The sequence below is a fragment of the Pseudorasbora parva genome, chromosome 20 (assembly GCF_024679245.1).
Source record: "Pseudorasbora parva isolate DD20220531a chromosome 20, ASM2467924v1, whole genome shotgun sequence".
NCBI lineage: Eukaryota > Metazoa > Chordata > Actinopteri > Cypriniformes > Gobionidae > Pseudorasbora > Pseudorasbora parva.
In genome coordinates this window covers 3,307,278-3,379,173 of record NC_090191.1, presented here as the reverse complement: position 1 = coordinate 3,379,173, position 71,896 = coordinate 3,307,278, and the positions used below count along the sequence as shown (strand labels likewise).

Here is a 71,896-nt window from a genome sequence, read left to right as displayed (position 1 = left end):
AACAGTATAAATAACAATAAGTTCTTTCTTCGTCTTAAGTGCAAACAATAAGTGCAACCATAATCAAAGTACTCTCTCAGTATTCAAAGTGCAAAGCGAGAGCAGAGCTGAGAGGTGGTTACAGCGACACAGCCCAGCCTGAGATAGCATTAGCTTACTTTTTAGATAAAGGTAGAGCCTATTACCATGGTGACTGATTGTCTTTTAGATGTTGCAGCCACTTCTGGAGTTTTTTTGGGGGACATAGCTGGAGACACAGGTTGATATCTGGTGTTCAGGGCTGAAGAGGGAATGTGTCGTTTCAGGGACTGAATGTCACTGATATCAGTTATTTGAAATGTGTTTGTGTAAATAAAGAGAAGTGGATCGTTTGAGAGCAACATCTCTTCTATGTCTCGCTCATCAACCACAGACAAGTCCAGTTTGGATTTGATAAACTTTGTAGCTGTTGAATTTGACACTGAGAGTCACAGCTTCCTCATCCTTCAATACTTCAATGATTCCACCGCACTTGGTGATAATTTTTGGTTGTTCTGAGAATTTTGCACAATGAACAGCGGTGGTATGTAGCTTTTGAGTCAAACTCTTTGTCGATGACATTTAGGGCACAGCTTGTTGATTTGTTTTCTTGCACCTTGTGGTTTTGAGATGACCTGGACGGTGTCTGAAGATGTTGTTGGTGTAATTTGTGGTTCTTGGCCAGTTGGAAACTGGTGTCTGATCGATTAAGGTTATGGCAGTTGATTTAGTTGTTGCTAGTGTGTACTTTATAAGCCATGTCAAATTATGGTTTATAACCGCAGAATGAACGAATTTAGTAAAGAAATTACCCGTTGGTGTTTTTTCTGCAGTTTTGAGGTCAAGTCAGTAAGCAGAATCCAAGAACTTTAAATAAGGGCTGTATTATGAAATTTGTATGAATGTAACGGTTAGTGGAGGGGATTGTTTCTACTTTTGTTTATAGCATTGGCAGTTCAGATGAAAATGCAGTAAGTTAGTGTCACAATTACATTTATTAGTTTAGCAAATTGTTACATAAAATATGTAGATTAGTACACCAAGTAGAGCAAAAGAGTAAGGTGAAGTAACAAAACATTCGGGTAACTTGAACATTTTTAGGTACACTAACAATTCATATTTTAAAGTATGTGTCATACATATTCAATTAAACATATGGAGGAGAAGGGGAAAAAAATACACCTCACCAACAAGTGTTTCAAATATGCATAGGACATGTGACTTGGAGAATAGAAGTAAAATGCATGTTAAGGGTGATTTTACATGATAAATGTACTAAAAGTGTTTTTCTTGGTGCAGATTAGATAAGTAAATAAAAATGTTTGTGTTTTTTAATGTTTGTGCTTCTGTGGGAGGTAGGACCAATGTTGAGGTTGATGTAGTTGGAGTGACTGGTGTGATGTTTAAAAAAATCATCAGCCATAAGAAAAAAAAAAAAAGAGAAATTATATAATTCAGTATTGTACTTGTGATGACCTTCACAATTTTTCTCCTACCGAACAATCTAACTGTTTGTGAATCTAACTCTCTAAATCTAACTGAAACTAACAATCTAATTTCTATACTGTAAAAAAGTCTAAAACTAGGGCACAATGTACTGTATAAATATGAAGGAATTTTCCATATTTTTTTTACAGGTGTTTTACCTGTATTTTGAATTACACATTGCATTAGTGTGTTTTAAGGGTTAACGGAAATTTCCGTAAAATTACTGGATAATGTACTGGCAGAAAATTACCAGAACATTTTTCCATTTTAATTTTTTACAGTGTAACAGTTTCTCTCCTTGTTTGCAATATACACTGTATATGTTTGCTTTCTTACTATAGTCCCCTTTATCTCGCTCACTGAAGTTGTAGAGCAGTATTCTTAACGCGGTATATAAGCTGCTTGCATACATTTATTGTGAAAGTTGCATATCCAAGTAATTTTTCAATGAAAATGTTCTTCTTCAGTTTTATACATGCAACATTACGTATAGCCAATTTAAGTTTGGAAACTGATGTATTTATAACAGTTTAAATGTATTTTCATACATGAAAATATATAGATGGATTTAAAGAAAGGGGTCCCCATAAAGGTTCATCATATATGGGGGTCCTTGGCATCATAGTTTGAAAACCCCTGCTACAGCTAACACACTATAGCTAAATCAGTTGGCCGGGGCCGGATCTAGGCATGCAAACAATCTGAGGTACTGTGTGTGGGTGTTTTGCAGGAGAATAAATCTATTTGTGGGACTCCCGCAAAATACAAATATCTAAAATTATTCATCTATTGCACAAGCAACAATAACAACTGAAAGAAAATAAAAACGCTTTACAGCACAAGCATAGGCAGAGTTTCTGTTTATAACCTGTTTTGTTGCAAATCAGATGTTGGCCAATCAGATGCTTCTATGATAGAATCCACTCACCGCTCAAGGCATCTGAGTTTTTGCTCAGTGCTGAATTCTGCATGCGGGCAAATCCTCAGATTATAATAAAGTGTAGACATTATGAAAGACTCATTGTGCTTCATAACGGAGCTTTGAGAGATCGCGCTCAACTGAGATCAGGGGCCCGTTCTTCGTACGCCGCTAACTCAGTTAGCTGGATTTGACTGTTGACGATTTGGCTTTATCTTGGATTGTTTGGTTCTTGTTTGGTTCTCCTGGTCTTGCTGTCATAGCAACAGGTCCGTCAGCTTAAACCTGCTCGGGAGATTATTTCATGTAAACAGGATGAGATCGCATCTTGAGGTGATCCTTAACATCTGTCCCAGCCACTGCTACTTTATTACAAGAGTTCATTACTGAACCAGGGGCAATAATAATTTAAAATAATAATAAATATAAAAGTTTATTTGAAAATATTTTAATGTTGTGTGAAATTTGTGTTTAATACTATAGACAGTCACTTGATTGAGAAATGTATTTGTGAATTGGGATGAAATGATTACTTTATAGATGTATTGGAGGTTTATTCACATTGTGCAGTTAATCTTTGTTTTTTGTTTTTTTATTGCCAGAAAAAAAATGTAAAATACAGCAAAGAAAATATATTAATACACATATACAACAAAATATAATAAAAATAAATAAAAAAAGAACAATGAAACAAAAAAATGCCAGAGTATACAAACCTTGATAAATTAATCAAAAAAATTATATTCTTTAAGAATATTACAAGTCTTTCTTGCTTTTTTTTATTCATAATATTCTTTAAACTGGTGCAATAGTCCTTAGTCTCCTGAAGAAAATGAATAAAATGTGGCTTGGATCCTGACCATTTCTTGTGTATATGAAATTTTCTTTAAATAATAAGTTGTACAATAAAGGTGAAATTATCACTTTCATTGGAATAATGTATACATATATCAAAATTATTTAATTTAAATATAACATTTGTTTTCCTTCTAATGATATTTTCAATGTCCACCCAAATCGTTGTGTATACAATCACAAAAGAGATGAATAATAGAATCTTTTTCTATTGAACACAAATCACATGAATAATCAATATCTAAATTAAACCTCTCTAATACATGTTTAGCTGGATATGGTAAATGGACTGCATTTATATAGCACTTTTAACAGACCCTATGGCCATCCAAAGCGCTTTACATTTTTGCCTCACATTTACCCATTCATACACCGACGGCGGTGTCAGCCATGTAAGGCTCCATCCAGCTCGTCGGGAGCAGCTGGGGTTAGGTGTCTTGCTCATGGACACCTCGACACTTGGTCAGGTGGAACCGGGGATCGAACCACCAACCTTTCGGTTTGTAGACAACCTACATGAACCACTGAGCCACTGCCGCCCATATATACCATGTCAAATTTTGCAGTATGCTTCACAAATACACCAAGCTTTATTCCAGTTTATATTCCTAATACACCGTTCCACAATAAGCTTTTATGAGTAGCTGTTTCACCTGTTATAATATCCCTAATATGTTTATTAGCACAACTGTGCTTCAGAATGTCAATGTCTCCTAAAAACACGCTGTCTTCAACATATACTGCCTCAGAAGAATCACTTCCACACGCTCTTACAAACTGTATAACTTGTTGAGGTATGGCACCAAATCCAACAGCACACTCTTTTGGTGTAACTGGAAACCCAAATTTATCCAAAAAATATAAGATAATAAAATACAGTTTGAATTTAAAAGTTGTTTAACACAATGTTGTTTTCATACCAATTATTATAGAAAAGAGATATATATTTTATATTGAATGCATCTATTATTCCAAATGTGCAGTTAATCTTTGTCGTGCATTAATGTGAGTGATGACGGATATTATGCAGTGCAAGAGATGCAGATAATTTGATCTTGACTATTAAGAAACTTTAATATTCTCACATAACAAATGTTTCAAATTGAATTAAAAATGAAATTACAACATTAAAATAAAAATGTAAAGTGTGTACAAATATTATAAAATCGTGAATATAAATAATTAGAAATCACGTTCATCAAAACAGTGCACATTTCATTTATCTAGCTTTTATGTTGGTTTGGTCGTTTGTCTGTTTCCTTATAAAGGTTCTTCTTTTTTTCTTTGACAAGTTTTTTGCCAGGTGGCTTTTTTAATTATATGATGTCATTGCGTTGTCTTGACGCCAGCCAATCGCTGAGTTGCTGATCGTGGTTTCAAGTATCGATCATCTGCCCTCTTCAGGGAACACAGGCACGAGCAGTGATCTCAGATAACTTAATCCAGATATATTAATCCAATCCGCAAATTCGTTTGAAGAACCAAATTAGCCCTGAGATCTGGGATCTCCTCCACCCCATACCATTTTTAACCTGTACCATGAATCTAACAGAGAGAAAGATGAGGAAGAAAAGTCCCAGCAGATCCTTCAGAGAAGATTAACCAACAACTCATGGATAAAGTGCCCAAAGATTGATGAATGCAAGAGACTGAGTAGATGTTACCATGGGAGTTACAAGTTATCTTATGGAAAGATAAACAGTAGGTCCTCTGGTGGCAATAAGCTAAACCTTATTCGGGACTCAACAAATAATTTGAGAGATTATTAAATGACATCAGTTTTGTAAAATCTCATTGCAAATTAGAGTAGATAATTTATATTTCTTCACAGCACAATGAAACTTACCCATTCACAAGATTAACAGAATGCAAAGCTGATAAAAAACTGGATGACTAGAAATGTCAAGTCCTCGTCGTCAGTGAGAAACCAGGGTGTACTCTTTGATACACATCTTTTAATTTTAGACATGTTTCTAGCATCTGTAAATTCTGTATTCTGCCATTTTAAAAATATATCTAAACTATGACAATTTCAAGGCCAAATGCTGAACAGTTAGTACATGTGTTCATGAGCTCAAGGCTAGATTATTGTGATGCACTACTGGGTGGTTGCCCTGCTCGCTTAATAAACAAACTCCAACTGCTGGAGCAAGACCATCTCTGGCGTGATGACTCCGATCCGAGGTTTCCGATCAAATCTGACTTCTGACCTGTAATGTTGCCTGAAAAATAATCACACACTGTTTGTTCGTAGACCAGGGCAGAACTCAGCAACTGAGCCTGGCTTCTCCCAAGGTTTTTCTCTATTCGGTGCTTGGGTTCCTTGCCAATGATAACAGAAAACTGTAAAGCTGCTTTGAAACAACCTATTTTGTAAAAAGCACTATATAAATAAAGGTGTCTTGACTTTACTAGATAACAATATACAACAACATCCGCTTGCGGAGCAGTGGGATGAAAGGACTTGAACATTGAACTCCTGAAGCACAGAGAAGGTCCTTATTCTGGAACACACAGATGAAGGAGCCCTGAAGTCAGTATATATCCAGGCAGTCTGGAACAGGCAGTGCAGAAGATCTAGGAAATGGGGGCACGCTGAGCTTATGGTCATTGATCCTGTTGCCATTTCCAAACTTCCCAAATTCTCTTCTTGCAGAACTTCTTTCTCCCAGGCCACCTTCCCTGCGTGCTGTCCAAGTGGACCCAGGGGGGCTGTATACTTACTGCCTTCCCCAAGCAGCCCTTCGTTAACACCCCAAGGTTTCCAAGCTGCCCGGAAAAAGGCCCGCGAGAAACGTCTACCATCTGGGGCCCTTTGTCAGAGAACAACCTTCTACCGACTTAAACCAAGGAAACCTCCCCCGGGACCAAGGCCAGGCCCCAACAATCCTTCTCGGAATAAGAGGAGGAATTCTATCTAGATATATAGTATACTTATATGTAGTATATAATAAGGAAAAATATGTTGGTCGTAGCACTATTTTACACGTTTCTTGGGTCAAAATATGTGACATTCATTAAAATTCACTTGTGAATGCTTATATAAGTATCATTATTCATTAAAAATATTAGGGTGCAAGTTATTAAAGTTTTAAAATTTCACATTTAAAGAAATCTAGAGTTTTATCATCATATCGAAATATTTATTAGAATGCAAAGACTGCAATACTTTTTTGAGCTAGACTAGATACATGTATATTTATTAAAGAGCCATAAGGCACCTACTGGTTAATGGCATTACAAGTAAACATTTTATTTTTTATTTTTAGCCACAAAATGACTGTAATTTTCCTCTTTGAATTGGAATTCTCTATTTTAACCTTAATTACTACACTAATTGTAATATAATTAATACAAATATTAGAAGAAAAATATTTTAAGTGGTCATTTATTGACAATAACTATTGCACAAATAGTATTTAGTACCAAAAGATCTCCTCAAAATATTCAATAAATATTACTGAACTAAAATATAGAACATTTATTTAATTGAAAAATAGTTATGGTGTATGGTCACATTTGACCATCAATGAGTAGGCTGAGCGTGACTAATTAGTAAGGAATACCTGAGGGCTAAATACATGGTTACAATGTTGCATCTCTATCACTCTCCATAATAAAACGATCCTGTAAATATGTCTGACTTAATAATCAATGCACACTAACTATGCTGTACTGTTTACCAAAACTTGCTGCAAACATCTGTATAGGCCTAGTGAAACCTTGTGTATTCACTTAAGCCATTCAAATGCATTGACATAGCGCTAGAAGTATTGAACGCTCTATGAGCCACGTGACCAGCGTGCGCCGCCGGAAGATGAGATCATGCCGCATCTTCTCTTTTCAACGACTCTGGCTTTAACATTGTGCCACATTAGCGCCAAAACGCTATTTATTGTTTGAATTTCACATTAAAACAGATAAAAAAATGTTATGCTTAGCTTTGTTTAATATCAAAAGCAGGTTTGGCAATTTGCCGTGAGATTGAGTTGGGTGGAGTGAGAGTGTGACACGGAGCCTGAAAGCGTGTGTGTCACGCCGAATGCGTGAGAGTTAGCAACCCTGCCTTAACCGAAACGTTTATCGACTTTTTAACCGAAGTCCTATCGGTATTTATGGAGCTCCAAACCCCTTGTTTTACTAGGCCGTACCTGACAGGTTTGTCGATATTTGACTATTCCAGGACACTTCCTTTTACAAGGCTCTCAAGTGAACCCTTATCGAAACTCAGGCAATCAAAGGTTTTTCACCCTTTGGCATGCCAAAAAACCCTGCAGTTATAGATATTTCCAAGTTCTGATCCCTGGGACATCGACCCGACCTTACTCTAGGGCCCGTCATCTCATCTGCAGTAGCCCCTATTTTTTCGGAACCTGCTCCTGGCACCTACCCTCTTTTTTAATTCGTTATTCCTCACTCGTCTCCCTTAAGTTTTTTAGAAATTCAACGATCCTAGCCTGAATAGGACACACCAAACTTTCATTAATTCTTTGGAATTGAAGGATCACCTATCTAGGTCAACACCCAATTTTTCATTCACATTTTGTGCCTTAGACGCCAGGAACTCAGAACTCCGGATACTTCACAGGACAACCGTCCCATATTTGTCCCATCATCATAGTCCCCTATTTTTTTATCTTAATTTTGCATCCAATTGCTTATTTTCTAGCTTTCCTTTTCGTTGTTTCTTTATTCTTTTTTCGGTTTTTATTTTCTGTTTGTTATTTCTGTTATTTTGTTATGCACTTGTCATTTTTCATTATCCCACCCATCCAACCTACACCCCTCCTACCTCCCTCCTCTCATTTAGGCCATTAGGTACTCTAGTCCCTAACCTCTCCATCCATACATATTCCTTGTGCAACCTCTGCCTCAATGTCCACCTCGGATTATGCTCTAAGCCCCATAACCGTAGGCTCTGCAGTCCGTGTCTCACAAAATGACTAACCAACCATGTCCTCTTGCCGGTGGCCACTCCTTTTCTAATAGTGTACCGATGCTGGTACCACCTCATCCTAATCGAGTTCTTTGTTTGTCCCACATACTGCTTCCCACACTCGGCGCATTTAATCACATAGATAAAATTCTTGGTATCCCATGAAATTTTGGGGAGAAAAAAAACCTTCCGCTTACCCCAAACCTTAATCATAAGTGGCCTCCTAATTGGCCTCACTTCTGTTCCACCCCTGGGGAGTAGACTATGGACCAACAGGTCTCTCAAGTTCCTGTTTCTCCTATAGGCTGAACGCAGGTTTATACCTGCTCCCCCTGAAACACCCCCTAGGGTTTCCCTGAAATTTCTCTTAATCTTCCTCACCAGTTCCACTGAACCTGGCGAGAAGGTAAAAATCGCCGGCACCAGGACCTCCTCTCCTTGGGAGTGCCCTGACCCAGGATTCTCCTGAGATCTACAATGTTCTTTGTACACTGCCCTTAACCTGGACCTTGAGTACCCCCTCTCTCGGAGGGCCCTAAACAAAATTCCCTTTGCCTCTTGAAAACTGTCCTCCTGCGAACAGATCCTCTTCAATCTCAGGAGCTGTGACAACACAATACCTCTGAATGTGTGGCTTCAAAATCCTCACGACTATGCTGCCACACTCCCCACACATCATCCAGAAATCTAAGGTAAATCAAAGGGGCCTTCTCACACTTGGGAAAAACCGTTTCCTCCCATTGCGCCATATATATGTTTGCATACGCCGGTGCAAATCTCTTCCCCATTGCTGTCCCTTTGATTTGTAGATAATACTCACCCTCGAATTCAAAATCATTCCTGGCCAAACTTAACTCCAAGAGCTCCATGATGGCCTCATCAGGCCTGGATCCATCTGGATACCTTCCCAACCATTCCCGTACTGCCTTCAGCCCTAACAGGACCTCAATATTCGTGTACAGGCTTTCCACATCCAGAGAAAAAAGCCTATCCTCTGCTGGCACCTTCAAGTCCCTTACCTTCTCTAAAAAATCATACGCATCTCGGATGTAGCTGGGATGCTTCCCGGATAATGGATTCTAATAGAAATCTATGAATTCCGCTATCCTATAGCTCTCACTTCCGCAATCTGAGACAATCGGGCATCCAGGGGGCATGCATGGAGTGGACCATTTCTCCCTTGGCTTATGAACTATGGGCAACAGATAAAATCGCCTTCCCTTCGGCTTAGATTCCCCCGCCAAATACTCCCTTTGTCTATTATTGATGAAACCCCCTTTCACCAAAGAATCCAACACCCGCTGGATACGGGGAACCGACTCTAGAAAAATGGGAGCCTCCAATTTAGTGTAGAACCCCTCATCCTTCAATTGCTTCAATCCTTCCTGTACATACTGCCCTCTATCCATAATCACCACCACGCTGCCCTTATCTACTGGCTTTATGACTATGTTCGTCCTCCTGCACAATTCTTGTAGTGCCTGAATCTCCTCCCTACTCAAATTATGTGGGGGAGACCCTGCCCCCACTGATATCTCCTGCACATCCTTTACATTCTTCTCAAAAAAATCCCATACTTCCCCCGGCAATTTCTGGGGAGGCGGGATCCAGCCAGAAAGTGCCGAAAATGGCCGCCCCTGTCCTGCATCTAGCTCCGGGTCAAAATACACTGCCCTTTGCACTCTGGCATGTAACTGGCCCAAATCAGCCAACATTGTATCTCTCTATCACTTGGATCCACCAAATGTGAGGGAATAAAGGACAATCCCTTGTCCAGCAGGCTGAACTGTGCCTCTGTCAGCTCAAACCCTGTTGCTAGATTAATAACAGATCCCTTCCTACCTAGGTCCTGAATGTCCGAGGGCTCCTCCCCATTCCAGGAGGCCCCAAAGCTACTCTCCCCTGTGGAGATCATTCCCCCTACCCATGGCGTAAGTCTCCATCTCCCAGCTGACTCTGGGCTTTTCTGCCTCCCCCGGACCTCTTCCGGGCCCTTCTCAACCGTTGCCACTAGGGTAGTAATCTCTGCTGTAGCCCATCTTACTGTCCCTGCCTCAATTGTTCGCAGGTTCCGGTAGGCCCATCTAATGGCCACCTGCCAAGCCTCCTCCCATCTGTCTCTCAAAATCCCAGCCAATTCTGCCCTAGCTGTCCGCAGGGCCTCCCCATGTCGAAGCATCCCTTCAATCTTCTGAGCTTGATGGAAGGCCTTCAGGAATCTATATAACCACCTCACCAACTCCTCACCAGAACAAATCTTTACAAAATTACAGCCTAACCTCTCAACTTAATCCGAAATGCGAGGCCATTGAATGAACCTAGTCCGAACCAGAGAACCCGCCCCGACCCGAAAGTCATGACACGATAATCCTGGCACGGCATCGCTTTCCTCTCAGTAAATTCTGATCACCAACCTTCCTCCAATCTCTCCAACTGTGCTGCCATCCAAGTGCACCCCAATCCTATCTCATCCTTCTTACAGAATGCAAACTAAAACCTATCCCCTCCTCATCCCCTACCCGAAATGCAAGGTTCTTCTGTGAACCTACTCCGGACCAGCGAATCCGGCCGGCCCCGAAGGCCCTGACCGGATAATCCTGGCCCGGCATTACATTCCCATCAGTGAATTTCTGATTTTCAATATTCCTCTACACTTCCATCCCAACCTTCCACAATGTGCCCTAAATCTAAGCGCACTCTACTCCTATCCTACCCACTGAATGAAAATTAGAAACCCATCAGTCCTAAACGAAATGCAAGGTTCTTCTATGAACCTGCTCCGAACCAGCGAACCCAGCCAGACCCAAAGGACATGACTGGATAATCCTGGCCCAGCATCGCATTCCCATCAGTGCATACAGATATCCAACCTTCCTCCAATCCTTCCAAGCGCACTCTAATCTTACCCTATCCCTCTTACAGAATAAAAACTTAGACCTATCCATTCCTCACCCCCTACCCGAAATGCAAGATTCTTCTGTGAACCTACTCCGAACCAGCAAACCCGGCCAGACCCGGAAGTCATGACCGGATAATCCTGGCACGGCATCGCATTCCCATCAGTGAATTCTGATTTGCCAACATCACTCTCATTTCCAAAAGTTGCTCTGATCCAAGAGCCTTCTAATCCTACCTTATCCCCTCTACAAATTCAACCTATGTGTTTTGGACAATTACAGACCAGCCCTTAGTCTCCCCAAACCAATGCCCTCACTTCTAATAAGGACTATTGCGCCATTTTAAAGAATATTATGAATACAAAAGCAAGAAATACTGTACTTGTAATATTCTTAAAGAATATAATTTTTTTTAATTAATTTATCAAAGTTTGTATACTCAGGCATTTTTTTGTTTCATTGTTGTTTTTTATTTATTTTATTTTATATTTTATTTGTGTTGTATATGTGTATTAATATATTTTCTTTGCTGTATTTTACATAGTTTTTTCTGGAAAAAAAAAAAAAATATATATATATATATATTAACTGCACAATGTGAGTAAACCTCCAATACATCTATAAAGTAATCATTTCATCCCAATTCACAAATAAATCTCTCAATCAAGTGACTGTCTATAGTATTAAACACAAATTTCACACAACATTAAAATATTTTCAAATAAACTTTTATATTTATTATTATTTTAAATTATTATTGCCCCTGGTTCAGTAATGAACTCTTGTAATAAAGTAGTAGTGGCTGGGACAGATTTTAAGTATCACCTCAAGATGCGATCTAATCCTGTTTACATGAAATAAGCTTCCGAGCAGGTTTAAGCTGACGGACCTGTTGCTATGACAGCAAGACCAGGATGAGCTTCGAAGAACCAAACAATCTGAGATAAAGCCAAATCGTCAACAATCAAATCCAGCTAACCTGCTTTGACTAAAAAAAAACATTCTGGCTGAAGTGGTGAAGAAACTGAAGAAGACTAAACTTCCTGATGACTGTTACGCTGGAGCTGGAGATGTGCAGTGTGACGTCTGTACTGGAAGAAAACACAAAGCCGTCAAGTCCTGTCTGGTGTGTCTGAACTCTTACTGTCAGAATCACCTTGAACAACATGAGAGTTTGTTTAAAGGAAAGAGACACAATCTGACTGAAGCCACTGGACGACTGCAGGAGATAGTCTGCCAAAAATGGCCTGTAGTCATTCCTACCCGCCAGTAGAGGCCACTCTTGCGTAAAGGTAGTGCTGTTGCGCAACAAAAGAGAGAACATGCACTCAAGAGCTAATCACGGAGCACCGAGAGTGAAGAGCGGTGGAAAACATAATTTTTCTGAAAGAAATCCGTATTTTGGTGTTTAAGTCTGTTTAGTGTGCAGCTGTTGGTCGCACGGATATTGTTATTCTCCTTTGCTGAGTGTGAGTGTTTGTTCAATGTAATCATTACATGTTGGTTGACTGTTCCTTTGTTTACGTTGTCATATCTAGAAAAAAGTGATAAGTAATTCTTTCTCTTTTGATAAATTTCATCAGAGACGTGACTGTACGTGATTTATCATCTGCGTGAGGTTTCTAGTGCGGGCCAACACAATAAACTGCGTCATTTATTTTAATATTTGTTTTAAAATGCTTCTGTTCACTCAAAGTAAGTTGTTTAAGAGCTGTGGGCTGTTTGTGTACTTGACAAAAATATTTTTTTCTTAAGAGGAGAATTAATATCGTAAAACAAAGAATGTTAAAGTAATGTGGAGAGTTTTAAATGCATTTAGTTTTTGTCTAACAAGTGTGTGTGGCGTATGGGAATGCATCTTTGACAATTTTTCCATTTTGTTCTTTATCCAGAAAACATAGAGCCACTACCATTGTTTATTTGGGGATATTATACTTTGTGTGTGTGTGGAAATACACATTTTGAGTTGTGTACTTTTTTTGTTGTATTTGTTTGTAGCCAACACATAAGCACATTGGCCACAAACACATGATAAAGTCCATGAGGATTTCTGCTGTGTACAATGGATGAACATAAAAACCACGACACTATCAGCTGCAGCTCAGCAATGATGCCAGTGTGGGCTCACTGTGGGTAAGTGAGGGTTTTCTGTGGGACAGTGTGGGCAAGGGCAAACCCTTTGGGGCCCCAGTTGGGCTTGCCCACAGAAAACCCTCACGGGCCCTCAGTGGGTTAGCCTATGCGGGGCCCATAGCGGTTCTGCCCGTTTGGGCCCCAATTAGGGCTGGGTGTTTTTTGTTGTTGTTTTTTTCTAAAAAAAAAAAAATATCTCTAAGAGATTTTTTTTAATAAACTCGATTTAGGATTCGATACGATTCTCCCCCCCCCCCCCCCCCCCCCATTTGAAACAAAATAATTGCGAACTGAACTGTACATATATATTTATTATATTTAAGTAAAGTGCATCAAAAATGTATCTAACTGAAAAGTCACTGTGCAGTGTGCAACAAATATTGTTAAACATCCAAATTATTTATACTGTATTTGGATTGAGTTAATAAACAACAAAACTAATTTAAATAATAATTTAAACATTAGTGTGTTAGTATTTGTACAGCAGTGATATATCTCTCAAGTAAAACCAAACTTTTATTTTGACGGGTTGCCGTGAATACCTTTGAGTTTCTTTGTGTATATGACATGACGGTGGTTTTTCTCAAATTAAACGGTAAAATGCTCGTGAAGTGACTCTCAGAGCGGCTCTGGAGATGACGGACACGCGTGTATGTCCTCGTGTGAGATGGAAACGAGTGATTGTCGCGCAATTCTATGTAGGACTGTGCGTTTGAGGTAAACTGCGGGTCACACCATTTATTCACACACACACACATGCAGGACACTCAGGATTCGTAGTCTAAATAGTCTTTTTGGATTTTAATATTCACATACACTATCACCAGATGCGGTGGTCTAGCAACAAGTGCAACATATAGTTGCGTGTTCTGTTAACACAATCAGAAATACAGGATATTCCACGGGAAAATACTAAAGCGGGAAGATGGCGGGGAAAGTGCTAAAATACGTGAGAAACCCGTAAAAACGGGAGGGTTGATAACTATGGCTCGGTTACAGGTGACATTAATACCACCACCCACACTAAAGACCCTCTCCGATGGGGCGCTATTTGCAACTCCACACGACTGAAGTGTTCATGTTGTTCCACACCTGTATTGCTTTTTTGACAGACATGGTCATCCACACACAGTAAAAAGTACCGCAGTACCCACGTGATCTGTGATACAATACATTTAAAATGAATACAAAGATACATTTTTTTTGTTTATCCTATTTATTCATAAATGGGGGGGGGGGGGTAAATCACTGTCAGGAAAGATGGTAAAAGAAAGTGATTACAACTTATTTTACATGTAAACACCACCATTACCAAAATATAGAAGAAAAAAATGTGGAACTGAAATGTAAAACATCACAATTTGTCTATTTACAAATATCACAGCCCGGAGATGAGCATTTAACTCGTCTCTCTTTATTAACACTGTAGAATCTTTTAACAAGGTCTCTGTAGTCAATCGTATCCTGATGGGGCCCATCCACAGCCACCTTGCAGCAAACATCCAAATACTGGTCCTTCAGCCTGTTCCTCAGACCTGTTTTCACCTGTAAAGATATACATTACACAGATCTCTCACAAATATTCAACACTTAAATCAGCACAATTTTAACAAGTTTAAATACCAATTTCAGGGATGAGAAAAGCCTCTCTCATCCACAGTCTGGACAGGTGCTGTTAGGGCTGCAGCTAAACTCAGGGATGGGTAAATGTCCTTGACATCTTCAGAAACAAGCCACAGAAATGTCTCCTCTAGTGATTTCATCTGTAGAAACAAGGGGTGTAACGATTCGTTTTAACAACGATTCGATTCGGCTGAAATAAATCAGTCACACTGTTTTAAATTTTGGGCTAAAAAGTTACTGAATCGATTTCAAGTCGCTGAATCGTTTTGGATCATATCGTTCTAAATGAACCAATATCGTCCTTAAATCGTATCGACAACCTCAAATCTTGATACGAATCGAATCGTTGTTGAAAGAATTGTTACACCCCTAATATTTAGCCTTGGTTGACTCTTGTTCCAAACGAAAGAGCTCAACTATCCATTTAAATTTTTCAGGACCCTTTTGGTGAAAACTACTGGGGTCATCGGAGTAAAGCAACCTAGGAAATACATTCATTTTAACTAATGAAATCCAGCCCAATTCCAGTTCCAATGATCTGGGTCACAAGTTCTCCCACAAGCAGCAGTTATTGATCAAATGGTCGCCCCGCTTTATCGCCCTCACCACCTCCTCTTGTGTAAAATGTGCATTGAGAATAGCTGTTTGCTCGTCTGTGATTGTGGGCAGATAAATACTGAACTCTATTGTCTTAAGCACTATTAGCACAGGAAAAGTATTATCTAGGGACCTCTGTGATTTAGAAATTACTCCCCACATCTGAGTTTTGCGTGGCACATTCGCACGGGATAAGCAAAGCCTGTGATTTTACTCGAATTTACTGACTTATCTCCCGGATATGATGTCAAGACTTGTTTTTTTGTTATAGATATAGCTGTATGAAATCATAAACAGTCATATGTATCTTTTATTTTTGTTTTATCGATGATTGTTTTATAGTAATACAAATGATTTAATTCAGTAAATACATTTTTATTTATTTAATAAATAAAATGTATTACAATTTTTAAAAAATGAGCAATGTGGGAGTGCATTAGCAGGCATGGTTGTCCTCTGAGGGCAAAGAGCCAGCTGTGGTGCACTGAATGGAAGGATAACCCACCCCACCCGGGTTATCTAAACGAATAAATGAATCGTGTTGTTGAGACCTCAAACATGCATGCTGTTGGGGGAACTCCAGTAGATGTTGAAACAGCCTGTTCATAGTATATGACCTTATTAGGTCTCCTATTACCAAGAACAGGAATGTGAAAGTGAAAGGTGAGTTGACAGTTTATTCATTCTTACAAAGCCTTGTATTTACTGCAAAAGAAAACTATATAAACATGACGAACATGCATGTGCAATGTCCAGTAGCATATGTCGGTTGGTCTTTATCCAAGTTATATTCACATAACGCACGCACAAAGAATCCACAGGGTTCGTACACATTTCTGCCAATACATTTACATGACTTTTAGGCAAATATTTATGAGCTAACCTTATAAAATATGAATAAAAAGGCATGTTCAAATGTCAAATCACAGTATATCATAATACAAAATAAGACGGTTAGATAAAATACTGTCTGACCCTAACAATGGATTACCACACATCAAGGGTAGGCAACAATTATACATACGTGCATAAAAAGTCTCCAGTAACACTGACAGGAACTTTTATTTTAATTATTTTAAATCATTAAAATAATTACTGTAATGCTTTTTATGCATTAGAAAATAAAGACTTCATATGATCTTACAGCATGATGAATAAATTATATTAACCCCAATGCAATGGTAGACCGGGGGTTTTCCGCTGATGACGACCGGATGGAGTAAAGGAATCCAAACACAGCTACAGCAGCCAGGAATAAACTATACAGAGAATGTGACCGATCGGGAGGCTGTTTAAACGGATAGTTCACCCTTCAACCAAAAAGGAAAATTAACCCATGATTTACTCAACCTCAAGTCATCCTAGGTGTACATGACATTCTTCTTTCAGACAAATACATCCAGTTATACACTGAAAACCCTAATAAGTTGATCGAACTCAATTGATTTGAGTAAACTCGTTCCCTCAATTCAATTGAGTAATGGAGTCTCCCAAAACTTGTATATTTAAGTTCACTTAACTAGGTGCTCACGTTTACTGTGCTGTACTTAAATTGTTAAGTTCACCAAACTAGGTACACCAGAATCTCAGTACACCATCCTGGGTACAACCAATCAAAACTTCAGCATGCATTGCAGCATGAATAATTTATACATCTGAATTGACACATTTTCTTTGATTCTTACTATTTGCTTTTACTTTTGCTCTTTTGTTCTGATGTTTTTGTAGCTTGTTTTATGTTCAGAGTTGATCTGTTTATCGAATAAAAAAAAAATGTAATTGTCACCATTGTAGAGATTCGTACACGGATTCTTGATGTCTGTGCATGTCTAACTAATGCCGTAGATTTAAACATTTTGTGCACAAAAAATAAAATCATAAATTGTTCAATTACCACAAGAGTAAAGAATCTCATGGAAATTTTCATTAATATTTTAAAACTATTAATAACTGCTTTGACAACCAAAGCATTACACTGCATGAGATCAGGGATTCTGCCAATACGTGATGTTATCATCATCAATGATTAAATAACATCACTTGATGATATTTTCTCTTGACTTTGTGTTTCTTCCCAAATGTGTCTCACAAACACAAAACAGCCAGAGAAACATTATATTATAATATTATACAGTCAAGGGTCAAGAGCCCAACTAAAGCAAACACTGATCTCCATCATGGTGACTTCCATTAAAACAGAAGTAAAGTCAGTCTTGTTAGTTATAAGTTAGCTCACATATTATTATGTTTAGTAACTTACAAATTTTTACCTACCGATTTTAAGATTGCACACAATGAAAGTCTCCATCTTAATTTGAACCAGCAACAGAAAAGGACCGCCTTTTGTAAATGTGCTCCAATCAGTTCATTAGTTCTTGTTGCCAGGCAAAACTCCTGGCATGGCCAATCACATCAAAGCAAGAACAGAGTGAGTTTTTTTAATTAATTAGGATTTTGAGTTCATTCAATGAAATTGAGTTCATTCAACAATATATTTTGTAGGTTAATAAGTTATACTAACTTATATTTTTGAGTTTTTGGACTAAACTAGTACTATTATGTCAAGATTACTTGATTTGTTTAAGTAAAGACAACATTAGGGTTAACAGTGTATTAAAAAATGTTCTGCCTCTTTCAAGATTTATGACAGTTTAGTCCATCATAAAAGTGCATCCATCTATCATCATAAGTGCATCCATCAATCATAAAAGTGCATCTATCCATCATAAAAGTGCATTTGTCCATCATAAAAGTGCATCTGTCCATCATATAAGTGCATCTGTCCATCATATAAGTGCATCTATCCATTATAAAAGAGCATCTATCATCATATAAGTGCATCTGTTCTTCATAAAAGTGCATCTATCCATCATAAAAGTGCATCTGTCCATCATAAAAGTGCATCTATCATCATAAAAGTGCATCTATCCATCATAAAAGTGCATCTGTCCATCATAAAAGTGCATCTATCATCATAAAAGTGCATCTATCCATCATAAAAGAGAATCTATCCATCATAAAAATGCATCTATCCATCATATAAGTGCATCTGTTCTTCATAAAAGTGCATCTATCCATCATAAAAGTGCATCTGTCCATCATAAAAGTGCATCTGTCCATCAAAAGTGCATCTGTCCATCATAAAAGTGCATCTATCCATCATAAAAGTGCATCTGTCCATCATAAAAGTGCATCTGTTCATCATAAAAGTGCATCTATCCATCATAAAAGAGCATCTATCCATCATAAAAGTGCATCTATCCATCATATAAGTGCATCTATCCATCATAAAAGTGCATCTGTCCATCATAAAAGTGCATCTATCCATCATAAAAGTGCATCTATCCATCATAAAAGTGCATCTATCCATCATATAAGTGCATCTATCCATCATAAAAGTGCATCTGTCCATCATATAAGTGCATCTGTCCATCATATAAGTGCATCTATCCATCATAAAAGTGCATCTATCCATCATAAAAGTGCATCTGTCCATCATAAAAGTGCATCTATCATCATAAAAGTGCATCTATCCATCATAAAAGAGAATCTATCCATCATAAAAATGCATCTATCCATCATATAAGTGCATCTGTTCTTCATAAAAGTGCATCTATCCATCATAAAAGTGCATCTGTCCATCATAAAAGTGCATCTGTCCATCAAAAGTGCATCTGTCCATCATAAAAGTGCATCTATCCATCATAAAAGTGCATCTGTTCATCATAAAAGTGCATCTATCCATCATAAAAGTGCATCTATCCATCATATAAGTGCATCTATCCATCATAAAAGTGCATCTGTCCATCATAAAAGTGCATCTATCCATCATAAAAGTGCATCTATCCATCATATAAGTGCATCTGTTCTTCATAAAAGTGCATCTATCCATCATAAAAGTGCATCTGTCCATCATAAAAGTGCATCTATCCATCATATAAGTGCATCTATCCATCATAAAAGTGCATCTGTCCATCATAAAAGTGCATCTATCCATCATAAAAGTGCATCTATCCATCATATAAGTGCATCTGTTCTTCATAAAAGTGCATCTTTCATCATAAAAGTGCATCTGTCCATCATAAAAGTGCATCTGTCCATCATAAAAGTGCATCTGTCCATCATAAAAGTGCATCTGTCCATCATAAAAGTGCATCTGTCCATCATAAAAGTGCATTTGTCCATCATAAAAGTGCATCTGTCCATCATAAAAGTGCATCTGTCCATCATAAAAGTGCATCTATCCATCATAAAAGTGCATTTGTCCATCATAAAAGTGCATCTGTCCATCATAAAAGTGCATCTGTTCATCATAAAAGTGCATCTGTCCATCATAAAAGTGCATCTGTCCATCATAAAAGTGCATTTGTCCATCATAAAAGTGCATCTGTCCATCATAAAAGTGCATCTATCCATCATAAAAGTGCATCTGTCCATCATAAAAGTGCATCTATCCATCATAAAAGAGCATCTATCCATCATAAAAGTGCATCTGTCCATCATAAAAGTGCATCTGTTCATCATAAAAGTGCATCTGTCCATCATAAAAGTGCATCTATCCATCATAAAAGAGCATCTATCCATCATAAAAGTGCATCTGTCCATCATAAAAGTGCATCTGTCCATCATAAAAGTGCATCTATCCATCATAAAAGTGCATCTGTCCATCATAAAAGTGCATCCTTCCATCATAAAAGTGCATCCTTCCATCATAAAAGTGCATCTGTCCATCATAAAAGTGCATCTATCCATTATAAAAGTGCATCTGTCCATCATAAAAGTGCATCTATCCATTATAAAAGTGCATCTGTCCATCATAAAAGTGCATCTATCCGTCATAAAAGTGCATCTGTCCATCATAAAAGTGCATTTGTCCATCATAAAAGTGCATCTGTCCATCATAAAAGTGCATCTATCCATTATAAAAGTGCATCTGTCCATCATATAAGTGCATTTGTCCATCATAAAAGTGCATCTGTCCATCATAAAAGTGCATCTATCCATCATAAAAGTGCATCTGTCCATCATAAAAGTGCATCTGTCCATCATAAAAGTGCATCTGTTCATCATAAAAGTGCATCTGTCCATCATAAAAGTGCATCTGTCCATCATAAAAGTGCATTTGTCCATCATAAAAGTGCATCTGTCCATCATAAAAGTGCATCTATCCATCATAAAAGTGCATCTGTCCATCATAAAAGTGCATCTATCCATCATAAAAGAGCATCTATCCATCATAAAAGTGCATCTGTCCATCATAAAAGTGCATCTGTTCATCATAAAAGTGCATCTGTCCATCATAAAAGTGCATCTATCCATCATAAAAGAGCATCTATCCATCATAAAAGTGCATCTGTCCATCATAAAAGTGCATCTGTCCATCATAAAAGTGCATCTATCCATCATAAAAGTGCATCTGTCCATCATAAAAGTGCATCCTTCCATCATAAAAGTGCATCCTTCCATCATAAAAGTGCATCTGTCCATCATAAAAGTGCATCTATCCATTATAAAAGTGCATCTGTCCATCATAAAAGTGCATCTATCCATTATAAAAGTGCATCTGTCCATCATATAAGTGCATCTATCCATCATAAAAGTGCATCTGTCCATCATAAAAGTGCATCTGTCCATCATATAAGTGCATCCTTCCATCATAAAAGTGCATCTGTCCATCATAAAAGTGCATTTGTCCATCATAAAAGTGCATTTGTCCATCATATAAGTGCATCTGTCCATCATATAAGTGCATCCTTCCATCATAAAAGTGCATCTGTCCATCATAAAAGTGCATTTGTCCATCATAAAAGTGCATCTGTCCATCATAAAAGTGCATCTGTCCATCATAAAAGTGCATCTGTCCATCATAAAAGTGCATCTGTCCATCATAAAAGTGCATCTGTCCATCATAAAAGTGCATCTGTCCATCATAAAAGTGCATCTATCCATCATAAAAGTGCATCTGTCCATCATAAAAGTGCATCCTTCCATCATAAAAGTGCATCTGTCCATCATAAAAGTGCATCTGTCCATCATAAAAGTGCATCCTTCCATCATAAAAGTGCATCTGTCCATCATATAAGTGCATCTGTCCATCATAAAAGTGCATCCGTCCATCATAAAAGTGCATCCGTCCATCATAAAAGTGCATATATCCATCATAAAAGTGCATCTGTCCATCATAAAAGTGCATCTGTCCATCATAAAAGTGCATCTGTCCATCATAAAAGTGCATCTGTCCATCATATAAGTGCATCTGTCCATCATAAAAGTGCATCTGTCCATCATAAAAGTGCATCTGTCCATCATATAAGTGCATCTGTCCATCATAAAAGTGCATCTGTCCATCATAAAAGTGCATCTGTCCATCATAAAAGTGCATCTGTCCATCATAAAAGTGCATATATCCATCATAAAAGTGCATCTGTCCATCATAAAAGTGCATATATCCATCATATAAGTGCATCTGTCCATCATAAAAGTGCATCTGTCCATCATAAAAGTGCATCCTTCCATCATAAAAGTGCATCCTTCCATTATAAAAGTGCATCTGTCCATCATAAAAGTGCATCTATCCATTATAAAAGTGCATCTGTCCATCATATAAGTGCATCTATCCATCATAAAAGTGCATCTGTCCATCATAAAAGTGCATCTGTCCATCATATAAGTGCATCTATCCATCATAAAAGTGCATCTATCCATCATAAAAGTGCATCTGTCCATCATATAAGTGCATCTATCCATCATAAAAGTGCATCTATCCATCATAAAAGTGCCTCTGTCCATCATAAAAGGGCATCCTTCCATCATAAAAGTGCATCCTTCCATCATAAAAGTGCATCTGTCCATCATAAAAGTGCATCTATCCATTATAAAAGTGCATCTGTCCATCATAAAAGTGCATCTGTCCATCATAAAAGTGCATCTGTCCATCATAAAAGTGCATCTGTCCATCATAAAAGTGCATCTGTCCATCATAAAAGAGCATCTATCCATTATAAAAGTGCATCTGTCCATCATAAAAGTGCATCTGTCCATCATAAAAGTGCATCTATCCATCATAAAAGAGCATCTATCCATCATAAAAGTGCATCTGTCCATCATAAAAGTGCATCTATCCATTATAAAAGTGCATCTGTCCATCATAAAAGTGCATCTGTCCATCATAAAAGTGCATCTGTCCATCATAAAAGTGCATCTATCCATTATAAAAGTGCATCTGTCCATCATAAAAGTGCATCTATCCATCATAAAAGTGCATCTGTCCATCATAAAAGTGCATCTGTCCATCATATAAGTGCATCTATCCATCATAAAAGTGCATCTATCCATCATAAAAGTGCATCTGTCCATCATATAAGTGCATCTGTCCATCATAATAGTGCATCTGTCCATCATAAAAGTGCATCCTTCCATCATAAAAGTGCATCTGTCCATCATAAAAGTGCATCTGTCCATCATATAAGTGCATCCTTCCATCATAAAAGTGCATCCTTCCATCATAAAAGTGCATCTGTCCATCATAAAAGTGCATCTGTCCATTATAAAAGTGCATCTGTCCATCATAAAAGTGCATCTGTCCATCATATAAGTGCATCCTTCCATCATAAAAGTGCATCTGTCCATCATAAAAGTGCATCTGTCCATCATAAAAGTGCATCTGTCCATCATAAAAGTGCATCTGTCCATCATAAAAGTGCATATATCCATCATAAAAGTGCATCTGTCCATCATAAAAGTGCATCTGTCCATCATAAAAGTGCATCTGTCCATCATAAAAGTGCATCTATCCATCATAAAAGTGCATCTGTCCATCATATAAGTGCATCTGTCCATCATATAAGTGCATCCTTCCATCATAAAAGTGCATCTGTCCATCATAAAAGTGCATTTGTCCATCATATAAGTGCATCTATCCATCATAAAAGTGCATCTGTCCATCATAAAAGTGCATTTGTCCATCATATAAGTGCATCTATCCATCATAAAAGTGCATCTATCCATTATAAAAGTGCATCTGTCCATCATATAAGTGCATCTGTCCATCATATAAGTGCATCTATCCATCATAAAAGTGCATCTGTCCATCATAAAAGTGCATCCTTCCATCATAAAAGTGCATCCTTCCATCATAAAAGTGCATCTGTCCATCATAAAAGTGCATCTATCCATTATAAAAGTGCATCCTTCCATTATAAAAGTGCATCTGTCCATCATAAAAGTGCATCTATCCATTATAAAAGTGCATCTGTCCATCATAAAAGTGCATCTATCCATTATAAAAGTGCATCTGTCCATCATATAAGTGCATCTATCCATCATAAAAGTGCATCTGTCCATCATAAAAGTGCATCTGTCCATCATATAAGTGCATCTATCCATCATAAAAGTGCATCTATCCATCATAAAAGTGCATCTGTCCATCATATAAGTGCATCTATCCATCATAAAAGTGCATCTATCCATCATAAAAGTGCCTCTGTCCATCATAAAAGGGCATCCTTCCATCATAAAAGTGCATCCTTCCATCATAAAAGTGCATCTGTCCATCATAAAAGTGCATCTATCCATTATAAAAGTGCATCTGTCCATCATAAAAGTGCATCTGTCCATCATAAAAGTGCATCTGTCCATCATAAAAGTGCATCTGTCCATCATAAAAGTGCATCTGTCCATCATAAAAGAGCATCTATCCATCATAAAAGTGCATCTGTCCATCATATAAGTGCATCTATCCATCATAAAAGTGCATCTGTCGATCATAAAAGTGCATCTATCCATCATAAAAGTGCATCTGTCCATCATAAAAGTGCATCTGTCCATCATAAAAGTGCATCTATCCATTATAAAAGTGCATCTGTCCATCATAAAAGTGCATCCTTCCATCATAAAAGTGCATCTGCCCATCATAAAAGTGCATCCTTCCATCATAAAAGTGCATCTATCCATTATAAAAGTGCATCTGTCCATCATAAAAGTGCATCTGTCCATCATATACGTGCATCTATCCATCATAAAAGTGCATTTGTCCATCATAAAAGTGCATCTATCATCATAAAAGTGCATCTGTCCATCATAAAAGTGCATCTGTCCATCATAAAAGTTCATCTGTCCATCATATAAGTGCATCTATCCAGCATAAAAGTGCATCTGTCCATCATAAAAGTGCATCTATCCATCATAAAAGTGCATCTGTCCATCATAAAAGTGCATCTGTCCATCATAAAAGTGCATCTGTCCATCATAAAAGTGCATCTGTCCATCATAAAAGTGCATCTGTCCATCATAAAAGTGCATCCGTCCATCATAAAAGTGCATATATCCATCATAAAAGTGCATCTGTCCATCATAAAAGTGCATCTGTCCATCATAAAAGCGCATCTGTCCATCATAAAAGTGCATCTGTCCATCATAAAAGTGCATCTATCCATCATAAAAGTGCATCTATCCGTCATAAAAGTGCATCTGTCCATCATATAAGTGCATCTGTCCATCATAAAAGTGCATATATCCATCATATAAGTGCATCTGTCCATCATAAAAGTGCATATATCCATCATAAAAGTGCATCTGTCCATAATAAAAGTGCATCTGTCCATTATAAAAGTGCATCTGTCCATCATAAAAGTGCATCTGTCCATCATATAAGTGCATCCTTCCATCATAAAAGTGCATCTGTCCATCATAAAAGTGCATCTGTCCATCATAAAAGTGCATCTGTCCATCATATAAGTGCATCTGTCCATCATAAAAGTGCATATATCCATCATATAAGTGCATCTGTCCATCATAAAAGTGCATATATCCATCATAAAAGTGCATCTGTCCATCATAAAAGTGCATCTGTCCATCATAAAAGTGCATCCTTCCATCATAAAAGTGCATCTGTCCATCATAAAAGTGCATCTGTCCATCATAAAAGTGCATCTGTCCATCATAAAAGTGCATCTGTCCATCATAAAAGTGCATCTATCCATTATAAAAGTGCATCTGTCCATCATAAAAGTGCATCCTTCCATCATAAAAGTGCATCTGTCCATCATAAAAGTGCATCTGTCCATCATAAAAGTGCATCCGTCCATCATAAAAGTGCATCCGTCCATCATAAAAGTGCATCCTTCCATCATAAAAGTGCATCCTTCCATCATAAAAGTGCATCTATCCATCATAAAAGTGCATCCTTCCATCATAAAAGTGCATCTATCCATTATAAAAGTGCATCTGTCCATCATAAAAGTGCATCTGTCCATCATATAAGTGCATCTATCCATCATAAAAGTGCATCTGTCCATCATAAAAGTGCATCTGTCCATCATAAAAGTGCATCTATCCATCATAAAAGTGCATCTGTCCATCATATAAGTGCATCTATCCATCATAAAAGTGCATCTGTCCATCATAAAAGTGCATCTATCCATCATAAAAGTGCATCTGTCCATCATAAAAGTGCATCTGTCCATCATAAAAGTGCATCTGTCCATCATAAAAGTGCATCTGTCCATCATAAAAGTGCATCCGTCCATCATAAAAGTGCATCCGTCCATCATAAAAGTGCATATATCCATCATAAAAGTGCATCTGTCCATCATAAAAGTGCATCTGTCCATCATAAAAGTGCATCTGTCCATCATAAAAGTGCATCTGTCCATCATAAAAGTGCATCTATCCATCATAAAAGTGCATCTATCCGTCATAAAAGTGCATCTGTCCATCATATAAGTGCATCTGTCCATCATAAAAGTGCATATATCCATCATATAAGTGCATCTGTCCATCATAAAAGTGCATATATCCATCATAAAAGTGCATCTGTCCATCATAAAAGTGCATCTATCCGTCATAAAAGTGCATCTGTCCATCATATAAGTGCATCTGTCCATCATAAAAGTGCATATATCCATCATATAAGTGCATCTGTCCATCATAAAAGTGCATATATCCATCATAAAAGTGCATCTGTCCATAATAAAAGTGCATCTGTCCATTATAAAAGTGCATCTGTCCATCATAAAAGTGCATCTGTCCATCATATAAGTGCATCCTTCCATCATAAAAGTGCATCTGTCCATCATAAAAGTGCATCTGTCCATCATAAAAGTGCATCTGTCCATCATATAAGTGCATCTGTCCATCATAAAAGTGCATATATCCATCATATAAGTGCATCTGTCCATCATAAAAGTGCATATATCCATCATAAAAGTGCATCTGTCCATCATAAAAGTGCATCTGTCCATCATAAAAGTGCATCCTTCCATCATAAAAGTGCATCTGTCCATCATAAAAGTGCATCTGTCCATCATAAAAGTGCATCTGTCCATCATAAAAGTGCATCTGTCCATCATAAAAGTGCATCCTTCCATCATAAAAGTGCATCTGTCCATCATAAAAGTGCATTTGTCCATCATATAAGTGCATCTATCCATCATAAAAGTGCATCTGTCCATCATAAAAGTGCATTTGTCCATCATATAAGTGCATCTATCCATCATAAAAGTGCATCTATCCATTATAAAAGTGCATCTGTCCATCATATAAGTGCATCTGTCCATCATATAAGTGCATCTATCCATCATAAAAGTGCATCTGTCCATCATAAAAGTGCATCTGTCCATCATATAAGTGCATCTATCCATCATAAAAGTGCATCTGTCCATCATAAAAGTGCATCTATCCATCATAAAAGTGCATCTGTCCATCATAAAAGTGCATCCTTCCATCATAAAAGTGCATCCTTCCATCATAAAAGTGCATCTGTCCATCATAAAAGTGCATCTATCCATTATAAAAGTGCATCCTTCCATTATAAAAGTGCATCTGTCCATCATAAAAGTGCATCTATCCATTATAAAAGTGCATCTGTCCATCATAAAAGTGCATCTATCCATTATAAAAGTGCATCTGTCCATCATATAAGTGCATCTATCCATCATAAAAGTGCATCTGTCCATCATAAAAGTGCATCTGTCCATCATATAAGTGCATCTATCCATCATAAAAGTGCATCTATCCATCATAAAAGTGCATCTGTCCATCATATAAGTGCATCTATCCATCATAAAAGTGCATCTATCCATCATAAAAGTGCCTCTGTCCATCATAAAAGGGCATCCTTCCATCATAAAAGTGCATCCTTCCATCATAAAAGTGCATCTGTCCATCATAAAAGTGCATCTATCCATCATAAAAGTGCATCTGTCCATCATAAAAGTGCATCTATCCATCATAAAAGTGCATCTGTCCATCATAAAAGTGCATCCTTCCATCATAAAAGTGCATCCTTCCATCATAAAAGTGCATCTGTCCATCATAAAAGTGCATCTATCCATTATAAAAGTGCATCCTTCCATTATAAAAGTGCATCTGTCCATCATAAAAGTGCATCTATCCATTATAAAAGTGCATCTGTCCATCATAAAAGTGCATCTATCCATTATAAAAGTGCATCTGTCCATCATATAAGTGCATCTATCCATCATAAAAGTGCATCTGTCCATCATAAAAGTGCATCTGTCCATCATATAAGTGCATCTATCCATCATAAAAGTGCATCTATCCATCATAAAAGTGCATCTGTCCATCATATAAGTGCATCTATCCATCATAAAAGTGCATCTATCCATCATAAAAGTGCCTCTGTCCATCATAAAAGGGCATCCTTCCATCATAAAAGTGCATCCTTCCATCATAAAAGTGCATCTGTCCATCATAAAAGTGCATCTATCCATTATAAAAGTGCATCTGTCCATCATAAAAGTGCATCTGTCCATCATAAAAGTGCATCTGTCCATCATAAAAGTGCATCTGTCCATCATAAAAGAGCATCTATCCATCATAAAAGTGCATCTATCCATCATAAAAGTGCATCTGTCCATCATAAAAGTGCATCTGTCCATCATAAAAGTGCATCTGTCCATCATAAAAGTGCATCTATCCATTATAAAAGTGCATCTGTCCATCATAAAAGTGCATCCTTCCATCATAAAAGTGCATCTGTCCATCATAAAAGTGCATCCTTCCATCATAAAAGTGCATCTATCCATTATAAAAGTGCATCTGTCCATCATAAAAGTGCATCTGTCCATCATATACGTGCATCTATCCATCATAAAAGTGCATTTGTCCATCATAAAAGTGCATCTATCATCATAAAAGTGCATCTATCCATCATAAAAGTGCATCTGTCCATCATAAAAGTGCATCTGTCCATCATATAAGTGCATCTATCCATCATAAAAGTGCATCTATCCATCATAAAAGTGCATCTGTCCATCATATAAGTGCATCTATCCATCATAAAAGTGCATCTATCCATCATAAAAGTGCCTCTGTCCATCATAAAAGGGCATCCTTCCATCATAAAAGTGCATCCTTCCATCATAAAAGTGCATCTGTCCATCATAAAAGTGCATCTATCCATTATAAAAGTGCATCTGTCCATCATAAAAGTGCATCTGTCCATCATAAAAGTGCATCTGTCCATCATAAAAGTGCATCTGTCCATCATATAAGTGCATCTATCCATCATAAAAGTGCATCTGTCGATCATAAAAGTGCATCTATCCATCATAAAAGTGCATCTGTCCATCATAAAAGTGCATCTGTCCATCATAAAAGTGCATCTGTCCATCATAAAAGTGCATCTATCCATTATAAAAGTGCATCTGTCCATCATAAAAGTGCATCCTTCCATCATAAAAGTGCATCTGTCCATCATAAAAGTGCATCCTTCCATCATAAAAGTGCATCTATCCATTATAAAAGTGCATCTGTCCATCATAAAAGTGCATCTGTCCATCATATACGTGCATCTATCCATCATAAAAGTGCATTTGTCCATCATAAAAGTGCATCTATCATCATAAAAGTGCATCTGTCCATCATAAAAGTGCATCTGTCCATCATAAAAGTTCATCTGTCCATCATATAAGTGCATCTATCCAGCATAAAAGTGCATCTGTCCATCATAAAAGTGCATCTGTCCATCATAAAAGTGCATCTGTCCATCATAAAAGTGCATCTGTCCATCATAAAAGTGCATCTGTCCATCATAAAAGTGCATCCGTCCATCATAAAAGTGCATCCGTCCATCATAAAAGTGCATATATCCATCATAAAAGTGCATCTGTCCATCATAAAAGTGCATCTGTTTATCATAAAAGTGCATCTGTCCATCATAAAAGTGCATCTGTCCATCATAAAAGTGCATCTATCCATCATAAAAGTGCATCTATCCGTCATAAAAGTGCATCTGTCCATCATATAAGTGCATCTGTCCATCATAAAAGTGCATATATCCATCATATAAGTGCATCTGTCCATCATAAAAGTGCATCTGTCCATCATAAAAGTGCATCTGTCCATAATAAAAGTGCATCTGTCCATTATAAAAGTGCATCTGTCCATCATAAAAGTGCATCTGTCCATCATAAAAGTGCATCTATCCATCATAAAAGTGCTTCTGTCCATCATATAAGTGCATCTATCCATCATAAAAGTGCATCTGTCCATCATATAAGTGCATCTATCCATCATAAAAGTGCATCTGTCCATCATAAAAGTGCATCTGTCCATCATAAAAGTGCATCCTTCCATCATAAAAGTGCATCTGTCCATCATAAAAGTGCATTTGTCCATCATAAAAGTGCATTTGTCCATCATATAAGTGCATCTATCCATCATAAAAGTGCATCTATCCATCATAAAAGTGCATCTGTCCATCATAAAAGTGCATCTGTCCATCATATAAGTGCATCCTTCCATCATAAAAGTGCATCTGTCCATCATAAAAGTGCATTTGTCCATCATAAAAGTGCATTTGTCCATCATATAAGTGCATCTATCCATCATAAAAGTGCATCTATCCATTATAAAAGTGCATCTGTCCATCATATAAGTGCATTTGTCCATCATAAAAGTGCATCCGTTCATCATAAAAGTGCATCTGTCCATCATAAAAGTGCATCTGTCCATCATAAAAGTGCATCTGTCCATCATATACGTGCATCTATCCATCATAAAAGTGCATTTGTCCATCATAAAAGTGCATCTATCATCATAAAAGTGCATCTGTCCATCATAAAAGTGCATCTGTCCATCATAAAAGTTCATCTGTCCATCATATAAGTGCATCTATCCAGCATAAAAGTGCATCTGTCCATCATAAAAGTGCATCTATCCATCATAAAAGTGCATCTGTCCATCATAAAAGTGCATCTGTCCATCATAAAAGTGCATCTGTCCATCATAAAAGTGCATCTGTCCATCATAAAAGTGCATCTATCCACTATAAAAGTGCATCTGTCCATCATAAAAGTGCATCTGTCCATCATAAAAGTGCATCTGTCCATCATAAAAGTGCATCTGTCCATCATAAAAGTGCATCTGTCCATCATAAAAGTGCATCTATCCACTATAAAAGTGCATCTGTCCATCATAAAAGTGCATCTGTCCATCATAAAAGTGCATCTGTCCATCATAAAAGTGCATCTGTCCATCATATAAGTGCATCCTTCCATCATAAAAGTGCATCTGTCCATCATAAAAGTGCATTTGTCCATCATAAAAGTGCATTTGTCCATCATATAAGTGCATCTATCCATCATAAAAGTGCATCTATCCATTATAAAAGTGCATCTGTCCATCATATAAGTGCATTTGTCCATCATAAAAGTGCATCCGTTCATCATAAAAGTGCATCTGTCCATCATAAAAGTGCATCTGTCCATCATAAAAGTGCATCTGTCCATCATATACGTGCATCTATCCATCATAAAAGTGCATTTGTCCATCATAAAAGTGCATCTATCATCATAAAAGTGCATCTGTCCATCATAAAAGTGCATCTGTCCATCATAAAAGTTCATCTGTCCATCATATAAGTGCATCTATCCAGCATAAAAGTGCATCTGTCCATCATAAAAGTGCATCTATCCATCATAAAAGTGCATCTGTCCATCATAAAAGTGCATCTGTCCATCATAAAAGTGCATCTGTCCATCATAAAAGTGCATCTGTCCATCATAAAAGTGCATCTATCCATCATAAAAGTGCATCTGTCCATCATAAAAGTGCATCCTTCCATCATAAAAGTGCATCTATCCATTATAAAAGTGCATCTGTCCATCATAAAAGTGCATCCGTCCATCATAAAAGTGCATCTGTCCATCATAAAAGTGCATATATCCATCATAAAAGTGCATCTGTCCATCATAAAAGTGCATCTGTCCATCATAAAAGTGCATCTGTCCATCATAAAAGTGCATCTGTCCATCATAAAAGTGCATATATCCATCATAAAAGTGCATCTGTCCATCATAAAAGTGCATCTGTCCATCATAAAAGTGCATATATCCATCATATAAGTGCATCTGTCCATCATAAAAGTGCATATATCCATCATATAAGTGCATCTGTCCATCATAAAAGTGCATCTGTCCATCATAAAAGTGCATCTGTCCATCATAAAAGTGCATATATCCATCATAAAAGTGCATCTGTCCATCATAAAAGTGCATCTGTCCATCATAAAAGTGCATCTGTCCATCATAAAAGTGCATCTGTCCATCATAAAAGTGCATCTGTCCATCATAAAAGTGCATCTATCCATTATAAAAGTGCATCTGTCCATCATAAAAGTGCATCTATCCATTATAAAAGTGCATCTGTCCATCATATAAGTGCATCTATCCATCATAAAAGTGCATCTGTCCATCATAAAAGTGCATCTATCCATTATAAAAGTGCATCTGTCCATCATAAAAGTGCATCTATCCATTATAAAAGTGCATCTGTCCATCATATAAGTGCATCTATCCATCATAAAAGTGCATCTGTCCATCATAAAAGTGCATCTGTCCATCATATAAGTGCATCTATCCATCATAAAAGTGCATCTATCCATCATAAAAGTGCATCTGTCCATCATAAAAGTGCATCCTTCCATCATAAAAGTGCATCTATCCATTATAAAAGTGCATCTGTCCATCATAAAAGTGCATCCGTCCATCATAAAAGTGCATCTGTCCATCATAAAAGTGCATATATCCATCATAAAAGTGCATCTGTCCATCATAAAAGTGCATCTGTCCATCATAAAAGTGCATCCTTCCATCATAAAAGTGCATCTGTCCATCATAAAAGTGCATCTATCCATTATAAAAGTGCATCTGTCCATCATAAAAGTGCATCTGTCCATCATAAAAGTGCATCTGTCCATCATAAAAGTGCATCTGTCCATCATATAAGTGCATCTATCCATCATAAAAGTGCATCTATCCATCATAAAAGTGCATCTGTCCATCATAAAAGTGCATCTATCCATCATAAAAGTGCATCTGTCCATCATAAAAGTGCATCCTTCCATCATAAAAGTGCATCCTTCCATCATAAAAGTGCATCTGTCCATCATAAAAGTGCATCTGTCCATCATAAAAGTGCATCTGTCCATCATAAAAGTGCATCCTTCCATCATAAAAGTGCATCCTTCCATCATAAAAGTGCATCTGTCCATCATAAAAGTGCATATATCCATCATATAAGTGCATCTGTCCATCATAAAAGTGCATCTGTCCATCATAAAAGTGCATCTGTCCATCATAAAAGTGCATATATCCATCATAAAAGTGCATCTGTCCATCATAAAAGTGCATCTGTCCATCATAAAAGTGCATCTTTCCATCATAAAAGTGCATCTGTCCATCATAAAAGTGCATCTGTCCATCATAAAAGTGCATCTATCCATTATAAAAGTGCATCTGTCCATCATAAAAGTGCATCTATCCATCATAAAAGTGCATCTGTCCATCATAAAAGTGCATCTGTCCATCATAAAAGTGCATCTGTCCATCATAAAAGTGCATCTGTCCATCATATAAGTGCATCTATCCATCATAAAAGTGCATCTGTCCATCATAAAAGTGCATCTATCCATCATAAAAGTGCATCTGTCCATCATAAAAGTGCATCTGTCCATCATATAAGTGCATCTATCCATCATAAAAGTGCATCTGTCCATCATAAAAGTGCATCTATCCATCATAAAAGTGCATCTGTCCATCATAAAAGTGCATCTGTCCATCATAAAAGTGCATCTGTCCATCATAAAAGTGCATCCTTCCATCATAAAAGTGCATCCTTCCATCATAAAAGTGCATCTGTCCATCATAAAAGTGCATCTGTCCATCATAAAAGTGCATCTATCCATCATAAAAGTGCATCTATCCGTCATAAAAGTGCATCTGTCCATAATAAAAGTGCATCTATCCATTATAAAAGTGCATCTGTCCATCATAAAAGTGCATCTGTCCATCATATAAGTGCATCCTTCCATCATAAAAGTGCATCTGTCCATCATAAAAGTGCATCTGTCCATCATAAAAGTGCATCTGTCCATCATAAAAGTGCATCTATCCATTATAAAAGTGCATCTGTCCATCATAAAAGTGCATCCTTCCATCATAAAAGTGCATCTGTCCATCATAAAAGTGCATCCTTCCATCATAAAAGTGCATCTATCCATTATAAAAGTGCATCTGTCCATCATAAAAGTGCATCTGTCCATCATATAAGTGCATCTATCCATCATAAAAGTGCATCTGTCCATCATAAAAGTGCATCTGTCCATCATATAAGTGCATCTATCCATCATAAAAGTGCATCTGTCCATCATAAAAGTGCATCTGTCCATCATAAAAGTGCATCCTTCCATCATAAAAGTGCATCCTTCCATCATAAAAGTGCATCTGTCCATCATAAAAGTGCATCTGTCCATCATAAAAGTGCATCTGTCCATCATAAAAGTGCATCTGTCCATCATAAAAGTGCATCTATCCATCATAAAAGTGCATCTATCCATCATAAAAGTGCATCTGTCCATCATAAAAGTGCATCTATCCATCATAAAAGTGCATCTGTCCATCATAAAAGTGCATCTGTCCATCATATAAGTGCATCTATCCATCATAAAAGTGCATCTGTCCATCATAAAAGTGCATCTGTCCATCATAAAAGTGCATCTATCCATCATAAAAGTGCATCTGTCCATCATATAAGTGCATCTATCCATCATAAAAGTGCATCTGTCCATCATATAAGTGCATCTATCCATCATAAAAGTGCATCTGTCCATCATAAAAGTGCATCTGTCCATCATAAAAGTGCATCCTTCCATCATAAAAGTGCATCTGTCCATCATAAAAGTGCATTTGTCCATCATAAAAGTGCATCTGTCCATCATAAAAGTGCATCTGTCCATCATAAAAGTGCATCCTTCCATCATAAAAGTGCATCTGTCCATCATAAAAGTGCATCTGTCCATCATAAAAGTGCATCTGTCCATCATATAAGTGCATCCTTCCATCATAAAAGTGCATCCTTCCATCATAAAAGTGCATCTGTCCATCATAAAAGTGCATCTGTCCATCATAAAAGTGCATCTGTCCATCATAAAAGTGCATCTATCCATCATAAAAGTGCATCTATCCGTCATAAAAGTGCATCTGTCCATAATAAAAGTGCATCTATCCATTATAAAAGTGCATCTGTCCATCATAAAAGTGCATCTGTCCATCATATAAGTGCATCCTTCCATCATAAAAGTGCATCTGTCCATCATAAAAGTGCATCTGTCCATCATAAAAGTGCATCTGTCCATCATATAAGTGCATCTGTCCATCATAAAAGTGCATATATCCATCATATAAGTGCATCTGTCCATCATAAAAGTGCATCTGTCCATCATAAAAGTGCATCTGTCCATCATAAAAGTGCATATATCCATCATAAAAGTGCATCTGTCCATCATAAAAGTGCATCTGTCCATCATAAAAGTGCATCCTTCCATCATAAAAGTGCATCTGTCCATCATAAAAGTGCATCTGTCCATCATAAAAGTGCATCTGTCCATCATAAAAGTGCATTTATCCATTATAAAAGTGCATCTGTCCATCATAAAAGTGCATCTGTCCATCATAAAAGTGCATCCTTCCATCATAAAAGTGCATCTGTCCATCATAAAAGTGCATCTGTCCATCATAAAAGTGCATTTATCCATTATAAAAGTGCATCTGTCCATCATAAAAGTGCATCTATCCATTATAAAAGTGCATCTGTCCATCATATAAGTGCATCTATCCATCATAAAAGTGCATCTGTCCATCATAAAAGTGCATCTGTCCATCATATAAGTGCATCTATCCATCATAAAAGTGCATCTATCCATCATAAAAGTGCATCCTTCCATCATAAAAGTGCATCCTTCCATCATAAAAGTGCATCCTTCCATCATAAAAGTGCATCCTTCCATCATAAAAGTGCATCTGTCCATCATAAAAGTGCATATATCCATCATAAAAGTGCATCTGTCCATCATAAAAGTGCATCTGTCCATCATAAAAGTGCATCTGTCCATCATAAAAGTGCATCTGTCCATCATAAAAGTGCATATATCCATCATAAAAGTGCATCTGTCCATCATAAAAGTGCATCTGTCCATCATAAAAGTGCATCTGTCCATCATAAAAGTGCATATATCCATCATATAAGTGCATCTGTCCATCATAAAAGTGCATATATCCATCATATAAGTGCATCTGTCCATCATAAATGTGCATCTGTCCATCATAAAAGTGCATCTGTCCATCATAAAAGTGCATCTGTCCATCATAAAAGTGCATCTGTCCATCATAAAAGTGCATCTGTCCATCATAAAAGTGCATCTGTCCATCATAAAAGTGCATCTATCCATTATAAAAGTGCATCTGTCCATCATAAAAGTGCATCTATCCATTATAAAAGTGCATCTGTCCATCATAAAAGTGCATCTGTCCATCATAAAAGTGCATCTGTCCATCATAAAAGTGCATCTGTCCATCATATAAGTGCATCTATCCATCATAAAAGTGCATCTGTCCATCATAAAAGTGCATCTATCCATCATAAAAGTGCATCTGTCCATCATAAAAGTGCATCTGTCCATCATAAAAGTGCATCTGTCCATCATAAAAGTGCATCTGTCCATCATAAAAGTGCATCCTTCCATCATAAAAGTGCATCCTTCCATCATAAAAGTGCATCTGTCCATCATAAAAGTGCATCTGTCCATCATAAAAGTGCATCTATCCATCATAAAAGTGCATCTATCCGTCATAAAAGTGCATCTGTCCATAATAAAAGTGCATCTATCCATTATAAAAGTGCATCTGTCCATCATAAAAGTGCATCTGTCCATCATATAAGTGCATCCTTCCATCATAAAAGTGCATCTGTCCATCATAAAAGTGCATCTGTCCATCATAAAAGTGCATCTGTCCATCATAAAAGTGCATCTGTCCATCATATAAGTGCATCCTTCCATCATAAAAGTGCATCTGTCCATCATAAAAGTGCATCTGTCCATCATAAAAGTGCATCTATCCATTATAAAAGTGCATCTGTCCATCATAAAAGTGCATCCTTCCATCATAAAAGTGCATCTGTCCATCATAAAAGTGCATCCTTCCATCATAAAAGTGCATCTATCCATTATAAAAGTGCATCTGTCCATCATAAAAGTGCATCTGTCCATCATATAAGTGCATCTATCCATCATAAAAGTGCATCTGTCCATCATAAAAGTGCATCTGTCCATCATATAAGTGCATCTATCCATCATAAAAGTGCATCTGTCCATCATAAAAGTGCATCTGTCCATCATAAAAGTGCATCCGTCCATCATAAAAGTGCATCCTTCCATCATAAAAGTGCATCCTTCCATCATAAAAGTGCATCTGTCCATCATAAAAGTGCATCTATCCATTATAAAAGTGCATCTGTCCATCATAAAAGTGCATCTGTCCATCATATAAGTGCATCTATCCATCATAAAAGTGCATCTGTCCATCATAAAAGTGCATCTGTCCATCATAAAAGTGCATCTATCCATCATAAAAGTGCATCTGTCCATCATATAAGTGCATCTATCCATCATAAAAGTGCATCTGTCCATCATATAAGTGCATCTATCCATCATAAAAGTGCATCTGTCCATCATAAAAGTGCATCTGTCCATCATAAAAGTGCATCCTTCCATCATAAAAGTGCATCTGTCCATCATAAAAGTGCATTTGTCCATCATAAAAGTGCATTTGTCCATCATATAAGTGCATCTATCCATCATAAAAGTGCATCTATCCATCATAAAAGTGCATCTGTCCATCATAAAAGTGCATCTGTCCATCATAAAAGTGCATCCTTCCATCATAAAAGTGCATCTATCCATTATAAAAGTGCATCTATCCATCATATAACTGCTCCACACGGCTCTGGGGGTTTAATAAAGGCCTTCTGAAGCCTAAAGAATATCCCTGATGCGATATATGAAGCAGGATGTAGGGGTATCGAAAGCTTTGAGGTCCCTCGTGGTTCAAACAAATAGGGCTGGCCATCAAATTCAAGCCACTATATGTCTGTCGGTATCCATCTGTCCATCCCATTTCACGCTAAGAAAACACTTTTTGAAATTGACATTATAGGATTGCTTAGAGATGGAGTTAAACCCTGCAGGACACTTGACCTCTAAGGCTGGAGTTGTCCACCGCTGAGGTAAAAGACAAGACAGTTCAGCGCAAGCTCTAGCGGAAAAAATACTAGAAATGCCAATGCCTCAACTTTAGAAAACGTATATGTCAAACATATGGTATATTTTGCATATATATTTTTTTGCTAATCATTTTACATCCACTTTTGCCTGTTTAAGGATTAATATTTTACTTTACACAATATTCATTAAAATGATAACAATGAACAAAAAGATACACACATCAACAATGAAACATTTCTCAATATGTATATTTATCTAAATACTGATTACTGTTACACCAGACACAACATGACATAATGTATAAATCTGAAACACACACACAAGGTAATGTTCATCTGAGGACACCGTCATACTGAGGACATTTCTAATCAAGAACTGTTTGAATGTTGATCAATAGCTTTTCTCATATAGATTAAACCATGGAACAGCATTTCTTACAGCACTGCATAGATGTGATCTTTAGTTATTGTCCTGATTACTTATATTCTTAAACTTATTCTTTGAGTGTCCGTCTGAGACTGACATCTAGTGGACACTTTATGATCTGTGACTTTATAATCAGACTTTTGGACACGTCACTAAAACACAGAACCAGGAATCACATTTCAGGAAAACAGAAACTGGAGTGAAGTTGAGCTGTTGTGTGTTTGTGTCTCTGTATTCACGCAGTAATATGTGCAGAATTTCAGTGGATCAGGATGAGTTTATGTGGAGGATTTTCCTGAAGGATCATGTGGCCATTCCCTGTGGACACAGTCAAGGGTCTAAACAAACTTTTTTGATCACCGGCCAATGTGGCTCATAAAATAAGAGAAAATATGAGTGCCACTGAATGCATTTTATCATTTTATAAACATTGTTGGCATGAAAACCCCATATAAAGTACACAGATGTGGACAGTAGTGGTACTGATGAACTCGAGTACATTTTTAAGTATGTACTTTATCAGTGTTTTTCTTTGTCATACTTTTTGCTGCACTAAATTTCATAAATAAAAGTTGTTGTTTTCTTACCTTTTAATAATTAATAACATAAATTTTTTTAGTACTTTCGTACTTGTACTTAAGTAAAACCTTAAATTACTTTTACTTCAGTAAAAGTATTCAGTACAACATTTTTGATGTAATTAAGTATTAAATGATATTTAATATGAAATCGCAGTAAAAACAGCCTTCTGCGCTCAAGTCATCAGCGGCTGGCTGATCTGAGGCGTGAGTCTCTGTCACGTCATCTTCCCTCTTCGATTGATTGGCTACGGGATGAGCTGTCAATCTAGAACTAGTGGACCAATGGTGATGCTAAGACCCGCCCCTGATTTACATGAAACTCAAACTGCAACCTTTGGAATCGCAAGCGCAGAATGCAGAAACAAGGAGACAAGAGCAAAGGAGAAAAGAGGATGGGCATACAAAAAAATGAAAATAAGAGCAGAAAACATGATTTTGTGTGCGAATTCATGATTCAGTTTTGAGCCATATAATTTCCTAGCAAACACATTTAAGTTGTGACAACGTCTGTGGCACGTTGCATTTCTACTATGGCAACGTCGCATGTCGACGTGCTCGCAACATTGTAACAACGTAGAATTGTAAAGGTGGAGCTCTACTAGTCCGCACAACACTTATGTCGCGCCGCGCTCCACTTTATTCCTATGGATGACGTCAAGCGACTTTAACGCGCCCGCATAGCATTCCGCATTTGAACCGATTTTAACGCCCAAATGACGGGAAGCTTCACAACATCACACGTCAGTCGTGTCGCAAAAGTGGATCTCCACGGGAAGACACGACCGGGCTGTGGGAACACCGTTGTTGCGCAACATTAAGACAACATTCTGACAACTTATTTATAGATATTCGCCATTTAGTGGTTCATTTTTAACTTCAGACATTATACTTTTTATATGCCTATTGTTTAACCTATTATTTATGGGCCTACCAGTAAATGAATTTTAATCAACACCTGGAACACACTTTTGAAGAGTAAAAATGTCATACAACAGCATGTGGCAAGCGACCATACATACAGATACATTTTGTAAAAATAAATAAAATAAACAAATATTTAGTTTAAGTATAATACATCAAACACAAAAAAAGCAAAGACAGGACAGAACATTTAAGAAACCGGGTTCTGTAGATGGTAGAAAATCATATTCGAAAGCCGCGTGATGAGGTCGGTAATCGGAATCATGTCTAGGAAACATCAACAAATCCAAAGGAGAAATGCAAGTCCAGAAACCAGCGGTAGTCCGAAACCAGGCAAGTTAGACAAAAAAAATGTTGTTTACCTGACCAGAAGATGTTGAACACTTTTCTTAACGGTAAGGATCTGAGTAAATCTGGGAACGTTAAAAGAGTTTGCGTTGATGGTAGGCTACTGTAATACACAAAATCGCAACTCTGTGAATAATAACATGATTTGTCTGTTTATTTATTTATTTTTTGTAGTTTGTAGAACGAACAAATGAATGTCATGTAGACACTGAAATTGTAGCTTGTTGGAATATTTACTTATCAGCTAAGGTAAATTAAACGCAATACTCACGTATCCGCGTATCACGTTATTAACGTTAGCCTACTCGTTGACGAATGAGAGAGACGGTTCAACTGTCAGTTGAAATTCAAAAGGCTGAAATTCGCGCTTCAGGACAGTGATGACGAGTACAGGTCGCCCAGTGGTTGTCCAGATACCTTGGCACAACCTTAAACAATGGCCCTGGATGGTGGTTCAATGTCAACGTTGTGACAACACTGTAACAACCTTCAACACACAACGTAGTTATAGCAACCTTTTGGCAATGTTGTGTCAACGTTGTTAGAAGGCTGAGCACGTTGTGCCAACGTTGTGTGTTGGCTGGGTTTAAACTTGTTTAAATGTTTGACTCGCGCTTATTATTTGTATTTCTATAACCACGTTTTTTCTGATTCTCAGTGCAGACAGACCTTCAGTCCAAGACTTGCTTTAGCTAAAAACACCATGCTGGCTGAAGTGGTGGACAAACCGAAGAAGACTAAACTTCCTGATGACTGTTACGCTGGAGCTGGAGATGTGCAGTGTGACGTCTGTACTGGAAGAAAACACAAAGCCGTCAAGTCCTGTCTGGTGTGTCTGAACTCTTACTGTCAGAATCACCTTGAACAACATGAGAGTTTGTTTAAAGGAAAGAGACACAATCTGACTGAAGCCACTGGACGACTGCAGGAGATAGTCTGCCAAAAATGGCCTGTAGTCATTCCTACCCGCCAGTAGAGGCCACTCTTGCACAACAAAAGAGAGAACATGCACTCAGAGCTAAAACTAGAAGCATCATGGAGCACACTGCCGTGCAAAACAACACAATTTTTCTGAAAGAAATCCCTATTTTGGTGTTTAAGTCTGTTTAGTGTGCAGCTGTTGGTCGCACGGATATTGTTATTCTCCTTTGCTGAGCGTGAGTGTTTGTTCAATGTAATCATTACATGTTGTTTAACTGTTATGTTGTCATATCAAGAAATACAGGTCCTTCTCCAAAAATTAGCATATTTTATTTTCCATGCTGTAATAATAAAAAATTAAGCTTTCATATATTTTAGGTTCATTGCACACCAACTGAAATATTTCAGGTCTTTTATTGTTTTAATACTGATGATTTTGGCATACAGCTCATTAACACCCCAAATCTCAAAAAATTTGCATATTTCATCCGACCAATAAAAGAAAAGTTTTTTTAATACAAAAAAGTCAACCTTCAAATAATTATGTTCAGTTATGCACTCAACACTTGGTGGGGAATCCTTTTGCAGAAATGACTGCTTCAGTGCGGCGTGGCATGGAGGCGATCAGCCTGAGGCACTGCTGAGGTGTTCTGGAGGCCCAGGATGCTTCGATAGCGGCCTTAAGCTCATCCAGAGTGTTGGGTCTCGCGTCTCTCAACTTTCTCTTCACAATATCCCACAGATTCTCTATGGGGTTCAGGTCAGGAGAGTTGGCAGGCCAATTGAGCACAGTAATACCATGGTCAGTAAACCATTTACCAGTGGTTTTGGCACTGTGAGCAGGTGCCAGGTCGTGCTGAAAAACCAAATCTCCATAAAGCTTTTCAGCAGATGGAAGCATGAAGTGCTCCAAAATCTCCTGATAGCGAGCTGCATTGACCCTGCCCTTGATAAAACACAGTGGACCAACACCAGCAGCTGACATGGCACCCCAGACCATCACTGACTGTGGGGACTTGACACTAGGGATGGCTGATGCGAACCTGACGTTTCGACGCTGTATCGAGATCCCGAAGCGCGGATGCTTCGAAACGCTGTTCCGAGCTGTGATTCGACACACCCATGCCACGTGACCACGGCTAAATGAAGCACCGAAAGTGTTTCATCAGGTGCGCCTGTCGAGACTGCTTTGATTAAAAGGGGGCGGGAACAAACCACACAGTCACACATCTGAATGAACCTCATTCCCCACAGTTTAAAAGTCAAGTCAATCCATCTTCACCTCGTGGGTTTTTGTCAGAGGAGAGAGATTTTGTGAAATAAGTGAGATTTATTGTGTGCTTTGGTTAGTTATATTTAGGCTAGATTTAAAAGAGATATATTGACTGGTAGGTCAAGACAGTGACAGAAGACTAGTGACTAGGGGTGTAACGATTCGTTTTAACAATGATTCGATTCGGTTGAAATAAAACACTGATTTAAATTTCTGGCTAAAATGTTACTGAATCGATTTCAAGTCACTGAATCGTTTCGGATTATATTGTTCTGAATGAATCAATATCATCCTTAAATCGTATCGACAACCTCAAATCGTGATACGAATTGAATCGTTTTAAAACGAATTGTTACACCCCTACTAGTGACGCATTCATATATGCTACGTTAGAATTATAGATATAGAATATTTAGAATAACATAGATATAGAAGATATTCACAGGTGATATATAGATAGATATGGAGGCTCCACATAAGAGATGTCGTACATCTGGTGTGGGAGCATTTCCATTTGGAAACACCACATAAAGTGAGATGTGTGTATTGTATATTGTATTGGCCCAGAATGTATGATCCTTTAACTTAATTTTCAGCAAATTTTCCTCATTTGTATGTACTTGCTTAAAAAATATTTGTGCATGCTAGCAAAAAGTGTCCCTTATGAGAGGATTTATTCAAAAAGAAATTATATGAAAAAAAAAAGTCGACTAAGTCCTTCAACACCAGAGCAATTCATATTTTGTATAAAAATGTTATGTAACAAATGACACATTGTGGATTTATTTCTTTTAATATTTAATTTTAATCTTAATTTTTCATTAAAAAATCAAATAGGTAAAGGTTACAAAACCAAGTAAATGTCAGACAGATGTTAAAAACGGTTTTGTTTTTACAAACAGTAGATCACTGTCAAGGTTTCAGATCAGTACATGCACGTGTCCACTAGATGGCGTCATGGAGACGGGTGTCGGGTGTTGTTTCGAAGCTTCGGCACATTTGCTTCAACTGTTTCAGTGCTTCACGAAGCCTCGGTCTGCCCATCACTACTTGACACTGGACTTCAGGCATTTTGGCATTTCCTTCTCCCCAGTCTTCCTCCAGACTCTCGCACCTTGATTTCAGAATGACATGCAAAATTTGCTTTCATCTGAAACTTTGGACCACTGAGCAACAGTCCAAAACAGTCCAGTTCTGCTTCTCTGTAGCCCAAAAGTGTCTTGACCTGGGGAATGCGGCACCTGTAGCCCATTTCCTGCTCACGCCTGTGCACGGCGGCTCTGGATGTTTCTACTCCAGACTCAGTCCACTGCTTCCGCAGGTCCCCCAAGGTCTGGAATCGGTCCTTCCGTCATTGTACGGAAGGATTATACTTCCAGCAGGATAATGCACCATGTCACAAAGCTCGAATCATTTCAAATTGGTTTCTTGAACATGACAATGAGTTGACTGTCCTAAAATGGCCCCCACAGTCACCAGATCTCAACCCAATAGAGCATCTTTGGGATGTGGTGGAACAGGAGCTTCGTGCCCTGGATGTGGATCCCACAAATCTCCATCAACTGCAAGATGCTGTCCTATCAATATGGGCCAACATTTCTAAAGAATGCTTTCAGCACCTTGTTGAATCAATGCCACGTAGAATTAAGGCAGTTCTGAAGGCGAAAGGGGGTCAAACACAGTATTAGTGTGTGTTCCTAATAATCCTTTAGGTGAGTGTGTGTGTGTTAGATACGTACTGTGGGTACAGACAGTATTCGGACCCCCTTAAATGTATGTATTATAAATGTATTAGTTATATTATATAAAGCCATTTGCTAAAATCATTTAAGTTCATTTTTTTTCTCATTAATTTACACCCAGCACCCCATATTGACAGAAAAACGCAATTGTTGTTGACATTTTTGCATTTTAAAAATAAAATAAAAACTGAAATATCACATGGTCCTAAGTATTCAGACCCTTTGCTGTGCAGTCCATTTCTTCAGATCATCCTTGTGATGGTTTTACACCTTATTTTCAGTCCAGCTGTGTTAGATTATACTGATTGGATCTGATTAGGAAAGCCACACACCTGTCTATATAAGACCTTACAGCTCACAGTTCTAAATCCCAAACAAAACATTGGATTTTTTTGATGTTGTCAAAGTGCTGACATTATTACTGTTGATCCGGTTCCCTAAAAAGAGTGAGGAAATGGGACATATAAAAGTCCATTATACTGCCATGGTGGATTCCGAGTATAAAATTAATCAATCAGTATAACTGTCCCATGCAGATACCTTCATTCTTTTACCTTCAAAGATTGAATCAAATCAGTATGAATGTTACAGAAACACATCTACACCACGTAGGACATTACAGACCTACTCCAAACATTTTAATCAAACAAACAATTAAATGCCATTAAATATTATGTTTTTATAAAATTTGTGTCTATTTATTGATTTATAGTGCTTGTTTTTTTGAGAGCTTTAAAACAATTAACTATCACTCTCCTTTCTTCATTATTGCGTATGTTTATTAAAACTGAACCTACATTATAAAATAACCCAACATTCACTTTAAAGCGACTCATTTAAAAATGCTATTGATTAATTTTTTTCATTCCTAGCATGAACTTGCCATCAAGTTGAACTACACTTATGAGACTAGACAACTCATTACCGATTAACACAAAACAGTGCAGATGATATTATACACAATTCTTTAACTAAAACACCAAACACGCTTCACATAACTACAGTCACTGAAAGTAAATGGACACAAACCCAGTCAGAGCTCATGCAGACGTGAAGCATTCTGGGAACCGACAGAACAACAGTATATAAAGTGTTTTTTTTTCTTCTTCAGTAAGGTGTGTGATGTCTCTGTTGTCGATTACAGCTTTTTAATCTCACACAGAGAAACTGAGGAACCATCAGGAACCTCAAATCCAGCATAGAGAGACCCAGTGAATTTGGTGGTGAATGTGTGTAAGTGTGTTAGTGTGTGTGTGCCAGAGACGCTGTAGAAGGACAGAATGCCGGCCGACACATCCACATACACTCCAAATCTATTTGAGGAACCTAAAGGGACGCGTATTTCAGTTTCCTTACTATCGTGGCAGAAAGTGAATCCGTCATCAGAGCAGTTCAGACTCCAGGAGTTTTCATTGAATCCAAACCAACAGTTTTCCTTCTTTCCTTTCCTGCTGATTTCTTTATATGCCACTGATATATCAGCAGCTCCACTCAGTTTAGCCTCCCAGTAACAGCGTCCAGACAGACTCTCTTTACACAGAACCTGACGACATCCATCAAATCTCTCTGGATGATTAGGATATGACTGGGATTTTTTCACAGATGTCACCTTTCTGTTCTTATCAGACAGAATAAGACGAGTGTTTGCTGTGTTTGGATCCATTGTGAGATCACAGGCATCTGAACACAAGGAGAGAGACATTTATAACACAACATTAATTACTAAAGCTGTGAATTTGTGTGTGTACAGGTTTGGCTATATTTATAAGGGCCAAATGTCCTCACTTTTATAGGGAAATATTAAGACAACCGACTTGGGGGACATTTTCAAAGACTCACGATTATTTTTACAGTTTAACGCATTAAATATTTAACACAGCATCGTTTTTTTTATGATCACACTCTTATAAACAAAAATGTTTTTAATCAACAAAAAAAGCATTGTAACCATTCAAGTACCAATTAAACGCGTCCTAGAATGTCTTGTCTTTGTGATTGAAACACACACACACGACTTATGCACACAGAGAGATGTGCACCAGTATCAAGTTTTCTTGCTTTTCTTGTTTTTCTTGCAAGTTTCGTGATTGAACAAACAATGACACAGAATTGTGGCAAAATATATGCCCATTTTATCAAGTATTCTCGTAAGAAGGGTCTTAATTGAGTTAAATAACTTTCATGAACTTATTTACAGTTTGTCATTAATGTTAATCAGCGGAGAAAGGTAACAGAATTTTTTTTAGCTTTAGTAAGCATCAATCTATATTTAATTTATAATGTATCCAGTTAAGACTGTAAAGTGTTTGATAACTATTCAGTTTCTTTAAGCCTATATTTCATACTTGTTAGACAAGTAATGTCTAACTGTATAATATTTTATTATAATGTGTTTGTGACAGATTGAAAATGAACATGTGCATTTAAAAAATGCATAAGTCTGTTATGCTGTACTATATATGCATATTTCTATATATATATTTGCTATTTTGAATATGTAAAGAAGTTTATAAAATGTTAATATGTATTTTATGGTCATTCTTAGTTATCTGTTATCAGTTCGTTGGTATGATAAGTTGGACGATCGATTGCTCTGGTCTGCGCTAACACTAGAGGGAGAACTCGCAGGATTCCTCAATTCTACATAAAGCTTGCAGTGGAGAAACAGCAAGTGTGAGTTTTGTTAATTCTTCTTCTCCCCTTTTCAGGTATAAATTATAATGATTAGTCAAAATACATTGAAGTGATGTTTATAATATGTTTAAGAGTATCCAGATGCGAGTATTATATTGATTATGTGTTTGGAAATGTTAAAACGGTTAATTTAGAGATGTACGAGCTCAGGAATCCATTTTGAGCGCGCTGATAATGGCGTTAGGCCTATGTTATGGTACGAGTCTCGAATATGTTCAATATTTTGGTTATATCTGTGAATTTAATGTCTAATTTGTTGATGTGCTGAACAAAGGTGAATATATTGAGTGTGAAAAACGAATTGAGAATTTCAGATGCATTTTCAGATAAAATAACTAGTTGAAATGGTACATTTACATGCTTATGGCTGATTTTCCATATAGTTAATATGCATCTATGTCTAAAAAGTGAAAGATTTAAAATAATTGATTCTTAGGAAACTGTAAAATGCCTTAAAAATGTTTTATTGTATTGTTTTATACCTGATTAGCTTTATGGTATTCGAATAGCCTATTTACAGACATGTATTCACTTAATTAAATGTGTATGGTACAAAGTGTTGAATATATGTCAAGAAATATGACAATGAGGTTTGAAAAAAAACTTTAATGTTAATTGTTACAAAATTGATTCTACATAAAGCTAGCAGTGGAGAAACAGCGAGTGTGAGTTTTTTGTAAATTCTTCTTCTCCCCTTTTCAGGGGTACAACATGTTCATGTGAAGATTTTAAGTTATTATTTAAGCTTAATAAATGTTGAAAATGATTGCGTTCAATTATATTTTAATGTTAAATGTCTATCATTAACATCAGTAGCAGTATTAGTATCAGTGAAACTGGTCTTCATTTTAACAAATTGCCATTACAATAAATATTTCAAACATACTGTCTTTAAGTTATTTCTACATTCATTTGGAGAGCAACTGTGAAATTACAACAGTATTAATTGCGATTAATTATAGAAAAAATGTGGGATTAATTCTTTTTTTTTTAGCGATTTACAGCACTACTTAAAATATGTTATTTAAATCTTTACATTTGCACGTTTCTGTCGTGTGTGTTAGGGGTTGGGTTGGGGTTAGATTAGGAGTGTCCATAGTCCGGCCCAGGGATGAATTTTAAACAGCCCGCAGTTTCTTTTATATATGTGGCCCACCACACATACTTTACAAATTGTGCAGTTCCACAATGTCAACACAAGGTGGCAGTACTAGACTTTAGACCAGGGAAACGGCAAATTTGGAACAAAAAAGTGCTACTTGTGCACACTGCGCAGTGTGTTTAGTTAGTGTCTCGATCATGCATTTGAGTTTGGACCACTTCATGAAAAGCATTTGAGTTAGATAACAATTTGTAACACTGTGCTTAAATCACAATACTGTACTGATTATTATCAGGCAATAGCAAAGCTGGTATTGGTCATCTAGTTGATACCATGATTCTAATGACAGAAACTAATAAGCTTTGATCAGGCATAAGTCAAAATCGTTAATATCCGTCCACACTAAACGTTACGTGATATAATTGTTAGCAGTTAGCAAATGTTTAAAAAAAAACGACTTATGGTGCACAATTCGCATTTTCTTCGAGCTGGATCGCTGATGGATCCAATACTTTTATTACAATATACCAGTATAGTGAAACAAGCGTGAGTAAATGTTTGGATTTGGTGTGAGATCACAGGCATCTGAACACAAGGGACATTTATAACACAACATCAATTACTAAAGTGTATATGTGTGTGTGTGTGTGTGTGTGTGTGTACTTACATTTGTGTAATCCTTCTATAATCCGGAATTTTCCTCCATGATCCACACTATAAAAGAAACACAATGTCTTACATTTGGAACATCCTATACAATTAGTTAACACACTCACACTCAATCACTCACACACACTCTCTCTCTTTCTTCGTGCTTAACTTACTCGAGTTTGTCCAGTTTTTCAGAGAGTAGCTTGACTCCTGAATCTCCTGGGTCATTGTAGTTCAGATCCAGCTCTCTCAGGTGTGAGGGGTTTGAACTCAGAGCCGAAGACACATAACTACATCCTTTCTCTGTCACCATACAGCCAGACAGTCTACAAAGATATACAGTAGCAGCACACATGACATTAGGTTGGCTTTCATACAGTGATCTGTGCCGTGTTTTTTTCAGTAACAAAGGCATCTATGGAAATGCATCAGAATAAAAATGGAGTACAACCAGATTAATTATTTACTTTTTTTAAATGTAGTAATGTATTAACATTTATACTTTAGAAAAGTGGAAATCTATTTAAGAACATGAACAAAGTATTTCTACATTGTAACTGGACACCAAAAGCTGGCTGCCCCAAATGGACAAAAAAAAAGAGTTGGATGTAAGCGCTACACTGGGCTTAGCTATGTACAACAATATGATATCTATGTAACACTACTTGAGTGTTGTGTCAATTAAGTCCTTGAAGTACTCAAGAAACAGTCCATTTGATGTAGAAATTCTTCATCCTACCTCACATAAAGCAAACAAAAAGAATTCCTCAAATTCCTAAATAAATGTACTTGGAAATGCAACATCAGTATTCACAAACATTTTTTAGCTCAAATTATTTTATGAAAAACTATTTACTTCAGTATCTCCAGCTGACAGTTTGGACTCTTCAGTCCCTCAGAGAGAAGCTTTACTCCAGAATCCTGCAGGTCATTGTTACTCAGGTCCAGCTCTCTCAGGACAGAGTTTGAGGATTGTAGAGCTGAAGACAAACTCTCACAACACTGAGCAGTGAGCTTACATGTGGGAAATCTAAAGAAGAAAAACAATGTAATTGAATATAGAATAAATCTTAGCAGGGCATTTTTTTAATAATACATTTCTTGGAAAAAATAAAATAAAGTATTTTAACTCAAACCTCAATATCTTCAGCTGGCAGTTTGGACTCTTCAGTCCATCAGAAAGAAGCTTCACTCCAGAATCCTGCAGTTCATTGTTACTCAAGTCCAGCTCTCTCAGGACAGAGTTTGAGGATTGTAAAACTGAAGACAACCTTTCACAGGACTGAGCAGTGAGATTACAGCACTGTAGCCTGTGTAGAGAACAAAACACAGCAATAAAAATGCTTATTAGGTAGGGTTTATAATCTACCAAGACATTGTGGCATGCTTAGCATAGATAACTTGGAAAAACCAGTTACTGTAGTGAAATAAGCAAAGCTAAGATATGTTTAGGAATTACTGCATTTAAGAGGGAATATATGACAATAAAAGGTTTCTTTTAGTTTAATTACAATTGTTTCGTTTTCATTTATAATACAATTAAGAAGAATACAATGTTTAAAAGTATTAAGTATTGTGGAGATACATTGGCATTTATTATCATCACTCAATGACACATTTACATTAATTAATTTTTCATTTTTCTGAACACTCTTTGCTAACATGTAAAATAAAGACTCACTTACAAAGGACTAACAGTGTATATAAATGAATGTAAAGGAGACTCTTACAGTGCTCTTCTGGTGTTTTTGATCACTGGCAGCAGTCTCATCAATGCTTCATCAGATCTTCTGTATTTCTGCAGTTCAAACATCTCTTGAGCCTCTTCTGACATCTGGAGCACAAACACCAGACCTGACCACTGAGCAGAGGAGAGATTCTGTGCCGACAGATTTCCTGAGCTCAGAGTCTTCTGGATTTCCTCCACAAAGTCATCTTTCAGTTCATTCAGACAGTGGAAGAGATTGATGGTTCTATCCACTGATTTCTCCTTTTCTATTGTCTGTTTGATATAGTCAACAGTGTTTTTCATGTTCTCTGTTTTGAGTTCCAGTCCTGGCAGTAGCTCCTTCAGGTCACTCTGATTGGACTCCAGTGAGAGACCCATAAGGAACCGGAGGAAAAGGTCCAGGTGTCCATTCTCGCTTTGCAAAGCCTTGTTGATCGCAGCTTTATGAAGCTGAAACAGTGGCTTTTTAGACCGTTTCCATGTCTGTTTTTCTGTCCAGGATTGAAGAAATAGGTCCGCTTTCTCATCTTTGCCCATCAAAAACACATAAAGAGCAGAAAGGAATTCCTGGATGCTGAGATGTACAAAGCTGAAAACACTTCTTGCTGAACAAGCCTTTTCCTCCTGAAAGATCTGAGTGCATAACCCACAGTACACCAACACTTCACTGATATATAGTCCACATTCCTCAAGATCTTCTTTGTAGAATTCCAGCTTTCTTTTCTCTAGCTGTTGAAAGGCCAGTTTCCCAAGGTTCAGAATAATCTGATCAAAAGATCTTTCATTGGCTTTAGGTTCAGGGTCATCACAGTACTTTTTTCCCATTTGTTGCTGCTGAGTAAGAAAGTTTATGTACATTTCTGTGAGAGTTGTTGGTGTTTTGCCATTTCTCTCTCGAGCCAGTAGAGGCTGAAGAACAGTGAGAGAGATCCAGCAGAAGACAGGGATCTGGCACATGATGTACAGGCTCCTGAATTTCTTGATGTGACTGATGAGGTTTTTAGCAACATCAGTTTTGCAATTTTTGATGAAGTATTGCTCTTTCTGCTCAGCGTTGAATCCTCGCACTTCTGTCACCTGATCAATGTAGTCACGGGGAATCAGACTGGCTGCTGCTGGTCTGGATGTGATCCAGATGAGAGCGGAGGGAAGCAGGTGTCTCTCGATCAGGCTTGTAACTATCTTACTCACAGTTGTTATTTTGTGAACATCTGTAACTCTGTCACCCACTTTAAAGCCCAAAGGGAAGCGACATTCATCCAGCCCATCAAAGATGAACATGACCTTACCATCACCTTCAGGAAGAGAGGGCAGTTCTTCAGAACCACTAAAGACGTGTTCTTGAAGCAGTCCCATGAGACTGTAGTTGTTTGTGATCAAATTTAGCTCACGGAACGGCAGAGGAAAAATGAAGGCTATATCCTGATTTTCCTTTCCTTCTGCCCAGTCAAGGATGAATTTATGGACGGAGACTGTTTTTCCCACCCCTGCAATCCCCATTGTCAGCACTTTTTTGTTTTGTTGATCATTATGGACTTTGAAAATGTTATTGCACTGGATCGGTGTGTCTTTGGCATGATTCCTTTCTAACTCTCTCACCTCGTGTTCATCCACTCTTCCTCCAGTGTCATTCTCCACCACATACAAATCAGTGTATATATCGTTCAGGTATTTCTGATGACCCGTCTGTGAATTACCGATCAATATCCTCTTGTAGTCCTGTTTCAATTTGTCCTTCAGTCTGAGGCTAATCTCACGAAGAACAGCCTTACTGTTCTCTGCAGCTGAGAGAAAGAGGGAAAAAGTCAGCAAAGAGCAAGAGATAATTAAGATGTCTTGGAAGAGCCAACTTAATAATAATAAGTGTAACTACAATATCAGTAAGTTGGCTTGGGAGAGCCAACTCTAGAGAGCTTTAACTCTCCAAACTCGGCTCTCAACTGTTCTGTCTGGAGTTGTTATATAGTTTCAGACTGATCAGACTCACGGTTTTCCTAAAAATGACTCCTAAAACTGGGGAAACTCCCATTGACTTTCATTGACGGAATGTTCAAATGAGCCAAGACTGTTCAAACTGACCAACTGACAAAATTCAAATCTAAACACTGAAGCTCAGACTCGCTCAAATATATCTATATATACATATATACGTATATATACATTCTATAAACTACATCTAAACCACTGAGACTCATTTAACTCATCTATCTATCCATCCACCCATCCATCCATCCATGGGCGTCGGAAGCAAATAAAAAGTGGGTGGGTCAGTATAAAATCAGATAGGTGGGGAAATATTTTTGCGGGGGATCTGGGGGTTCTCCCTCAGAAAAAAAAAAATGATTTCATATATGTGATTTCCTGCATTATGGTGCGTTTGAGGCCATATCCCTTTCCTATACAAAAAAGACCTCAAACCAGTCAATACCAATAGTCTAATAAAAAGGCTATATTCGTTTAACTGCCATAGAAATCAACAGTTTCACAGATAATGATAATGAACAAGTTGCATGTTTTTTATGCTTTTATGAAAAAGTGCCGTTTACTAAACAATTGATTGGGCCAGACAAAATTACAGAAATCACTGAATAATTTATCGTGACTATAGAGTAGGGGTAAGACGCATGGTATCAAGTTTTGAGGCAAATCGAGCATATGTTCGAATCCGCCTTTTGCCACACTCGCTCTACTCCCTTTCCCCATCACATCAGATCGGAAAGGTATTTATTTTCAAATAAAAAATAGAAATATTAGAAATGGTGAAATAAAGCGTTTAACATGTGTTTAATAATAGGTTTCTTAATAAGTTTCTCGGTTAAGCGGTAGTCAATGTACGCGTCATTCATTGATGATTTAAAACACTCCTGACGAGTTTTCTTGTGCGCGTCCGTTTTTAGCGCGCCGTCACTATCGTGCAATCTGACATTAATGCCAACTGAGATCTTACAGTGTGACATGGCTTACAGCGGGGATCATGTTCGTACAGTCTGACAAGGGACATTCGCAAAGGATTTTGCAAAATCGCGCAGTGTGCAGGAGACGATAAAAGTGAGTGGGTCCAAAATAATTGGCCTTATAAAGTGGGTGGGTCTTGTCCCACCCACACACAATGGTTCCGACGCCCATGCATCCATCTTAACTTAAACTTTTTAAAACTTTAAACTTATCAAACTATCTATGAGAGAGAGAGAGAGAGAGAGAGAGAGAGAGAGAGAGAGAGAGAGAGAGAGAGAGAGAGAGAACAAACGTGTGTGTCTTTGTCATAATTCAAATGTTGACAGTTGGAGAGGCTCCATTAGCTGCCACTCTATGACCTATTTCTAATCTCCTAAAACTCACTCATCTTCCATTCTATCGAATATTCATTCTGTCTTATTTCTAATTTATCTGTCAATCAATCACTCTGAGTGAGTGTGTGTGTCTGTGTGTGTGTGTGTGTGTGTGTGTGTGTGTGTGTGTGTGTGTGTGTGACATATGAGGACACGTGTATAATGCCATGGGTATGACACAGGTATTACAGGAGAGGGTGAAATATGAGGACATTACCCATGTCCCCACTTTTCACAAAAACGAGTGAGTGAGTGAGTGTGTCTGTGTCTGTGTGAGAGTTATCTATCTATCTATCTATCTATCTATCTATCTATCTATCTATCTATCTAAAACTTTAAACTATTTTAAACTTTAAACTTATCAAACTATTTCAAACCTTTTCAAACTTTCTGATCAACTTTCTCCCAAGCCAACTTAAAGTTTGTCTTCAAACTTTTTAATCTAGTTATTATATAATTCTAATAAAATCTTTAGATTTTCTAACCTAGACTTTGATTTCTATTACAAAAAAAAGTAAAGACCATATACAGTCTTGTTCAAAATAATAGCAGTACAATGTGACTAACCAGAATAATCAAGGTTTTTAGTATATTTTTTATTGCTACGTGGCAAACAAGTTACCAGTAGGTTCAGTAGATTGTCAGAAAACAAATGAGACCCAGCATTCATGATATGCACGCTCTTAAGGCTGTGCAATTGGGCAATTAGTTGAAAGGGGTGTGTTCAAAAAAATAGCAGTGTCTACCTTTGACTGTACAAACTCAAAACTATTTTGTACAAACATTTTTTTTCTTCTGGGATTTAGCAATCCTGTGAATCACTAAACTAATATTTAGTTGTATGACCACAGTTTTTTAAAACTGCTTGACATCTGTGTGGCATGGAGTCAACCAACTTGTGGCACCTCTCAGCTGTTATTCCACTCCATGATTCTTTAACAACATTCCACAATTCATTCACATTTCTTGGTTTTGCTTCAGAAACAGCATTTTTGATATCACCCCACAAGTTCTCAATTGGATTAAGGTCTGGAGATTGGGCTGGCCACTCCATAACATTAATTTTGTTGGTTTGGAACCAAGACTTTGCCCGTTTACTAGTGTGTTTTGGGTCATTGTCTTGTTGAAACAACCGTTTCAAGGGCATGTCCTCTTCAGCATAGGGCAACATGACCTCTTCAAGTATTTTAACATATGCAAACTGATCCATGATCCCTGGTATGCGATAAATAGGCCCAACACCATAGTAGGAGAAACATGCCCATATCATGATGCTTGCACCTCCATGCTTCACTGTCTTCACTGTGTACTGTGGCTTGAATTCAGAGTTTGGGGGTCGTCTCACAAACTGCCTGTGGCCCTTGGACCCAAAAAGAACAATTTTACTCTCATCAGTCCACAAAATGTTCCTCCATTTCTCTTTAGGCCAGTTGATGTGTTCTTTGGCAAATTGTAACCTCTTCTGCACATTCCTTTTTTTTAACAGAGGGACTTTGCGGGGGATTCTTGAAAATAGATTAGCTTCACACAGACGTCTTCTAACTGTCACAGTACTTACAGGTAACTCCAGACTGTCTTTGATCATCCTGGAGGTGATCATTGGCTGAGCCTTTGCCATTCTGGTTATTCTTCTATCCATTTTGATGGTTGTCTTCTGTTTTCTTCCACGTCTCTCTGGTTTTGCTCTCCATTTTAAGGCATTGGAGATCATTTTAGCTGAACAGCCTATCATTTTTTGCACCTCTTTATAGGTTTTCCCCTCTCTAATCAACTTTTTAATCAAAGTACGCTGTTCTTCTGAACAATGTCTTGAACGACCCATTTTCCTCAGCTTTCAAATGCATGTTCAACAAGTGTTGGCTTCATCCTTAAATAGGGGCCACCTGATTCACACCTGTTTCTTCACAAAATTGATGACCTCAGTGATTGAATGCCACACTGCTATTTTTTTGAACACACCCCTTTCACCTAATTCAACTAATTGCCCAATTGCACAGCCTTAAGAGCGTGCATATCATGAATGCTGGGTCTCATTTGTTTTCTGACAATCTACTGAACCTACTGGTAACTTGTTTGCCACGTAGCAATAAAAAAATATACAAAAAACCTTGATTATTCTGGTTAGTCACATTGTACTGCTATTATTTTGAACAAGACTGTATGTGTGGTAACTTGAACACTGTTATTTCAGGCTAATGATACAGTTCTAAATATAGTTATTTTAGCTTGGTAATAAGGTTACTGTCTATAATACGATCTATAAACTATCTATTTTTTTTTGATACCATTGAAATGTCATACTTCTCAACATCAGATTTGCTATCCCATCCACAAATTCTAGTACTAACCTAACCTAACTAACGCAAGTAAAAATGTTCTCAGCTTTCAGACAGAGCAAGAGTATTTAATTGAGTTCTCCTTCATGGCTTACTAAGCTTAGATAGTTTCAAATATCTTATTAGGCATAAAACTCTTGCAAAAGGTAAACTTTCATGAGGACACAGCACTGCAAACTCATATGAGTGTAACCGCGATAGAGATAATCCAAAATCTTTTGTATAAAATTCTAAAATTTGTATAAGATCTGCTATTGTTGTGATTGGCTCTGTATTTGCTGCTTACTGCTATATTTACTCTTGTTTTCATATATAGGCAGTGATTGTAATTTACCCAAACTCTTGTTCGAGTGAGAACTCTCGTCCTTTATTTTGCCATCAACCTGATCTGCATATGTGAGAGAGAGAGAGAGAGAGAGAGAGAGAGAGAGAGAGAGAGAGAGAGAGAGAGAGAGAGAGAGAGAGAGAGAGAGAGAGAGAGAGAGAGAGAGACTCATTCTCTGGGATACATAAATCACACAAACATAGCAAAGCAAAGAGGAAAGTTTAAGTCAGTCACATTACAGTCGCAGTGAATTAAATGTTACCTTGCTTGAGTTTTTTCTCCAGTTGCACAGCCAGTTCATTCTGGTTGATCTTCCTCAGGGTTTCCACCATGATCTTCACAGCTCCTTCTGCTCCAAAACATGCTACCATCTTATCCACAGTGTCTAATTTATCTGCATTCTCCATTTCACACTTTGATATACACTCATGTTCATTTTCTAAGGACCACTGAAACTCCTTCAGATCGTCTGTCTTCAGATTCTTCAGTGAGTTTTTGAGCAGCTCTTTAACAAATGCCATCGCTTTTCACCGATTTACAGCTGAAGAACAAAAATAAAAAATTAAATCTTTCTGGTCAGGATTTCAATTTCACACTTTGATATACGCTTATCCTTCTTTAAGTGCCACTGAAACTCCTTCAATTCAGCGTCTACCAGTTCCTCCAGTGAGTTCAGAAGCAGCTCTTCAACAGATGCCATCGCCCTTCACAGATTCACAGCTGCAAGACAAGAAGAAAAAGATCTGAAGTAGTTTCACTCTTCACATGTGGACCTGAAGGCTCAAATGTTATTTGGGCTATGAATTGAAGCTGTTTATCAGATCAGGACTCTAAGGGTGCTTTCACACCTGCCTCATTTAGTTCGGTTGAATCGTACTAGAGTTCGTTTCCCTCTTTGGTGCGGTTCGTTTGGTGAGGTCTGAAAGCAGCAATCGCACTCGGGTGCGCACCAAAAGCGGACCAAACAAGCGTACCGAGACCTCCTTGAAGAGGTGGTCTCGGTACGCTTTCAAACGAACTCTGGAGCGGTTTGTTTGTGGTGAGAACGTGATCCGACCTCGAGCAGAACCAACTGCAAAAGTACTGATCATTTTTGGACTGAACCAGCTGCCGTAGTTAGCTGCGCTGACATTGTGTGCATGATATTATTACCTGATAGATTGTTGGAAATATTTTCGGAAGATGAGCATGTCAAGAGTTAATAATTAATGCACGCCTCCTCTTGAAGTGACGAGCGATGCGCGCTCGCCGTCTGCAGTGCATTAGAACGGTGTTTTCATGTCGCATCCGCGCTTCATTATAGAAATGTTTTGTTTGCATACTGTAGTAGATTATGGCCAGGGACAAAACTAGCCCGCGCAGTCGTCTCTCCATAGTGTTATTATAGTTTGCTGGCTTTTCCTCTTCTGTTGGAATTTTCCCACACGTAAATTCTGACTAATCGAAAAGCAGTTTAGGAAATACGCCATGCCCAATGAGTGATGTGGATGTTGTCACGTGCCTGCGTTTTGGTTCGTTTCAACTGGTTCGGACCAAAGCAATCAGTGTGGTGTGAAAAGGAACCAAAAAAGCTGAAAAATGCAACAATGTATAATTGTTTGCCCTTGGTTCGGACCAAATGAACCGAACTAGAGATGTGAAAGCACCCTAAGAGGCACCTCTTCCAAAATCATCTGTTAAACAGTCAACGATCTCTGTGACTCACACAAGAGTCACGTACAGGGCTTAATTTGTGCCAGATCATACCAGAAAAGGATCAAAAGTGCTGAGTAATTACACCACGTTACATACACAAACCAAAAAAAAAATAAAAAAATAAATAAAACACCAATCAATTTGAAGCAGAGGATCACACTGGAAACATGCTTTTCGTACTTATCATTAAGTCCAAACATTATGGATGCCAGCCAAACTTAGCCCCGCCCACAATATTTTTAGGTCGGGCAGTTCAGTCTGGCCTCGATCCATAGAGGAGTAATTATCCCCGTACAGAAACTGTTCAGACCAATGAGATTATCAGGGCGGGCTTTAGACGATGACGGACAGATGATCAACAGTAACGTAATCATCACGTCATCAAAGGGGCTTGGATTATATTTGTTCAAATCCTAAATGTAGAGCTTGTTCGTATCTGCATTCACCTTCACTATTTCTCTCTGAAATAATGATCATGTTGGGTAAGTACTCTGTGTATCATTAAATTATTGTATTTTTTTACAACACCGGCAAAGATCATTTATTCCAGCGCGCGTGCAGACAGGGTTGCCAAGTTTTTACAACAAAACCCGCCAACTACTAGCCCTAAGCAATAGCTTCTCGGGGGTTCTCCGGGGGGGGGAAATGGTGTTTGGGGGGTAAAATGTGTGTTATTTTGGCAAGGTTGCTGCTAAAATTTGCATTCATGGGTTTATATATCACATAATAGTCGATTCAACCCGCGGACTTGGCAACACAGTGCAGTTGAGCTCTGTTGACATTTGACAATGCGTCGCTTTGTTGCTCTGATTGGTTGTAGGTCTGTCCAATTGAGGTCTTTCCTGGTTGGGTTGAAACACACCCCATAATCACAGCCCAATGGAGCAGTTTCAGACTCATATCCTGACTAGAGCTGAGTACGACAACGTCAGGCTACTATTTGACCATTTTATTTAAAAAATGTTCTAATTCTCTTTAGAACTATATTTGAGCTATATTATATAACTCTATTTTTCATGCATATGTTATCACTATTTTAATTTATTTCTATGTAAAGCACTTTAAATTGCCATTGGGTATGAAATAAACTTCCATTGCCGTGCCTAGTACAGTGTGCACTTAAACTCAGTCTAATGTTGGACTCGTCAACCAGATTAAACAAAAATAGTTCCTTGTTTGTATGCCTTAGGGCTCAGCTGCCAGACATGCACAAGCCTACAAATATTTTTAGAGCTAGATTATCTAACTGCTGAAGGAACTGTCTGTCATCTCTTATCTGCTTTGGAGTGCCTACGTTTGACGGTAGTGCCAAAGGAATGTCACTGCTACAACTTTGTGCCTATAAAACACGTTTGACATTTCTGCCAATGGGGTGATTAAAATCTTGTTTCTGTCCCAAACCCCATTGGCAGATAATTTTTCTTGTTTTAAGCAAAAATCACCCAATTTTGCAGGTATTTTTACACACAGCAGTACATGTACACTTTTGCACCGTTTTGTTCATTTTCAGTACACCCCTCCACTCTTAAATGCACTTTCCGCCATATGATTTGATTTATAAATGAAGCACTGGTCACACACAAACACTGACACACCAAAGCACACAGACTATGTTACTGTAGACTGACTAAATTATGAAAATACACATTCATAATCTAAATGAAATGGTTGAAATAAAGGTTGGGAGATGAATGTGCATATTCATGAAGACATATGAAGCATCAAAATGTTGTTTTTATGTAAATTTGCTATACTTACTATAACATATTAAACAATTGCTACCAAAAAAACAGATATAGACATGTCATTAAAGCTGTCTGATAAGTTATTTAATGAAGTAGTAGTTACTAACCGTGAATAATAATAATGGTGTCGAAGTTTCTCGTTCTTCCATTGAACGCTGGCGTCTTGAGCTGAAGTTCTGAAACTCCTTTGAGTTCTGCAGTGTCATTAAGGACTGGGGGAAGGTTTGTTAAAACCTGTTAAACCAGAATCAGTTTTCAACAAACAAATGACATGCGAGTGAAACTACGATTAGATTCACTGTCTGTCATTGAAAGACACAACATATCCCACATGACACTTTGTAGAATGACTGCGAAATTACAGGTACAACACAGAAAAGGACAGATACACAGAGACAGACAGAACTCACTGAAATAGAGAGATAAGACAAAGTTAAGATATAAAATGACATACATAAATAGACAGGCAGCTCCGTTTGCACAGGTTTCTTTGCGCTCAGAGTGGCATTGCGTCACACATCTAGTTTACTACTGGGACACGAAAAAGATCAAAGTTCAAAGTCTTTGTTGTCATACGCACAGTTTCCTGTACAATACAATTCACACTTTGCTTTCCACCATGAAAGCTGTTAAAAGAAAATAATACAATATACATAAATAAATAGAAGAAGAAAAACAATTATACACAGTAAAATGTACATTTCTTAAGATCTCATCAAAGGATGATTAAACAACATAATTAATGATTATTAAAAGAATTAAAAGTGGTTTAAATGGGTCATTTTGATTATTTATAGATTATATTTCATTTGAAGTCACCATTATGGTGATCAGTGTTGAGCTCTTGACCCTTGAATATAGTTCATTTCAATAGTTTGGTCAATAATTATTGCATATTCTGGTCATTAGCCACCCAGAACTATATCTAACATGGATTGGTCTCTAAAATCAAGCATTTTGTTACATTTTAGAAATAGGAAAGGTTCAGTTTGAGCAGCGTTTTTATTACCATCATCAGAGCTCATTTCCCCAGCACATTTAACATCTGTCTCATATTCACAATCTCTGCCATATTCTTAAAACTATAGTCTTCTAAATTAATATTTTGATCGCTTTAACAGATCCACAATCAAGTGAGAGGGACACTAATATTTGATTGTATTCAGTTTGCTCTGCAAAAAATTCCATCACATCATCATGTGTATCAAACATTGCCACCTTGAGGAATAAAGATAAACTGCACTTATTAAGACAGAGATGTCGAGGTATATAAAACAAATATACTTACTCTATTGCAGTCCTCTGGTCGATAGAGACCCATAACACTTTTAGAAAAGTTTCTATTTATTTATATTATACACTTAACAGCAGATCAAATCCTAGTGATGGGCAGACCGAGGCTTCGTGAAGCACTGAAACAGTTGAAGCAAATGTGCCGAAGCTTCGAAACAACACCCGACACCCGTCTCCATGACGCCATCTAGTGGACACTGGCGTGTATTGATCTGAAATAACCTTGGCTGTGATCTACTGTTTGTAAAAAAAAAACAAAAAAAAACACGTTTTTCACATCTGGCTCACAACTACTTGGTTTTGTAACCTGTAGCCTCCTCATTGTAAATAACTTTAGTTTTTTGTTTTTTTGAAAAATTAAGATTATTAAAAGAAATAAAGCCACAATGTGTCATTTGTTCCATAACATTTTTATTAAAAAATATGAATTAAGACATACAAATGAGTGAAAATTACTGAAAATTAAGTTAATGGATCCGATCCTGCATTCTGGGTCAATACAATACACACATCTCACTTTATGTGGTGTTTCCAATTGGAAATGCTCCCACACCAGATGTAGTACGAGATTTCGTTTTTGATTTAAAAAAGCATTGTCATTTCATCATTGCGATATTTTAGAGAAGCATACATTTTTAAGCTTTGATAATTTTAGGCGTTTAAGTCACTTGTTTAGTCTACAAAATGTGACATAATCTTGCTCCCACTCCACTGCATGGCTTTTTCCAAAGACTTGACAGTGGAGGTTATACACGGGCCTGTGTCAAAGGAGACTGCGTGATAGGCTCACCACTTTTGGGCAAAATGTTTTGTCAGTAATAGGCGGTAAACTCTGGAATAGCTTGCCCCTTTCAACAAGAGAATGTCCTACACTCAACACCTTTAAAACTCTTAAAACAGTGGCTTCTTGAAAACCAGAGGTGCACTCATATTTAACTGTCATACATTTATCAATAGCACATGTACACTTACACTGTAAATCTGAACGTAGTATAGAGGTGAATGAACAATGTCTTGCCATTTGTGTAATTTTTTGTTGAGTTTTTTGGTGAATGATGTTGTATGATTGTTGGCTGTCTTTGTTATTTTTGTTATCTGCCTATAGGGACTGCAGATGAAAAGTAGTTATTTTTACTAATTCTGGCATATTTGCATGATGTATTTTTATACAACAATGTTCATGAATATGCTTGGTCCTATTTAAATAAACGAATAAAATAAAACAAAAATATATCACCTATGAATATCTATCTATCTATCTATCTATCTATCTATCTATCTATCTATCTATCTATCTATCTATCTATCTATCTATCTATCTATATCTATATATATATAATTCTATATATTTTATATCTATAATTCTAACTTAGCCTATATGAATGTGTTACTAGGCTAGCCTATATCTATCCTATCGGTCACTGATCAGTCAATATAGCCTCATTTAAATCTAGCCTAAATATAACTAACCATAGCGCACAATAAATCTCACTTATATCACAAAATCTCTCTCCTCTGACAAAGACCCACGAGGTGAAGATGGGTTAACTTCACTTGTAAACTGTGGGGAATGAGGTTCATTCAGATGTGTGACGGTGCGGTTTGTTCCCGCCCCCTTTTAATCAAAGCAGTCTCGACAGGCGCACCTGATGAAACACTTCGGTGCTTCGTTTAGCGGCAGTCACGTGGCATGGGTGTGTCGAATCACAGCTCGGAGCAGCGTTTCGAAGCATCCGCGCTTCGGGATCTCGATACAGCGTCGAAACGGCAGGTTCGCGTCAGCCATCCCTATCAAATCCTTGTTTCATACTGTCCAAACTACATTTAATTCAAACGCACACATAATCTTCAATATTTGGACACTTCTTTATGCTCTTTAGGTTTGCATTGTTTCTTTGAAAATAAGCACATTGGCCCTCATTTATCAATCTTGCGTACACCAAATTTCCAGCGTTCACCCAAACCCACGGTGACTTTGAGATTTATCAATATGGACGTTGGCGTACGGCACGCTCAAATCCTCCGCCAGCTCAGGAGGTGGTGTACGCACGTTTGAGTTAGTGCGAAAATGCGCAGAAAAACAATTCCTAACACCACAAAACGCACTGACAAGATATGCTATATTATGACCCACTGTTAAAAACCACAACAACAACATTTAGTGTTTATTTTTGTGCAACATGAACGTCAATGTTTAATTTGTAGGCATTCCTCCAGTCGCGAGCCTGTGCGCTTTATCTGACGTTTCAGGCCCGCGCCTGGCCCAACAGCTGCGCACGGACTGGGACTAAAATAATTCAGACTGACAAAATAATAAAAATGACCTTCTTCTTTTAAATAATAATAAAATCAATAAAAACGACATTCTTCTTCTAAATAACAAGCCTCATTAAGAATAATAATCATAATAATAAGAAGAAGAATCTTACAAATTGTCATGTAATTATTAATGTGAATGAATGGTACTCCACATCACATCATCATCACTATTGTACACCCCAATACATGCCGTGATACGAAATTAAATGCTAATAGTTTCAAAACATGCTGTAAAATAATGCATTGTGATGGTCATTTATCATCCAAACAGCTATTTAAACTGCTGGAGTGCGCTTCTCAACCTCCACACTAACAGTAGCTACTCGTAATTTGGGTCCATATTTTGTTTTTGTGGGTGCCTTTAATCCCACTCTTTATACTCTTAAATAAAACAATTTCAGGTTTTTTTCAACTTCCCTGGTGATGGTCTCGATGGGCATTAATCACATCTCGAATCACATTAATAATTACATGACAATTTGTAAGATTCTTATTATTATTATTCTTATTATTATTATTCTTAATGACGCTTGTTATTTAGAAGAAGAATGTCGTTTTTATTGATTTTATTATTATTTAAAAGAAGAAGGTCATTTTTATTATTTTGTCAGTCTCAATCATCTCAATAGTTCAGTAGTCAGGGCACTGATCAGGGAGTCAGCCCATTGACTTATGTCCTAATCAGTGCCCTGAGTAGTGGACTAGTGAGATGATTGAGACGCGCCCGATCTCCACGCCGGAGAAGTTTCGCTTCTTTGCCGTCTTCCGTGTGTCCATGGCGTAAAATGAGGGCGTGGGGGAGGCGGAGACTTGAATATATAGGGGCGTGTTATTCTAATGACGATCGTTTTCAGCCGCGGCATTTATCAAGGGCAAGTATTGCGTACACCTGTGCTGCGTTCCAGTTGGTTTTTATCACGCCCTTCACTTGCGAACTTCCCTCCATCTCGTTCACTCGGATGTGCGTCATTGCCTACGTTGCATGAGTGCCCACTACTGGCGGAAACTTTGCAATGGACTGAACTGGAACGCCCTAAGCCCTTGATCACTTGGAATCCACTATGGAGTTGATTTATTATTTATTTTTTTCCTTTACGAAATTTTTAATGCAGCATTCTATATGTATATGGATTTGTTTGGGTTGTTTTAAATGTTTTTAAAAATATCATAGAGTTGTTTGTGGTGGGGTAAATTAAACGCGATATGTGGTGACGCCACAATCGCGTTGCATTGTGGTATATGAAGCTGCCTGAAGTGTACATATGAAGTAGACTCGCTCACTCTGTCAAAATCGAGGGAGCAAGGGTCTGTCCATATAAACTTCCCTTGTCCACTTCACGAAGTGGAACGCACTTCAAAATGGCGGCGGGGATTCCCCCAAGGGGAAGTGCTTAGGGAAGTTTGCAAGTGCGTGTCTAAAAGTGGAGTGGAACGCAGCACTGGATGTCAGAGGTGCGCACAGCTTCATAAATCAGGCGATGAGAGGAGTGTAAGCAGAATCTTACGCCAACATATACACCCATTTCTACGCAAGATTGATAAATGAGGGCCATTGTAACAACTGGGGTCAATTCATATTTTACCATGATAGGCGTGTTTCTACTGGATGGTAAATCTATTGATAAGAGACGTTTTTAAGAGAGGACTTTGCCCCTATGTTTAGTATAAGGTACTGAGACAAATGACTGTAAAACAAAACTTCTTTGTCGGTTAAAAGGGTTTAACTAGGTAATTTAGTTTATTTATATATTATAATTGATTTAAAGTCGCCATTATGGTGATTAGTGTTGAGCTCTTAATCCTTTAATTTAGTTCATTTCAATAGTTTGGTCAATAACTATTGCATATTCTGGTCTTTAGCGACCCAGAACTACAGTCCCTGACAAAAGTCTTGTCGCTTATCTATTTTGTAGAAATACCTGATATTAACCTGACTTTTAATTAATTCATTGGTGTTAGAAATAGCTCATATGAAAAGCTAAAACCCTCCCAAATGATGTTTAATGCACTGAAATAAATAATTTTCACAGAAGAAATATTTATCATTTAATCAAGACAGAAAGGTCAAATTTTGGCATGACAAGTTTTGTCGCCTATACAGAAATTGAACAAATTTACTGCAAATACGAAAATATGTCAGCAAATTAAGTTGTGGTGCTGTGAGATCCAAATTTAATATCTTGTATGACTTCCATGAGCTTGAAGGACTGCATCCATGCGGTTTGGCAAGGATTCATACAATTTATTGATGAAGTCATCAGGAATAGCTAAGAAAGCAGTCTTGCATGCCTCCCAGAGTTCATCAATATTCTTTGGTTTCGTCTTCCATGCGTCCTCTTTCATCCTACCCTACATATGCTCAGTGATGTTCATGTCTGGTGACTGGGCTGGCCAATCCTGGAGCATCTTGATCTTCTTCGCCTTGAGGACCCTAGTGAAAAAAAAGTATACTTTATTGTATTTCAAATATATTCTCTTTTCCGATAGTATATTAGAAATATACTTACAAAAAAGTACCATTTCTAAATATATAAAAAATATATTAGCATCATATTTCACAATACAACTTTTAACGCACTTTAAAATAATTATATTTTAGTAAATTTTCTAAAAATATATTTTAGAAAAATATACTTTAAATGAAAGTTCAGTGTACTTTTGTAAAGTGTACTTATTTGAACATTACTTTAAAATATATTTTTTATATATTTTAAACTTATGCTCAAAATTGTCATTGTTAACAATGCACTAAAAGCATATTTTAAAAATACATAATTAATATCATAAACAGTATTTATAACTTTTTATACAGCTTAAAGGTTATTTATTCATGCTTAACTGTTCAAGCTTAAGCATGAATAAATAAGTGATAATAAATTATTATTATATAAATAAATTATTATTTGGACTAAAAAACCCTTTTTTAAATATATGCAGTGTATGCTATAAGCCCTACTTTAGCTGTGATTTAAGTGTAAATATGTTTATTAAGTTTACACTGGCAAAGAAGAATCCAACAGCACACTTAAAATACAACGCAAGAAAATATGAGTTAAAAATAGCTGAGTCTTATCGTAATTCAAATGTCTCTTCATTGGTCTGTGACCAATCAGATTGTGTTGCTCAATGCCTGCAGCCAATCAGAGGCAGAGCTGCTGACGGTACTCGTCCTTATGACGCTCACTCGCGGGAGGTTTGCAGCCTTGCAGGTGAAGTACAATGTTGCGTTACATTAATTATTTAATAAAACACTGAGAGCGGAAAGCACATTTCAATTACGCCACATCGCTGCCTGACCTTGATGGTGACGATAAACTGTTTTGGAATAAAATGGCCAAACGTAACGCGATCCCGGAAAACGTCCTTCTGTTTTGAGGTAAGTAATATGTAATGTCACTAAACGTGAATAAAAAGTTGAATGAACATGCACCTGACCTTATCTCTTGTATATTCTGTTAACAGATTGCGTTCTTCACGAGTGTTTGCTGTCAGCTGTCCCAGATTATGTGTAAGCAGTCATCAGACTCAAGTGTAATGAGCAGCTCACCAGAAAATTGAATATAATGTGTAATTTATATTTATGTATAGAGATGGTCAGTGGAATTAGTTCAATTATATGTTTTCCAACAACTTCCAGTGTTAATTTAATGAAAAACATAGTAAGTTAATTTTGTTTAGCTTTGCTGAAACCACGTGAAATCATTTATAAAAACCGTTGGGCTTGTTTAATGAAATGTCTCTTCATTAGTTATGTGTGTTAGATTTGATTCATTTATTGTAATGTCCTTGAAAACAAATGCATTCAACATTGGGAAAGTAAGTCAGTAAGTAATTCATTAAAATGTAACGTAGCAATTACAATACTGTATTGTGTGACATTATGTAATTCAAAGTATATTGTACAATGTATAGCTAAGTAATAACACATTGTATTATTAAAGTGTATATTTTTAGTCATTTGAATGAGTCAAGGTAAATAAAATATATATTATATTCATAGTACATTGCTTGTGTGTTCTGAATATACTGGTAATTAATTTGTAATTTATTAAAACACAAATAAAGTATGCTATAACACAAAGTGTACTTATAATACAAATAAAGTGTACTATAACATGAATAAAGTATACTTATAATGCAAATAAAATATACTTAACACTAATAAAATATACTTATAATACAAATAAAGCACATTTAATATCACTAAAGCATGTAATTAGTCATTATACTTAAAGTGTACTAAGTATACTTAAAGTTGTTCCAATTTAGCACACAAAAGTACAATAAATACACTTAAAGTTGTGCTTTAACACAATTTAATTACAACTTAAATATACTTAGTACAAAATTAGTTGTGTCAAAATAGCACACTTCAAGTTAACTAGTCATTAACACACTTCAAGTATACTGAAAATGAGTCTGGCCGCAAGTATACTTAGTGTACTTTTTTTTCACTAGGGCCGTCATGACTCGTGAGGGGAAAAAAACAGCCGTACCGGTATTGGCACACACATTATTGTGTGTGTGTGTGTGTGTGTGTGTGCGTTCTTCCATAGATATCCATAATAAAGGCTAGATGTCTTAAGGCGGAGTCACCATCGGCATTACCAGGCGCCATCTTGTCACAGGCAAGCTTTCTGTCGGGCTCTGTGGAACCTGATGTAAGATGAGTGATCTGTACGAACATAAATACTCTTATCTCGATGAAATCTTGACGGATTTACAAATGGTTTGGTTTCTTACAAACGTTATTAACATGGCTTCAAATCTGGATGCTTTAACACGTTGAAATTGCAGCTTTTCGTTTCGGTTAACGACTTAATCGTGCAGCTTGTGTATCACGGCTAACTTACGTGCACGTTATCAAGGCTGAGACCACAATCGAGCTGTTCAATTATATAGGTTTATTGACACCAATAACGATTTTATGATAACCAATCTTTTGTCTAAAATAAACTTAGTTTGCATGTTTTTTTTTTGTTTTAATAAAAAAAAAAATTGTATTATAATAGTGATATTCTTATTATAAAAGTATATATATATATATTAGCTATAGCTAGCTCTGGAAAAAAAATTCAGAGCTTTGTGTGTGTGTGTGTGTGTGTGTTTGTTTGTTTGTTTGTTTGTTTGTGTGTGTGTGTGTTTGTTTGTTTGTGTGTGTGTGATATATAATTAATATATTTCTCATGTTGTATATATATATATATATATTTTTTTTTTTTTTTATTATAAAAGTATATATATATATATATTAGCTATAGCTAGCTCTGGAAAAAAATTCAGAGCTGTGTGTGTGTGTGTGTGTGTGTGTGTGTGTGTGTGTGTGTGTGTGTGTGTGTGTGTGTGTGTGTGTGTGTGTGTGTGTGTGTGTGTGTGTGTGTGTGTGTGTGTGATATATAATTAATACATTTCTCATGTTGCCATTCGGTACACAGTTTTAGTAGCCTATATATTGATTTAACATAAATACCTTTTTTTATTGCAACTATCTGTTCTGTTCAATGTTACTTTCATATTGAAGTTCATGGTTATAATTATTCATAAGTATGTAGTGTCATACCTACATCTCTGACGTTTATAACAAACAAAACAGTTTGAAAATCGGTTGAAAATTGAGCAAGTTATGGTTATTTAAAAGTACATGCACCATTAAAACACACTGTTACGAGTGAGCGAGCTGCCTGTGACAAGATGGCCGCCAGTTGCGGACGGCGACCTCCATTGGCCAACAGCGTGCACGAAACATCTAGCCATTATTATGGATATCTATGCGTTCTTCAGCCAGAGGGTTAAAGAAACCGTAGCCTATTTAGTTTCATATTTATGTTTAAATAATAGCCCATTATATAATTTATTATTATTATTATTATTATTAATTATTTTAATTAGGGATGCATCAAATATTCGGGCGAAAATGGACCATGTGCATTCTCTCGGTGCATTCTTGGCCGAAAGACTTTCATCACCGAAACAATAAGTCCGAAATGTGAGCTTCGTCCCGTTTTTTAGCCTGTCTCTCCAATCCGTAGCGGCTCTGAGCAGAGCGCAGCGCACGTCAGAAGCAGAGGTGTGTGTGTGTGTGGGAATCTGAGCGTCATTGGTCTGTCACCGCTCGTCAATGTCAAAATATTTGATAAAACCAATCAAATCAGAGAAGGCGGGCTTTATGGTAACACAGAAACTGCTGAGGCTGAGCGCACTTTTTTTTTTAGGAGCGCAACTCGACGTCAAGTAAGATAAATGCAGCTAAACTAAACATTCATGTTTGACAGCTGCTGCTTTAAGTCAGAAATGTTAAAAGAAAAAAATATTTAGGCGAATGAATAAACTTGTGTCTAATTTTTTAGACATTTTTAACTGGAAATATGCCTATGTGATTCATAATGTAGGCCTAATTAACGAACAAGAAATATTAACAAAGCCATTTTCATCAGATTAGGCATAAGATTAATAATAAATGTGTATATATTGTAAATTAATATAATTCTATTTGTAACATTCAGTAAATATATATATATATTTTTTTAAACTCAGCTTTTTCAGCCTGTATTGGGCATAAGATTAGTATTGAATGTGTTCATATTGTGATTTTAATAAACTTAAAACTTTGATAAATAGTAAATTAAGTAAGTAGATTATCTTAAAAGAACTTCTTAAAATGCTCATATGTAGATCATAGAAATCAAAATTTTCTCAGGGGAGCATGTTAGAACCCCCTAACATTTGGGATCTTGGTGATTATAAACCTGCCTTCATTATTGGGTATGATTAATGCATGTACAGTATGGCCATGCAGTAAGGTGTTAATATTTGCTTTATAAGTAATGATAAACAGCCAACTGCATAGCCTGCACTGGGGCCCATCATTAGTAAGTTACGCCACTGGTCATGCACATGCTGTACATTGACACAGCGGATGAGAAAATTATTTCTGAAATTTGACACCAAACTGTCTTTGTATGAGGCAAAGGATATGAAAAAATTGCCTTTCTGAGTGGTGCTTCATACACTGTAATTTCAATTCACGTCCATATTTAGTAATATAGTTCTTTCCTGACTTGAAAAATCATTACCCATGTGCCATTGTTGAAAATTGATAAATGTGCCTCTTCTCTTCATTGGGAATGTTTGAAAATGTCTTCTTCAAAAAGGATGCAGTCTTTCAGTAATAGATCCGGATGTTGGAGGCATCTGTCACCAGGAATAGGGGATTTACTTTGCACCAAAATTACCACAAATACAGACAAAAATGTTCACGATCCGTTAGTATGATGCCATTTTGGTACTTATGTCAATACATGCAACTTTCTTCTTTCTCAGTTTTCCCATCAAATACAGCAAACCACATTAATTATTCAGTGTAGTCAATGATTGACAGACAAATCATAAAATGTAACAATACTGAATTTAATTCAGAACAAATATACAAAACAAATAGTATAACAGTATAGGTAGGTCATCAGGTGAATTTGCTGGCCGGCTCCCAGGTGTCCTCCAAGACTCTGCCACTGTAAAGAGTCCACAAGTCATATTACACACAGCATATACAGCTCACAACTAGGCTCCTGGCTCAAGTTTGAAGAGATGTCATCTGAAGCTGATAAATAAAGGTTTGCCCTTTTTCTGTTGGATCATTTTTTGCTGTTTATATGGCGTTTGTCAAACAGCAATCATTTTGTTCTAAGTGAAAACTACTAGACCCATAATGCAGCAGAGATCTGGCCACTCAATCGATTGGACACATTCATCCCCACAGTCAACTCTTTGAAGTTCTGCATCAGGTTAACTGCGTCGCTATGCAAATACTCACCCAAATGGGAGAGGTGCAAAAATTATGTGGTTAGAGGCCTCTACGTCGGGCGCAGAGGGGTCAGTAAAGACACAATGGCACCACAAAAGCTCAATTCATGGTTACATGTAAATGTGATGGAGATGCCTAAGACCCCACCAGAGCTGAAGTGGACTAGAAAGTGATCTGAGTCCCCTTTAGGTGAACTCAATGTGAACACAAGACAAGAGTTGCTTTTGCTTCAGTCCACCTCACAGGCCATTTTAAGAGGATTTGGTTCATTATGGGAGCAGTAGTTTTCACTTTGAACAAAATAACTGCTGTTTTGCATACACCATATAAAATGATCAAAATAAGCCAAATAAAATTAGCAAATGTATAGGGCACACAGGTTAGAATGTATTAGTTTCAGATGTTACATATAACCAGCCTTGAGCCTGATGTCTACTTGTAGGTTGGCGTGCACAGTCTCAAGTGTTCTCAGTTCAGTTAGCTTTAAAAGAGGTCTGAGTATGCTTAGAGTGTTCCTTATGCCCCAAATAATTGCCAGTTACTGCTCCAAGTTCACTTTGAAAGCTGAATTGGACCAAGTTCCAAAAAAATGTGGAAAAATATGAATTAATTAATGT

The 71,896-nt window shown here is 37.2% G+C and overlaps 1 protein-coding gene across 2 annotated transcripts; it reads right to left on the bottom strand.

The window, feature by feature from the left end:
- Nucleotides 1-44,872: 44,872 nt before the first annotated feature.
- Nucleotides 44,873-57,140, bottom strand: LOC137049217 (NACHT, LRR and PYD domains-containing protein 3-like). 2 transcript variants are annotated; one of them, XM_067427687.1, is made up of 8 exons: nucleotides 56,689-57,140; nucleotides 56,436-56,489; nucleotides 50,438-52,220; nucleotides 49,844-50,017; nucleotides 49,564-49,737; nucleotides 48,881-49,033; nucleotides 48,724-48,770; nucleotides 44,873-45,940 (listed from the first exon to the last, which is right to left on the bottom strand). In XM_067427687.1, the coding sequence occupies exons 1-8, from the start codon at nucleotides 56,945-56,947 to the stop codon at nucleotides 45,399-45,401; spliced, it is 3,186 nt and encodes a 1,061-aa protein (XP_067283788.1). In that variant the 5' UTR covers nucleotides 56,948-57,140; the 3' UTR covers nucleotides 44,873-45,398. The 2 variants fall into 2 exon arrangements, with proteins under 2 accessions (XP_067283788.1, XP_067283789.1); XM_067427688.1 differs by lacking the exon at nucleotides 56,436-56,489.
- Nucleotides 57,141-71,896: the final 14,756 nt, after the last annotated feature.

Coding starts and splice junctions, on each gene's coding strand:
- LOC137049217 (XM_067427687.1), bottom strand. CDS start 56,947: ATGGCATTTGTTAAAGAGCTGCTCAAAAACTCACTGAAGAATCTGAAG. Junction 49,034..49,563: donor TGTCAGCTGGAGATACTGAA/GTAAATAGTTTT, acceptor ATATCTTTGTAG/ACTGTCTGGCTGTATGGTGA. Junction 48,771..48,880: donor GAAAAACTGGACAAACTCGA/GTAAGTTAAGCA, acceptor TTTCTTTTATAG/TGTGGATCATGGAGGAAAAT.